This window comes from Coregonus clupeaformis, chromosome 7 (genome assembly GCF_020615455.1).
Source record: "Coregonus clupeaformis isolate EN_2021a chromosome 7, ASM2061545v1, whole genome shotgun sequence".
In the NCBI taxonomy this organism is placed as follows: Eukaryota; Metazoa; Chordata; class Actinopteri; order Salmoniformes; family Salmonidae; genus Coregonus; species Coregonus clupeaformis.
Genome location: NC_059198.1, coordinates 33,390,700 through 33,462,788, shown reverse-complemented (window position 1 = coordinate 33,462,788; position 72,089 = coordinate 33,390,700). Strand labels below are relative to the sequence as shown.

Genomic DNA, 72,089 nt, shown 5'->3' with positions numbered 1-72,089 from the left:
TTGAAATTGCAATAATGATATAATTTATATATATATATATATATACATCTCCCATTTGGGATGTCTCTTGTGATGCAGTTCACAGCAGCACTGACGGATGGGTTGACTTGACAACTGTGTCGCAGTTTTGAACGACCCTTCCCCCTCATCTTCTAAACCCTGGCAGTCATTCTGAATGCAGACTGTGGGAATCCACTCTGGTTGGATTCCAATAGGAATTAAACATCACTTTGTAAGCCAGCATAATGTGACGTGATTCTGGTTTTGCTTTAGCTTATGCTGGTCACCAGCAAAAACACAATGAAGGCTGGTCTGCCAGCATAACCAGCTAGACCATGCAGATCAGACCAGCTTGACCAGCTAGACCACACTGGTCAGCCAGCAGAACCAGAACATGCTGGTCAGACCAGCTTGATTTATGCTGGTCTATGCTGTTTTTTTTCAGCAGGGCTGCAGGTTTCATTCAGAATGTTGATGCTGTATTTTAAGGGTAGATGTGTTTTTACAAAATCCAAATATCCAATGACAATGTCTGTGAGACCTTGTATACAGTGTAAACCACAGTGTGGTTACCCTTTATCTGTGATTGATTGAATTGGATCACAGGTTTATGTTTGATGACATGTGATGTGACTGCCTTTCCACCCTCATTCATTCCTACCCAAGGGCACATTCTCTATTATCAGTAATGATGAAACAAAGTCATTCATGACAACAAAAACAACACAAAGAAAGGACACATTAGGAGGAGATATGGCTGCTTTGAGTTTAGAGAACAGAGGATGATCAAACCTATCCTGTTATCCCACCTAACCTGAAGATTCTACTGCTTGGTCATGTGTGGTGTTTGTAACTTCACAACACGCATACACACACACAAAGTTAAGTGATATAAATATTTTAGCTCCCCCCTCTTTCGTCTGAATCGTATCTGGGAAGAGATAGACTCACTCTTAAAGGGGTGGTGTTCGATTTTGGCTTGCTCTTAAAAGGGTGGTGTTAGATATTGGTTGTGTTCCCCTGCTCAGAAGTTGCTGACAGCACAGTCAATGACGTGGCACGCAACCATTGGTTGATGCATGCAACGTCTGAGCAGGGGAATGCGACCTTTGGGTCACTCTTAAAGGGATGGTGTTAGAATTTGTCTCACTCTTAAAAGGTGGTGTTACATTTTGGCTCACTCTTAAAAGGTGGTGTTGAATTTTGGCTCACCCTTGAAGGGGTGGTGTGAGATTTTGGCAGATGCAACAACAGCTTGAGCTTGTGTCAAACCTCGATCTATTTTGCTCTACCTGATCATTCTCCAGGTTATTGACATCTGTTCTCTAAAAATGTCAAACAGACCGACACAAGTTGTAGGAAATGCTGAGGAAGCAGGGATGTACAGTACTGGCAAAAACTCAATTCTGAACAGCTGTCAAAATGACTAGTTGGGAGAAATTCAAATTCGAACACTAATCTGGCGTAATAATATGTGCATAGAGACTATTCCACAACATGAAAAGGTGCATAAACTGTGTTTTATGTTTACGTTCCACAACATCCCTGGGAAGGAGGAGGAGGAGGGGAAGAAGGCAGGCTTGGACCATGAGAGGAAGTATGGGCCTGCATTCACAAACCGTCTCAGTAGGAGTGCTGATCTAGGATCAGGTCACCTTTGTACATTAAAAGCTTATCTTATTATTTTTATTAATTATGATCTAAAAGGTCAAACTGATCCGAGATCATTACTACTGTGATGGGGGCTCTGAGAGGAAGGTGTAAAGGGTGAATACGGGGGAGGCAGCCAGGTTCTGTTGGGCCCGGTGAAGCTGTCAGTGTTTTCATAAGGTGTTTTCCACACACACACACACACAGTAAATGTTCTGCTTATGTTCCTGTTCCCTAACCCTGACGACTTCACCAGGTCCAAGTTGGTCACATTGTTGTTATTCTGGAGAGGTGCTGAATAGAGCTTTGACTGTATGTACAGTCGTGGTCAAAGGTTTTGAGAATTACACAAATATTAATTTTCACAAAGTCTGCTGCCTCAGTTTTTATGATGGCAATTTGCATATACTCCAGAATGTTATGAAGAGTGATCAGATGAATTGCAATGAATTGCAAAGTCCCTCTTTGCCATGAAAATGAACTTAATCCCAAAAAAACATTTCCACTGCATTTCAGCCCTGCCACAAAAGGACCAGTTGACATCATGTCAGTGATTCTCTCGTTAACACAGGTGAGAGTGTTGACGAGGACAAGGCTGGAGATCACTCTGTCATGCTGATTGAGTTAGAATAACAGACTGGAAGCTTTAAAAGGAGGGTGGTGCTTGAAATCATTGTTCTTCCTCTGTTAACCATGGTTACCTGCAAGGAAAATCTTGTCCGGAGAAGACTAGGTGAGCGCTACCATCAGTCCTGTGTCATGCCAACAGTAAAGCATCCTTAGACCATTCATGTGTGGGGTTGCTTCTCAGCCAAGGGAGTGGGCTCACTCACAATTTTGCCTAAGAACACAGCCATGAATAAAGAATGGTACCAACACATCCTCCGAGAGCAACTTCTCCCAACCATCCAAGAACAGTTTGGTGACGAACAATGCCTTTTCCAGCATGATGGAGCACCTTGCCATAAGGCAAAAGTGATAACTAAGTGGCTCAGGGAACAAAACATCGACATTTTGGGTCCATGGCCAGGAAACTCCCCAGACCTTAATCCCATTGAGAACTTGTGGTCAATCCTCAAGAGGCGGGTGGACAAACAAAAACCCACAAATTCTGACAAACTCCAAGCATTGATTATGCAAGAATGGCCTGCCATCAGTCAGGATGTGGCCCAGAAGTTAATTGACAGCATGGCAGGGCGGATTGCAGAGGTCTTGAAAAAGAAGGGTCAACACTGCAAATATTGACTCTTTGCATAAACGTAATGTAATTGTCAATAAAAGCCTTTGACACTTATGGAATGCTTGTAATTATATGTCAGTATACCATAGTAACATCTGACAAAAATATCTAAAAACACTGAAACAGCAAACTTTGTGAAGACAAATACTTGTGTCATTCTCAAAACTTTTGACCACGACTGTACTGTTGCCCTGTCCGTCTGTCTGTCCCTCTGTCTGTCTGAAGTCTGTCTGTTTGGAGGTTTAGAATTCAGTGTTGTAGGCTAAAACATCTGGATGCTGAGTCTGCCCTCTCTCTCTCGATATCGCTCTCCCTTTTTCTGAGAGACAAATGAGTGTTATTCCCTCTCTTTGTGTATGCCAGAGGGAGCTAAAAGTCACTGGAGCTTGACACCAGCTGTTTTATCCATCAGTACTCGCCCACCTTCTATATTCTACTGTACTGTACTGTACCTTACTGTGTTGTACTGTGTATGCTGGCGCTACTGACAGAGAGCACCATTTTGTATTGATGTGGCAAGATTTTGATGACATATTTTCATAACTCATTTTCCTGTTTTGTCCTGTCTCTCCCGTCTGTCTGTCTCTGTCTGTCTTTCTCTCTGTCCCTTGTCTGTCTGTTTGTTTGCTTTGGCCTTAAAACTTGATTTGGATTTTTGGTTTGGCTGTTGATTTGACTTGATTCGGTATGTTTTTTTTTAATTTTTTTTTATTCAACCTTTTTATTCAAACAATCGGTATTCCTTGCTATTTCTAACCCATTATATATTTTAACACGACATCTTTCTCTGTCATCCAAATTATATCCATGTCCTCCTTAAACAAATAACATTAACAATCGCTAATAATCATTCAAACATTTAAATTAACCACAAACATTTATGCCATTATACTTTATCTTTATTTTGTATGAAATGTCCTGCATTTAAACTGTTTTTAAACCCTAAAACTACTTTTCCCAAAACACCACTGTTGATAACCTTTGCCATCTCTACGATAACCCCTTGACCTTTAACCTAATGTAACCCTGTAACCATGACAACCTGGTCACCACAGCGACAGGCTATGAGAAGTCCCGCAGCCTCAATAACATTTCGGGCATGTCAGGAGCCCCTATGCGCCTCACCCCCATCACCAACCCTTTCGAGCCCCCGGGAACCAACCTCCGCCGCTGTCACTCCCCCATCCCCTCCATTTTGTAGTGTCATGATGTGGAGAAGCAAGCCAACAAGTCAACTGCAGGAGGAGCATCAGGAAAGAGAGACATACCAACACCACTGTAATCCCAGTACTCCCACTGATATTAGTCATATAGTGATAATGATAATGAACTGTAGGGGGTGCCATTTAGCCACATTTAATAATGCTCTATATTGAAAGCCCGGTATAGGGGGACATTCAGTGTATAAGGGACTTAGAATGAATAGCAAAAATATCCACTATGACTACATGCACTTTCCCACCACATCCAACGTGCAAAATGTTAAGCCGAAGCAAAATGTCAAGAGGTATTCGGCGTTAGTCTACAGCAAATTTTATTTTATTTGATGTTACGCCTGTTGGAGCAATGAGAACACACATCAACACAGACACACACACACACACACACACGTATACTCTCACACACCTGCCTTATTAACAGGGATTGAGTGTAGGTTAGTGATTTAGACTGATAAATAATGTAGTGAGCTACAGTAGCAGGCCTCCCTGTATTATAATAAATGTGTGCTGTTCTTGCACTCAGTATTACCACTAATCCTAAAGAGCTCCTTAGTCAAAGGAGACTTCTTCTGATACTCTACACCACCACACGTCATCAAGCCTCAACAGCAAACCCACTCACTCACACACACACCGCTTGTATTTGGGAGACGAACACACTTACAGTAACTAACACCAACAAAATATCTAATATACTGTATATATATATATATATAAAAATGCATGCAATCGTTTTTTTAAAGAAAACATCTCATGAAAAACAGTAGGAATACATTCACACAAAGAAATTCTTATATTTAACAGAAAATCTTTGAAAAGAAAGAAAGAGGTAGTAAAGTAAGAAAGGTATTTTTTAGTAGCACCCACAAAACAAGCCGTGTACTGGTTAGTGCTAGATCTCCCAGGGGTGTTGACTCATTGGACCGTTAAATGTGTTTCTGTGTGATGAAAATCGATTGTATCATACACACACAGGCACACACATACACAGAGACCACACACACAGAGACTTAACTGACCGCTCAAACAGCAATGTATCATTTTCAAAGCTGGGGGTGGGTGCTAGAGAGGTGTGTGTGTGTGTGTGTGTGTGTATTGTACTATACTAGCGTTCATTCACGACTACTATTATTATCATTATCATTATTGATATTATCAGTGCCATGTAGAGAGCTGGGGCTTTTGTGCAATACACAGACTCTGATGAAAGCCTGGACAACGGCCATCAATGTTTTAAAGAAGAGATTCCGAGTAGCATCCTAACCCACAAAGAGGGAGGACGTAATAACAAACTATTTTTATAATGGTTGTGAGGATTGGACAGGGCAGAAGGGATGGAGGGATTCTCCCGTTTCTCTAGGGGGCGGGGTTAGGGGTGGTAGAGAAGAAGGGGTGGGGGGTGGGACTCTCATTCCCATTGGTTGGGAGCAGTAAAAGGGGAGGTTCCATCGAAGCAGGGATCAGTATTTCTCATCATTGAACTTGTGCCCATATACCGGCCCTCCCTGCCCTCTTGTATGCAGGTGCATGAAATGAAATGTAGCTTCTTTCTCTTTTTCTAAATATGGCTCCTCAGAAATCTGTACACATATCAAACTATACCCTTCAGTCTGCACATGTCAGTGTCAGGAGGGTGTGGCTTTATTCAGAAGTGGCTTCGGGTCACCCGTTAGACGAGAGATCAATTTCTGTATTTTTCATCTTCATCATCGATCTTCCTCCACTTCCTCAATCCTTTGTTGTCTTCCTGTATCGAGCATTTCACCACATCGGCACTCTCACAATGACTCTTATGATTTGAGTGTAGTGATTTTTTCAGTTTTCTTTTTTTCTTTTTCTCTTTTGTCCTTTTTGACCCTCCTCCCACCCCCCTCCCCCCACCTTCCGGTCCTGGCTGCTGAACCATCGCTCCTCACATAAAAAGAGGGCACCGTGAATGGAGGATGGACTGACAGCGCTTGGTAGAAGAACAGAACGATCAATGACAAAATGAACAAAAAAGGCAACATACATATATAGAAATATGCAATGTATAGAAATATATTTGTATCTATGTATAGTCAATCCTATGGAGATATGCTGTATATCTGTGGCGCACATGGGAGTTGTGTGGTTTTGTGTGCACAGACATGCATCTACCTCTGGCCCAAGATGCAAGAGTGCCAATTCATCAGAATTACAGATCATTCCTTTCTTTCTCACTGTTTTCTGGGAAAAAAGGAGGGAAAAGGAAGTGTTGAAGGAGGACAAACGTTTTCCCTCCATACCAGACATCAGAAAAAAAGAGACCAAAACTTCTTAAAATCCTAATTTATTTTGAAATAGTTTGTTGAAATGTAGAAGAGTACGAGGTTATAGTGACAATGTTAAGACCACTCTATCTTGATACACACAATGTCAACCTTTTAATTATTGGCACTCTTATGGATTGTATATTTTCATTTAAGCGGTTGATTTACAGAAATGTTTATTTTTGTATTTTCTGATGTTACTGTCGATTTTATTATTGATATTTATTGGCATAGAATGTTGCCATCTATTAAGTCGCTAACTGGTCGTATCCAGTACTGTTGCTTGAAATTTGTCCTTATGATTTGATGTGTGTTTTTTTTGTTTGACCCTCCCATCTCTCCCCCTCCTCATGTCTCACTCTGCCACTTTCTCCTCTCTCACTAGAGACAGACAGAGGGTTGTGTAAGGACCGAAGGTGAAATCTTTTCACATTTTGTAGAAAGGGCATTCTCTATGACTAACATTAGCAGTAGCCTTATACAGGTGTGGACTGTATACACTCTAGATAGCGTTAAGCTAAAAAGGCTATTAGGGCAACCTGGCTCAACGATCGAAGTTTAAAAAAAGACAATAAGACAAAACCATTAGATAATTCAAAGCTCAGGACTCGTTAGGTTGAGAAGTGTATCCTCTACAGGCTCAAATGATGCTGAGGAGGTTTGACGTTTATTAGATTAGAATATGAACTGTTGTCGTGAGTCACGTGACACAACTCCATATCTGCACTCCATATCTGCACTATCCAATAGTAGCCTGAGTGCCAGTCTGTTCGTGCTCTATTACCAAGTCCTTGTCACTCATTGTCACATCAAACATGTCATGTTTAGCTTGCCAATGACATAGGAGTTGGCTAGACAGCACAAACAGATCTGGGACCATGCTAATCCAATAGTAGTGGGTGAGAATCCGAAAAGCCTTCATCTGTGTAGAGTTTAAGTTTGAGGTGGGAGTGTCAGGGAGGGTGAAAGCTTGACCTATAACTATGGTTGGGGTGGATTCCATTTTGATTGCAGTCAATTCAGGAGATGCATTGAATCTCAATTCATTAATTGAAAATCGCCTGTTATATTAAATGCAGATTCTTTTCAATTCATGGTTTGCATTTTTATTCACCTCCAGAGTTGATATAATATAAATGGAATTCACCCCAACCTGCACTAGTACTCTGCACCCAGAGTAATATATATGATAATATAGTTATATATGGTAGTATACATAGATATATTCCCTATATATGATTCTGTTGACACCCAGACACCAGTCTACAAACTACCAAATCTATTTTTTCTCTCTTCATCCGTACATCCCTCCCTTCCTCCCCTGTCTTCTCCCTTGATCTAGTGCTTTGGGTGTTTGTTCTTTAATGATAGGAATTCTTCTTATACCTGTTATTGGTCCAAATGTTCTGTACAGTTGTAAAGTTTTGACTTATTTCAATCTGCATGGGGTTTCCATTGCAAGCAATAAGGAATTGATATGTCTATATCCATAATCAAGGAAATATGATTTGAGAAGACATCAGATTTTATCATAAGCTTAATGAATGTGTATATATTTACTGTATATATTAAGTGAATATGAATGTGTATATTTCTATACACATAACATATAGACTAACAGCATGCTATTAGGGGAAATAAGCACTCGCCTCTCACAGTTTTGTCTGAGAAGAGTGGAGCTTATATATGCATGCTAAGATGCTATAGGGTGGAAGAGATCATTTGTACCCTGACGGGGAGGGGGGTTTGGGAAAGTTTTATTTTTTAACGATGAGGAAGGGTAACTAGTGGTCTTGTGTAGCTGCTGTGTTATTTCTTACAGACCTTACTAGACTAACTGGTAATAATAATTACTTTATGATTTATAATTTTTGTTATCTTTTTACAGAGAACTATTCTGAGAGCCCAGTGCTTATCAGGGATATGCAAAAATAAGCAGTAACTGTGAATTAATACTAGAGAAAAAAATAATAATCTACTTCTTCCTTTTTCCACGTTAATCAGAACACGTCCTCAAAACTCAAATTCCCTCTGTGAAACCACATCGGCCAAAGCCCACCCCAACCTTACCGTCTTTTCTACACACTTCATCACTTCCTCTCCTCTCTGTTCTCCCTCTCTCTTGTTCCATCAATCCATCCTGTCCTGTCCTGTCTTGTACCCATCTTACTTGAAATATCCTGAGATACAGTACATACAGAACATTTAAGGAGTTCAATGTTTGAAAGTAACAGAAGTTACTCTACATTTGAGTAGGTTACAAATTCCCCTAACCTCCACTATGTGGAAGGAAAACTCACACAACGTTTGCATTATTAGTGATAAAAGAATTGTGATAATAAGTAACCACAAGGTGTAGCATAACGAAGTAGCATTTAAATGCACATCATATCCCAGGTTTCAGGTTATTAGTTTATGACACTTATTGAGTCATAGCAGATAGCAAAATGAACCTCGACTGTCACTAACAATCTACAAATAGACTATACTTTCCCCTCTGGTGGTAGAATTGACACGTACCCAACTGTAGGCTACAGACATGCATGACTCATTGTTGAGCAAATGGCAACCTACTCCCTATATAGTGCTTTCTGCATTTGAAATGGCACCATATTCCCTATATAGTGCACTACTTTTGACCAGAGCCCTATTATAGGGAATAGGAATAGTCAATACAAACTGGGCACACACTGGTTGAATCAACATTGTTTCCACGTCATGTCAATGAAATGACGCTGAACCAACATGGAATAGACATTGAATTGACGTCTGTTCCCAATGGGTAGTGAATATTCCCCCATTGTAACTGGGACAGGAGGGTGCTACTCTTTGACCAGCAGTAGGAGGTGAGCATGTGCCATTCTAGAATGGATCAGTATAGGTTGTTGTGACAGGTGGTTATATTGCTCATTATTGATGGGCAAGTTGATGGTTTAGTTAGTGGTTTCAGTTAGTGGAGTGATGTTCAGGTCTGTGCATCATAGCATGTTTTCGTTCAATCATTGCAGATAAAAAACTCTGGGAAGAAATTATTAAGACACTTTTTATCAATCCTAAGAAGAGAGAATGACTTTAAGATGCTAAAATGGAGGATGTTTGTAGTCTAGCCAACAACTGACGTAGAAATTAATTTAATAATATCATCAATGCAATGTTTTTGACTACACCTCTGTCTTCCCCCTTTTCCACATTTCCCCTTTCCCTCTCTTCGTCAGTCTCCCTCCATTCACAACTCAGGTATATCTGTCTATATGTTGGTTAAAATCAGTGCTTCCAGACGTAATGTCTATCAGAGCCGAACAGAGAGAAGGTTTGAAATGTTTTGCTTCCTCTCTACTGTATGTATGGACCTGTAAATAGTGTCCTGTGTCCTCATCCCAGCTCACCTATGTACCCCGTTATGTAATTCTGAGATTGTTTTGTCCCTCTCTCCTCTCCCTCCACACATGTTTCACCCCATCTCAACCTCTCCATCTTCTCCTATTCCTTTTTAATTTGTATTTTGAGATGTGCTATCTCTACTGCTTCCATTACAAAACCCCAAAATTAAACAACAGACTTTGGGAAAATGAAAAGACCACCACCATAAATGTTGAAGTTCCATCTTCCCTAAAAGCGGATTACAAATGTCTCCGAGGATAGGAGTGGACAGAAAAAAGGACAGAAAGACTGTCAGACGTTACGTATGATGTTTTGGGGTGGGGGGAGTAGGAACTGTATATTTAAAAAAGGATTGTCATCAAAGGAAGAACCATGAAATGGAGGACAGTTTGGGGAAGAAAGAAAAAAACTAAAAGAGAGGAGGAAGGAAGCTGATCGCTTCTCAGTGTAAGGATGCGTGTTTTGTGTTCTGTGTGCTGTTTCGCTCTGTGCTTCGTGTGCTGTGTTTCCGCAGTGTGTGTGTAACTGTGTTATGTGTTGCGTGTGTGTCTTGTGTTTCCGTGCTTCGCTCTGTTTCATGTTACCTATCTCTGTGTGTGTGTGTAGGCTGTAGGATACATACAGTGCCTTCAGAAAGTATTCGTACCCCTTGATTTATTCCACATTTTGTTGTGTTACAGCCTGAATTCAAAATGGATTAAATATATATTTTTCTCACCCATTTACACACAATACCCCATAATGACAAAGTGAAAACATGTTTTATACATTTTTGCAAATGTATTGAAAATTAAATACAGAAATATCTCATTTACATAAGTATTCACACCCCTGAGTCAATACATGTTAGAGTCACTTTTGGCAGCGATTACAGCTGTGGGTCTTTCTGGTTAAGTCGCCAAGAGCTTTGCACACCTGAATTGTACAATATCTGCAGATTATTCTTTTTTAAATTGTTCAAGTTCTGTCAAGTTGGTTGTTGATCATTGCTAGACAGCCATTTCCAAGATTTTCAACCCAATTTAATTCCAAACTGTAGGCCACTCAGGACCATTGAATATTGTTTTGGCAAGTAATTCCAGTGTATATTTGGCCTTGTGTTTTAGGTTATTGTCCTGCCGAAAGGGGAATTTGTCTCCCAGTGTCTGTTAGAAAGCAGACTGAACTAGGTTTTCCTCTAGGATTTTGCATATGCTTAGCTCTATTCCATTTAGTTTTTATCCCCCCCCCCCAAAAAAAAACTCCCTAGTCCTTGACAAGCGTACCCATAACATGATGCAGCCTCCACCATGCTTAAAAATATGAAGAGTGGCACTCAGTGATATGTTGTGTTGGATTTGCCCCAAACAAAATGCTTTGTATTCAGGACATAAAGTACATTTATTAGCCAATTTTTTTGGCAGTTTTACTTTAGTGCCTTATTGCAAACATGATGCATGTTTTGGAACATTTTTATTCTGTACAGGCTTCCTTCTTTTCACTCTGTCATTTAGGTTAGTATTGTGGAGTAATAACTACAATGTTGTTGATCCATCCTCAGTTTTCTCCTATCAGATCTATTAAACTCTGTAACTGTTGTAAAGTCACCATTGGCCTCGTGGTGAAATCCCTGAGCGGAAATTCAATGTCTGCTTTTATTTAATTTATTTTTTAAATCTACCAATAGCTGCCCTTCTTTGCGAGGCATTGGAAAACCTCCCTGGTCTTTGTGGTCGAATCTGTATTTGAAATTCACTGCTCGACTGAGGGACCTTACAGATAATTACTGAGATGAGGTAGTCATTCAAAAATCATGTTAAACACTATTATTGCACACAGAGTGAGCCAATGCAACTTATTATGTGATTTGTTAAGCAAATTTTTACTCCTGAACTTATTTAGGCTTGCCATAACAAAGTGGTTGAATACTTATTGACTCAAGACATTTCAGCATTTCATTTGTTATTAATTTGTAATATTTTCTAAAAACATAATTCCACTTTTACATTATGGGGTATTGTGTGTAGGCCAATGACACAAAGTCCCAATTTGATCCATTTTTAATTCAGGGTGTAACACAACAAAATGTGTAAAAAGTAAAGGGGTATGAATACTTTCTGAAGTGCTCTCAGCTCTTGGTCTGTGTTTAGCTAAGCTAACAGTCCTGGTGGGCTGTAGTCCTGTGTGGGAATGACCTCCAAAATCACTGACTCAGTCCTTTTTGCTGGAAAAGCACCCTATTGGACTATGACTAACCAATGAATTAAGAGGTAGACAAACACCAGCGGACTAAACAGCCCACAAGGACTGAAACCACCCACGCCAATTGTGGTGCGTGTGTTTGTGCAAAACTTATAGGCTTTTCTGCCTTTTCGTATTTTGTGTACATGCATGCCAGATGTGCTTTGCAAAAAACAGGTCTTTCGTTTGCTTTATCGTCTATCGATCAGTTGAATAATTTGCTTTGAAGAGTTGTACTCATCATAAGTAAACCCATCCAGTCATACAATTAAACACTTGACTATAACATTTGAGAATATGAAATGAATTCAAACTCCCATTCAAGCTCATGTTAGGTTAATAATATCAACTAAACTACCCTGGATCATGTAGGTTTTTAAACATCCAGTCGTAGCTGGTTGATATTCTTGGTTTGCTGGAACTTTCCACTGATTCTTCTCCTTGTTTCTCTCCTCCTTTTCCCCCAGTGTTGAGTTTCTAAAATTCCCCTTTCTGTCCAAGAAGAGGAACAACCTTAGGACACAATTCACCCTGAGCTCCCTACTGGATTCACTGTAGGCTGAAGGGATACGTAACCAGAGAGAGAGAGAGAGAGAAAAGGAGAGAGAGCGAGAGGAAGAAAGAGAGAACTGAAGGTGATGATGAGCGGATGATGAGCGGACAAAGAGATTTGGTCATCCCTCCACACCAGAAACATCCTTCATTCCTGTGGACTCCTCAATCAGCACCATCCCTTAGAAAACAAACTCCAGACCAACTTGACAGACTTACAGTGACTCTGACTACCTGGAAAACACTGAAACACATACCTTATGTTACCCTGCTTTACCGAGTCTTATTATACTAGGTCGTTGACAATGAAATCCCAGACAGATAATAAAATAAACAAACAATAGAGCAAAATGGCCCTAGGAAAGAGCCAAATGGTCATGGGACAGTAGGACAATGTTCCACAACTTGGTTTGTCATCCTACTGTATCATAGACAATGTATGCTCTTAACCACTGTCAAACGTTCCCTTAGACAAATTACATCTTACCGGCTCTCAGATACAGTATATTCATTTTTTTTTTTTTTTATTATCTTCCTATTTAGTACTTCAAAGATCGGACATATAGTAGGGTAGGCTATATAAACAAACTAATGCATTGTTCTGAGATTACTCAACATAGTCAGCGTGGATGTGACTACAGAAAAGGAGAGCCAGGTGCTAGCCAATGGCAAAATACATTTACATAACAGTAATTTGACTGTTTTACAGCCAAACACTATGCAAAGCGATGAGGCTGAACGACCACTGGGTCCAGTGACTCTTGAGTCGGCCCACTATGTTGACACTACCTTCTTATGTTCAGTCAGTCACACCGGTTGGACTGTTTTCATTGATTGACAGCCCTCCTCTTACCTCTCACAAGAGACACAGTTCAGAAGATACTGAATTATGGGCCCCAATAGTAGATTAACCAGTCATATAGGATACCAGGCCATTGGCCATTTCATATAAACCTGAGATCTGACATACAATACACTCCCTGACTGACTGATGCTGACTCGTGTTGCATGAGAGAGGGTGTCGGCTGACCCGAACAGACCTACTCATCGACCACCTTGAAGGATTTGGACCCAAAGAAAACCAGAGTGTGTGTGTGCGCGTGTGAGAGTGTGTGGAGGACGCCAAAGGAGAGAGACACTGGAAGCATGACCGCAACGCGCATGCCAAGAACGGAAGGACATACATTGCCCTCTCTTTCTCTCTCTCAATCTCTCCCTCTCTTTATCTCCACCCCTCTGCATCTCAGCATTGCTCCTCCTCCTCCGTAGCAAACTGCATGGCATGATCGAAAAAACCTGAGGGACGAAACGTAGAGAACAAAAGGATGGAGAGAGAGACCAGAGACTTTATTTTTAAATTAAACAATCATAGTCACATCAACCTTTTTCAAAAATATCCAATTGGTAACTATCTGCAAGTGTCAAGATGACAAACGGTCGACTGCTCGTTGAGAGAGTGGCTACTGTAAGGGTCTCTCTCTTTTCTGTAGAAAGGAGGAAGCTCAAAGAGCACTGCACCTCTGGGGGCGTCAGAGAGGTTCACAAGGAAGTGCGGGAAAAGAGCGGTGAAAATGCGGGTGAACTTTGATAAACCATTCCGGGAAAAAAGTGAAAATGCATTGTTATTACTTTGTTTACCAGCATGACTATTCTGCATGACTCTACTTCTGCAAGCCCCTAATTCCCCCAAAAAAAAAGAGGGCTAGGAATTCAAAAAATGAACAAAATCGAGACTAAACAAAAAATATTTATGTTATATGCAACTAATTTAAAAAAGAGCAGGATTATATTAAAAAAATATCTATATTTTGTTTTGGGATAATAAAAAAGGAATAACTAAAAAAATATATAGGATTGCAAGATACACATTGAACAATGTTTTCTTAGATAAATAAGATACAAACACCACAAAATCTACCAGAGATTAACTGTGCGAGGAATTTACCCTGATACTACAACTACTACTACGACTTTGATGACTACTCTTCTCACTCTGCTACTTCTTCTTCTACTGCTCTCACTCTCTGGTCCTACCGCCCTGATTGCGCCCCCTGCTGCCAGTTCTCTGTCTTCCAATCCACTGTCCATCCAGGCCCCCTCTCCACTGTCTGTCTGCATAACTCTGTTTAGTTGGACTGTATTCACATCCGATGGGTCATATTCACTAGGATCCAAACGGAAGCAAACGGGCCGGAACGGGGAGAGACTATATTTGAACTTGTCTGACAAGTTTTCCGCTGCAAATCGGTTTGCTACGGTGTGCACTAATGAATACAACCATGATGGACTCTGTTGTTGTTCTTTCAGTCTCGTGCTCAAGGTGGGAGATGGCAGCTTCACCACCGGGACGCTGTTGTAGACCCTATAAGGTCTCGGCTAACTAAGGCAGTCTAGCCATGACCTCACCACGTCCCCAGGCTCATTGCCCACAGCGCATTGGGAGAAAGTATCTGATCTGGTGAACGAGATTAGCTATGACCTAACACACAATAAATGACATTGATTGGATCATGTAGCCCAATAATACTGTAACTCTGTCACTGTACTGTAGCTAGCTAGCACCTGTAGCGCTGCACTGACTGGCCATAGATGGCATCATTTAGCTCAGCCCTGATATTGTAGCTATACGATGCATAGCTTTGTATTGCTATGTGATAATATACTGTAGGCCTATCCCCATGATTACGGGGATGTGCATAACGCATCGTTGTGGTATTTAACACAATTCCCCCCCTAACTCACTAACTCTACAGCACATGTGACAGTCAACAGTGTTTGTTTCACACATGCTGGTGCCCCCGGCGTCGGTGAAGCAGCCATCTTTGCTCCATTTCCTCAGGTGGGGATAGCATATTGTCGGGACAACTGCTGTTCAAAGACGTGTGAAGGGAACGCCAAACTGTCTGTCTATGCTATCATAATACACAAAAATGTATGCACGCACGACTGTAAGTCGCTTTGGATAAAAGCGTCTGCTAAATGGCATATTATTATTATTATTATTATTATTATTATTATTATATTATTATTATTATTATTATTATTATTATTATAATGAGCTTATCTAGATACATTGTTGTTGTTTCTGTTGATGAACAAAAGCTCTTGTTGACCTTCCACCACCACTGCCTGTTTTGCAGTATGGCTGGATGCATCACACCAGGCACCTCACCACACTCTCAACAACAACAGATTTATTTCCATGTTTTTCCATGTTTCTTTGGCAAGTGAAAACTAATGTTGCTGTGTTCTAAGACTGTATGTATAGAGTCGTATAGGTCATATCTCACCAGTCACCGCACACCCTTAGCTAGGTCTACATCAGAGTTTAGATAATATGCTGCTGATGTAGCCTATTCTTTGTCGCCCTCTACTGGGCTCCAGTGCATTGCGGGGGATGTAGTTTATCCCCAGTGAAGAGTGCCATCATCTGAGCCGTGATTAGTCTCTGGTGACTTTCTGGTCTAGCAGAGTGTTCCAGCAGAGCAGGGTTCATATCAAGGGTGTTATTTAATGTTACAGTGGGAGAGGAGGTGTGGAGTGTTAATTATGTTTTTAAATGACGTCACTTCGGACCGTGTCAAATACAATTTGGGTCACACAATTTGCATATTGCTCAATTATATTTTTGTCTCGAAAATGCGTGTTAACTTCTGTTCACTTGCCAAAACTGTTCCTTTGTTTTTGTTTGTTTATTTGTTATTACGCAATGATGAAGATTTTGATGATGTTCCAGAGATGTTGGGGCGGCAGGTAGCTTAGTGGTTAAGAGCGTAGTGCCAGTAACCGAAAGGTCGCTGGTTCTAATCCCTGTGCCGACTAGGTGAAAAACCTGTCGATGTGCCCTTGAGCAAGGCACATAACCCTAATTGCTCCTGTAAGTCGTTCTGGATAAGAGCGTCTGCTAAATGACTAAAATGTAAAATGTTGGGGTCTAACTGTACTGAGAACTGAGCAACTACCTATGCAAGAGTTTGACTGTAGCATACGATTATACTTCAGTGTTTCATTGTGCCAAAGGAGTTCAGTGTGTTGGGTCTGTCTGTCTGTTGTGTGGGAGGGCAAGAATGGGGCAGGGGAAGGGTGAAAAAAGGGGGCAGCTACTATATCTAGCATGGCGCATTGTTTACTGAAGTGTGTGGGGGTTAAAGTAATTAGAATAGGGCTCCCCTAAAGACCCTGGAGTTTGCCACTCAGGATATGTCCCTGTACTCACAGTTTTCATTTGATACACTGGATCTCCGTCATTCATCACCTTATGTCGGATTCCTCGCCCTTTTCCTTTTCCTCCTCGACCCCCATCCCTTTCACATTCATTCCCTCTTTCCCTCTCTTTCAACTCCAGCCTACTCTTTCTCTCACTCTCTCCCTTTCCAAAAAAGTTTATTATGGCACGATGTTTGTTACCAAAATAATGATTTGAAATGATAGAGACATAAGTAAGCATAGACTATGGAAGGATGCATCACTACTAGACATTTCATTCTGAAGATGGAAATGATTGTTTGTGGGGTAGAGAAGGAGAGGGATCGGGTGCAAGGTGGATGGGAAGAAGAAGGGAGGGGATGGGCACAACTGGCTTAGATACAGCTAAAGACAGAGGTGAATGGATCATACACCCCCCCCATCATCCTTCAGATAGCACAACACACACAGACATGCTAAATGGAAATATAGACTGTTCCATTTACAATGTCAGGGGGGGGTCTACTGTCAGAGCAATAATTTGTTCCAAACCCTCTATTTTGTGGGCCAGTCCAATGCCATTTACCTAAACTTACTGTCAAAGTAACCTTACCACCTGTGAAAAAAAATAATAACCCACAAAAAAACCCTGTTAAAAACTTTATTCTGTAATGTTTTCGTCTAGATTTTAAAGCATGCAAACACATCTAGTCTCTCTGAGTTGTGGGATGGGTTTTCACAAAACAGGTGATGAATATACTGTGAATAACCTCCATTTTATGTGAATGACTGTACTACCACAGTTGTGAGTCTGACTGTATGTCAGTGGGAATGTGTGTGTGGGCTACCAGAAGACATGTTGTGCAAGTGGGGGTGTGTGTGATCCTGCTCCTGAACTTGGCCACGCCCACTTGAGAGGATTGACAGCTCAACACTTGCATAACTTTACTTGAAACCCAAATACAAAACATATCAAGAGGAGCAGAGTAAAGCCAGAAACCCCGCTGTCATATATTCTCTCTTTCCCCGACGTCTTCCTCCCTCTCATCCCCGTCTCTTATCCCCCTCTCCTTCTCTCCCTCCTCCACACATTTTTTGAGGAAGAAGCTATTTTTTGCATCCTTGTTCTTGTGTTTTTCTAACATATTGTTTAAAGTTGAATTCTAATGCATGCGTGGGAGAAAAAAAAGACGACTTGACTTATTTGTGAATGGCCAGAATGAAGTAACTCTCTTTTCGCCTGCAATCTGTCTTCCTCGTTCTCTGTCAGCCAGTGGTGAGATGATGGGGGGGAATATGCAAACTGAAACAGACTCTTAAAAAAAAACATATTTTTCTATATCGCTGTTTTATGTTAATTTTTTTGTTGTCATATTTTTGGTTTACTGCAGTGTGGCTTGACTGAATTGGTAGAAATACACTGGCTATCTTTCTATGTGTATTGCACTTGGAAGGAAAGGGAGGTGAAATAGGCTCAGTTTCATGAGTCCAATATCTTCCCTGATACACATACAACAGTCTGGGAGATCTCCGCAGTGCTTTTGGCATTGCGTCAATCTGTCCATTCTGTTACATTTTTACATGTCTTTTGCATCTGTACATCTCTATATATCATTCTGCCTGTCTATAACAGTAGGTTATATATCTATTAATCTACCCGTCTAGGTACAGATACGTCAATATCATTGTTTTACTTCATTTGTATCTGTTGTTTTATCTGTTAATTTTCCTTATTTGGTGCTTTTATTTATTTATTTTTTCATTTGGTGCCTTGTTTACTCTTTTGTCTGATTCGTGTTTTTATCGCTGATTTGTGTTATGAATTTTACATTTGAAAGAACATTGCACTACTAACGCCAATGCAGCTAATGTTTCTATTGGTCCTGCCAACTGTTGCGCTGTGACTACATCGCCGCTAAGCGAATAAGGCACTGGGTGCAGCCATGCCACTTTCCTATCAGGGGAGAAAGAGAGGGAAGACAGAGACGGAAGAAGAGAAGGTTACTACAATAACACTGAATGGGGTTTATGCTATAAAGACTGATGCTGGATACAATTTTAATGTCATAACACAGGAAAATAAAAAAAAGAATCAAGAACTGTATAAAATATATTTCAATGGAATGTTTATTATTTACCTTTTATATTTTTGAAACGTGTAAAGAAAAAAGATTAATAAACAGTAATAATTTAACAAACAAGTTTGTGAAAAAAAGAGACTTAAACACAGTTCTATTATTAAAAGTATGAAAGTTTGAAAGTGAATGCTAATTAAACAGAAAAACTATTCTCCATTACAGTTAGCAAAATAAAACAAGAATAATAAAATGAAAAAACACACAAAATTAACTGGAAAAACAAACAAATCCAATTTAAAGAGAAAACATCAAAAACTCTATAAAAATATTAAAAGCTTATGCCAAAATTTTCAATTTGTGTCCTGTGCATTTTTTGTACATTTAGCTAACTATCATGACTGATATTATGGAGCTGACTGACTGACTCTCATGTTGAGTACTTTTAGGGGTCATAGTTAAAACATGATTATTGCAGCACAAACATCATTGTCCACTCATATTTATTTTGTTTATCCTAATTAAATGGCACGTTTAATATATTAAATTAAAGTCAAACGTCCCAGACGTTTTTTATTCAAGATACATACAGTGGGGAAAAAAAGTATTTAGTCAGCCACCAATTGTGCAAGTTCTCCCACTTAAAAAGATGAGAGAGGCCTGCAATTTTCATCATAGGTACACGTCAACTATGACAGACAAAATGAGAAAAAAAAATCCAGAAAATCACATTGTAGCATTTTTTGTGAATTTATTTGCAAATGATGGTGGAAAATAAGTATTTGGTCAATAACAAAAGTTTCTAAATACTTTGTTATATACCCTTTGTTGGCAATGACACAGGTCAAACGTTTTCTGTAAGTCTTCACAAGGTTTTCACACACTGTTGCTGGTATTTTGGCCCATTCCTCCATGCAGATCTCCTCTAGAGCAGTGATGTTTTGGGGCTGTCGCTGGGCAACACGGACTTTCAACTCCCTCCAAAGATTTTCTATGGGGTTGAGATCTGGAGACTGGCTAGGCCACTCCAGGACCTTGAAATGCTTCTTACGAAGCCACTCCTTCGTTGCCCGGGCGGTGTGTTTGGGATCATTGTCATGCTGAAAGACCCAGCCACGTTTCATCTTCAATGCCCTTGCTGATGGAAGGAGGTTTTCACTCAAAATCTCACGATACATGGCCCCATTCATTCTTTCCTTTACACGGATCAGTCGTCCTGGTCCCTTTGCAGAAAAACAGCCCCAAAGCATGATGTTTCCACCCCCCATGCTTCACAGTAGGTATGGTGTTCTTTGGATGCAACTCAGCATTCTTTGTCCTCCAAACACGACGAGTTGAGTTTTTACCAAAAAGTTCTATTTTGGTTTCATCTGACCATATGACATTCTCCCAATCCTCTTCTGGATCATCCAAATGCACTCTAGTAAACTGCAGATGGGCCTGGACATGTACTGGCTTAAGCAGGGGGACACGTCTTGCACTGCAGGATTTGAGTCCCTGGCGGCGTAGTGTGTTACTGATGGTAGGCTTTGTTACTTTGGTCCCAGCTCTCTGCAGATCATTCTCTAGGTCCCCCGTGTGGTTCTGGGATTTTTGCTCACCGTTCTTGTGATCATTTTGACCCCACGGGGTGAGATCTTGCGTGGAGCCCCAGATCGAGGTAGATTATCAGTGGTCTTGTATGTCTTCCATTTCCTAATAATTGCTCCCACAGTTGATTTCTTCAAACCAAGCTGCTTACCTATTGCAGATTCAGTCTTCCCAGCCTGGTGCAGGTCTACAATTTTGTTTCTGGTGTCCTTTGACAGCTCTTTGGTCTTGGCCATAGTGGAGTTTGGAGTGTGACTGTTTGAGGTTGTGGACAGGTGTCTTTTATACTGATAACAAGTTCAAACAGGTGCCATTAATACAGGCAACGAGTGGAGGACAGAGGAGCCTCTTAAAGAAGAAGTTACAGGTCTGTGAGAGCCAGAAATCTTGCTTGTTTGTAGGTGACCAAATACTTATTTTCCACCATAATTTGCAAATAAATTCATAAAAAATCCTACAATGTGATTTTCTGGAGAAAAAAAATCTCCATTTGTCTGTCATAGTTGACGTGTACATATGGTGAAAATTACAGGCCTCTCTCATCTTTTTAAGTGGGAGAACTTGCACAATTGGTGGCTGACTAAATACTTTTTTCCCCCACTGTATTTCATACATTTTCATAAACTTAAAAAATATCTAATCTGTATTAATGTGTTATTTCTGTAAAATATTGTATTGAAAAATAATATGACCTTTGTAAAAATCAATCACATAACATGATGTATGGCTGTCTGTTAGGATTACACTGGTTTCTCATTTCAGGCACAGATACCCTAGTCTAGCAGGATACCAACGAACATGATGACATACCCTTACGGGAAAAACCACATGATTTCACATGTGAAATTTCTACATGTTTTGCACATGTAATATTTTATTTCACGTGAAATTTCACGTGAAATCATTTGAAACCAGGTGGTTTTGGAACACTTCATGTGATGATATACATTTATTTCATTTTATTGCAGTTTCACATGTGAAATCGTATTTACACGTGAAATAACTGTTCACATGTTGAGCTGAAATGTCACATTTGAAAACAAACGAGACGCATGCGAGGTCAGTTGTTCACATGTGAAACCATTTGTTCACATGTATTCAATATAGAGTTCACATGTTAACACCACCCTTTCACATGTGAGAATAACATGTTTTCACCTCACATTTGAATTGCAGTTTCACATCAAATTTGGACTTTCACGTGCAATTTCATATTATCACGTGTTGCTTTTACATGTTGTCACGTTATCACTTAACTTCCCATAAGATCACATGTTAAACACATGATCACGTGAAATTCATGTGGTTTTTCCGTAAGGGTAGTGAGACAAAATGTACTGAGCACTGCCCCAACACTTTGGTTTCATTACTGTAAGTCAATATATACAGTGCCTTCAGAATGTATTCACACCCCTTTGTGTTACAGCCTGAATTTAAAATGGATTACATTGAGATTTGGTGTCACTGATCTACACACAATACCCCATAATGTCAAAGTGGAATTATGTTTTTAGAATTGAAATGTCTTGAGTCAATAAGTATTCAACCCTTTTGTTATGGCAAGCCTAAATAAGTTCAGGAGTAAAAAGGTGCTTAACAAGTCACATAATAAGTTGCATGGACTCACTCTGTGTGCAATAATAGTGTTTAACATGATTTTTTGTGATTCAGGAGTAACATTAAAACAGAATAATATGCCACACCAACATTAGACAACTATACAAAAAACCCTCAAATTGCTGAGATAAGTAAATTAAATCAATGATGAGAGAATAATCAGATGAACTGATAACTAAAATAGCAGTGCAGATGGCAGTATTTTTCTAAGTGCAGAGATGTATACAGAGTATTTTGTGTAGATCGTTGACATTTTGTAAAAAATGTAATCCATTTTAATCCCACTTTGTAACACAACAGAATGTGGAACTGAAGGCACTGATAAAAATGAGTTTTATTTTATTTTACCCTTATTTTCCAGGTAAGTTGACTAAGAACACATTCTCATTTACAGCAACGATCTGGGGAATAGTTACAGGGGGGATTAATGAGCCATTTGGAAGCTGGGGATGATTAGGTGGCCATGATGGTATGAGGGCCAGATTAATTTTGCCAGGACACCGGGGTTAACACCCCTACTCTTACAATAAGTCCCATGGGATCTTTAGTGACCACAGAGAGTCAGGACACCCGTTTTAACGTCCCATCCGAAAGACGGCACCCTACACAGGGCAATGTCCCCAATCTTTGCACTGGGGCATTGGGGTATTATTATTTTTTGACCAGAGGAAAGAGTGCCTCCCACTGGCTCTCGAACACCACTTCCAGCATCTTATTTATCCTGAGCAAACCAGAAGGTACAGTGGGGAAAAAAAAGTATTTAGTCAGCCACCAATTGTGCAAGTTCTCCCACTTAAAAAGATGAGAGAGGCCTGTAATTTTCATCATAGGTACACGTCAACTATGACAGACAAATTGAGGGAAAAACATCCAGAAAATCACATTGTAGGATTTTTTATGAATTTATTTGCAAATTATGGTGGAAAATAAGTATTTGGTCACCTACAAACAAGCAAGATTTCTGCCTCTCACAGACCTGTAACTTCTTCTTTAAGAGGCTCCTCTGTCCTCCACTCGTTACCTGTATTAATGGCACCTGTTTGAACTTGTTATCAGTATAAAAGACACCTGTCCACAACCTCAAACAGTCACACTCCAAACTCCACTATGGCCAAGACCAAAGAGCTGTCAAAGGACACCAGAAACAAAATTGTAGACCTGCACCAGGCTGGGAAGACTGAATCTGCAATAGGTAAGCAGCTTGGTTTGAAGAAATCAACTGTGGGAGCAATTATTAGGAAATGGAAGACATACAAGACCACTGATAATCTCCCTCGATCTGGGGCTCCACGCAAGATCTCACCCGTGGGGTCAAAATGATCACAAGAACGGTGAGCAAAAATCCCAGAACCACACGGGGGGACCTAGTGAATGACCTGCAGAGAGCTGGGACCAAAGTAACAAAACCTACCATCAGTAACACACTACGCCGCCAGGGACTCAAATCCTGCAGTGCCAGACGTGTCCCCCTGCTTAAGCCAGTACATGTCCAGGCCCGTCTGAAGTTTGCTAGAGTGCATTTGGATGATCCAGAAGAGGATTGGGAGAATGTCATATGGTCAGATGAAACCAAAATAGAACTTTTTGGTAAAAACTCAACTCGTCGTGTTTGGAGGACAAAGAATGCTGAGTTGCATCCAAAGAACACCATACCTACTGTGAAGCATGGGGGTGGAAACATCATGCTTTGGGGCTGTTTTTTCTGCAAAGGGACCAGGACGACTGATCCGTGTAAAGGAAAGAATGAATGGGGCCATGTATTGTGAGATTTTTGTGAAAACCTCCTTCCATCAGCAAGGGCATTGAAGATGAAACGTGGCTGGGTCTTTCAGCATGACAATGATCCCAAACACACCGCCTGGGCAACGAAGGAGTGGCTTCGTAAGAAGCATTTCAAGGTCCTGGAGTGGCCTAGCCAGTCTCCAGATCTCAACCCCATAGAAAATCTTTGGAGGGAGTTGAAAGTCCGTGTTGCCCAGCGACAGCCCCAAAACATCACTGCTCTAGAGGAGATCTGCATGGAGGAATGGGCCAAAATACCAGCAACAGTGTGTGAAAACCTTGTGAAGACTTACAGAAAATGTTTGACCTGTGTCATTGCCAACAAAGGGTATATAACAAAGTATTGAGAAACTTTTGTTATTGACCAAATACTTATTTTCCACCATAATTTGCAAATAAATTCATAAAAAATCCTACAATGTGATTTTCTGGATTTTTTCTCTCTCATTTTGTCTGTCATAGTTGACGTGTACCTATGATGAAAATTACAGGCCTCTCATCTTTTTAAGTGGGAGAACTTGCACAATTGGTGGCTGACTAAATACTTTTTTCCCCACTGTAGGTAACTAATAATACATAGACTAGGTAAACAAATGTATTTGTGTGTGTGTGTGTATGCGCACGCCCACACGTTTGCATGTATTGCTCTTGAACTGGAGTGGGACTGTGTGTGTGTGTCAGGTCCTCCTGGACAGTTTCCAGGTGATAACACTACCCAGTATGACACCTCCGAGGAAGACCAGGATGAGCCCTGAGGACCGGGCTCTCATAGAGGACATCCTCTCCACCTGCACACGTGCCAGCGCAGCGAAACTGTTCACCTGGGAAGAGAGAAAGAAAGATAGGGGGGAGAAGAGAAAGAGGGGGAACAAAGAAAGATGAGGAGAGAGAAAGGGGGTGAAGAAAAAGAGGAGAGAAAGAAAGAGGGCAGAAAGAGAGAAATCAATGACAATCCAAGTTCAGTTTTCTCTAACAATAGTTAATACCACATCATACACTTCAACCATGACCAAGTTTATATCAATATAGAATATTGCCCATTTGGTTTATTTTAATACAAAGGGGAAACACTTGGGGGACTGCCTCTAATGGTATCCATATCTTACCCATCCTCCATGTTTCTGGATCCAGTCCAGTAATTTGCTTCTGAAGTACTCCAGAGTCCACTTCAGAATGGCCTTCACTAACTGGGGGAGGTTGGCAATCACCACCTAACAGAAACGAAAAGAGTGATTTAATACACACACACACACACACGCTTACAAACAGTGATTGTACTGTACGTCCAATAATAATAATAACAAAGTACCAAGAACAGTGTATAACATACCTTGACAGCTATCCTCCCTGCTACGTAGAACAGCACAGCAATTCTCTCCCAGGTGATTTGACCATCCTCAAATACCTTTTCCACCAACTTCCAGTAGTTGGTCTTGCTGGTCATTTGCCCCACCATTCCATCTATCGCACTGTTGCTCGGACAGACGGGTTGAAGGAGGTAGGGTAGGAATTAGACTACTGACTTTAGACCATTGTAAACTAACACACAGAGGGACACACATACTCTATATTCATATGTGTTTATCTACCCAGCAAACCAAAATTGGTTCTGTGAAAGTTCCCAGAACATTCGTTAGGTTGCGGAAAATGTTCTCATAACACAAAAACTGTCCACTTGTGCTGATGATTATACAGTGTTTGTATATAACATTTGCCTGATGTTGCAAGAACGTTCCCAGAACACATTTCATTTTTGTTATTACATTACCTGGAAACCTAATGAGAACATTTGGGGAATGTTCTGTTGTGATTATTACAAATGTTATGCACAACATTTTAGTGAATGTTAGGAGAACATTACAAGGATGTTCATTTAAAACATTTTCTGAAGAACAAAATGGTTAATGTTAGATAAAACCCTAACTAGAACTTAATGTGACTCTTAGATAATGTTATGGGAATGTTCCTGGTTTGCTGGGTAGTCTATTGCATCAAATTCATCAACGTGAATTCACATGAATAACAGTTTGAGAAATTGAACAGGTACTGTAAAACACAAAGCAATGGCTCTAATGTCAACTGACTCGTCCAGCTTCCCGTCCTTCTTGAAGGCGTCTCCGATGGTCCGTATCATCACAGCCAGCTGCAACACCATCTTCTGCTCCTGATCACTCTCCACCTCCTGGGTTTCTGTGGGGTGCGCTACCAGGACTTCTGAATACAACACCTCCTCCAGCTGCTCCTGCATCACTCTGGGGACAAGATAGCATTCTGGTCCAGAACTACCCCTTATTAGAGCACATAGCCTGCTGTAGTGTGTCAAACTAAACTACTGTTGTCACGACACACAGTTCCTGCCGGTTTACATTTCTTCCTTGCACTTAACTGATAATGTAGAGAATACTTTGTTTTTTTGCTGTCTGTTTTTGTCAATTCCCAACCCCACAGGTTTACAGCTAGGTGTGTCTATAGGATGCGTCTTTGTGGTTCGTTTTATGAGTATCTGTGAAAGTGAAACTGAAACTCACCTATTCAGCAGCACCTCTCCTACTCTGTCATCTGTAGAACGAATAAAAAATGAAACCAAAACCAGTTTATAATTCTAAATGTCAAATAGAACAGAATCATGATAACTAGCATTGACAATGTACTGAAAACGTGGTTATATTGTTGCAGTGATGAGATATTGCACTGGCAGACCTAGCTACCTGATGTCCCTACACACGCCATTGACAGTCCACACCCAGGCCAAATGATAGCTTGCTAGCTGTAACTTCAGACAACTTTAGTACAGTAATTGTAGTTCTCTTATTTTGACAGACGATGGTTGCTGCTGTTTTATCTCTATTAAGAAAATATGACATTCCTTAGAGATATATCTTATTTTGACAGACGATGGTTGCTGCTGTTTTATCTCTATTAAGAAAATATGACATTCCTTAGAGATAATATGCAGAATCTACAAGCGCAAGAAATAAGAACGACCCCAGACGATAACAAGACTGGACAGTGGAATGAAAGAATCGAGAGTCGAGAGAGAGCAGACGAGCAGCCGACCGGAGACAATCAGCGCGTGCGCATTGTCAATATGGGTCCACACGCTAATGTATCTTCTGCTTCTGCTTCTGCTTCTTCTTCTTCTTCCTCTTCTTCTTCTTCTTCTTCTTCTTCAGTGGGGATTATCGGCGGTTGACATCCAACGTTATGGTGCATTACCGCCACCTACTGTACTGGAGTGTGGGCCAGAGACAGGGAGAAACTAAATCCTACCTGCCAGCCCCGTTGCTCTTAAAAAAGATAAAAACATATTTTAGACTATATCTAATGACGTTCTACTCAATATACTCTTTAAACGAATGTCCTGTATCCCCTTCTCCCTCATACTAGATCACATTCTATCTCTTTCCCTCTGATACTGCCCACACTGTAGCAATACATGCTCCACGGTCTCTGTTTCCTGACAATAATCACACTTTCCTGTTGGATGCTTTCCTATCACATTTAATGTCTTATTCAACTGGCTGTGTCCCACCCTTAATCTTGTAAAAATAGCCTCCTCTCTTCTGTCCCTTCCTGCCGTCCTCTCCTCCCCGACTTTCCTCTGTACTTGAAATAAATGCCTTCCCTTATTATCTCTATTCAACTGCTCCTACCATCTCTGCACCATCACTGTATATATCAGTATTTTTGCCTTGCTCATTGAAACTTCAACATCAACATCCCCACTACTAAGTGCTTGTTTAGCCTGTTCATCTACTGCCTCGTTCCCCTCCACCCCCACATGGGCTGGGACCCAAGTAAATCTTATCTGAATACCCATCTGTTTAATCCTGCCATGGGTTTGTAGCACCTCATAAAGCAGGTCTTGTCTGCTACGTGAGCTAAAGGACTGGAGACTCATTAACACTGCACATGAATCAGAGCAAATAACTACTCTGTCTTGTTTGACTTACTCCACCCACTGCAAGGTCAACAGTATGGCCACCAGCTCCGCCGTCTATACAGCCAGATGATCGCTCATGTTCCCAGCATGCCTGTAAAATCCCTTTCGCAGGATGAGACACCCATGTCCTTGTAGGTTGAGCCAATAATTCATTGCCAGCTGCTGTCTCCTAATCTGCAATGGCATATCCCCCATCTCCACCTATAATGCAGCTACTGGGGACGTCCGAAACGCCCCACTACATATTCTGAGTCCTTGCCCCTGTATGACATCTAGCCTTTCCAGTGAGGTCCGGGCTGCCGAACCATATGCTATACTGGCATAGTCTATTACAGATCGGATCAATGCAACATACATGGTCTTCAAAGAGGAACGCCCAGCCCCCACGCTAATGTGAATTGATTGCCCCCCATCTATCCTCAGAGTTCGTACTGCTTGGTGACCTAAATTGGGATATGCTTAACACCCCGGCCATCCTACAATCTAAACTAGATGCCCTCAATCTCACACAAATTATCAACGAACCTACCAGGTACAACCCTAAATCCGTAAACATGGGTACCCTCATAGATATTATCCTGACTAACTTACCCTCTAAATACACCTCCGCTGTCTTCAACCAGGATCTCAGCGATCACTGCCTTATTGCCTGCGTCCGAAACGGGTCCGCGGTCAAACGACCACCCCTCATCACTGTCAAACGCTCCCTAAAACACTTCAGCGAGCAGGCCTTCCTAATTGACCTGGCCCAGGTATCCTGGATGGATATAGATCTCATTCTGTCAGTAGAGGATGCCTGGTTGTTCTTTAAAAGTAATTTCCTCTCAATCTTAAATAAACATGCCCCATTCAAAAAATACAGAACTAAGAACAGATATAGCCCCTGGTTCTCCTCAGACTTGACTGCCCTTGACCAGCACAAAAACATCCTGTGGCGTACTGCATTAGCATCAAATAGCCCCCGCGATATGCAACTTTTCAGGGAAGTTAGGAACCAATATACACAAGCAGTTAGGAAAGCAAAGGCTAACTTTTTCAAAAAGAAATTTGTATCCTGTAGCACTAACTCCAAAAAGTTTTGGGACACTGTAAAGTCCATGGAGAATAAGAGCACTTCCTCCCAGCTGCCCACTGCACTGAGGCTAGGAAACACTATCACCACCGATAAATCTACAATAATCAAGAATTTCAACAAGCATTTTGCTACGGCTGGCCATGCTTTCCACCTGGCTACCACTACCCCGGCCACCAGCTCTGCACCCTCCGCTGTAACTTGCCCATGCCCCCCCCCGCTTCTCCTTCACACAAATCCAGAAAGCTGATGTTCTGAAAGAGCTGCAAAATCTGGACCCCTACAAATCATCTGGGCTAGACAATCTGGACCCTTTCTTTCTAAAACTAGCCGCCGAAATTGTCGCAACCCCTATTACTAGCCTGTTCAACCTCTCTTTCGTAACGTCTGAGATCCCCAGAGATTGGAAAGCTGCCGCGGTCATCCCCCTCTTCAAAGGGGGTGACACTCTAGATCCAAACTGTTACAGACCTATATCCATCCTGCCCTGCCTTTCGAAAGTTTTTGAAACCCAAGTTAACAAACAGATCACCGACCATTTCGAATCCCACCGTACCTTCTCCGCTATGCAATCTGGTTTCCGAGCTGGTCATGGGTGCACTTCAGCCACGCTCAAGGTCCTAAACGATATTATAACCGTGATCGATAATAGACAGTACTGTGCAGCCGTCTTCATCGACCTGGCCAAGGCTTTCGACTCTGTCAACCACCGCATTCTTATTGGCAGACTGAATAGCCTTGGTTTCTCAAATGACTGCCTCGCCTGGTTCACCAACTACTTCTCAGATAGAGTTCAATGTGTCAAATCGGAGGGCCTGTTGTCTGGACCTATGGCAGTCTCTATGGGGGTGCCACAGGGTTCAATTCTTGGGCCGACTCTTTTCTCTGTGTATATCAATGATGTCGCTCTTGCTGCTGGTGACTCTCAGATCCACCTCTACGCAGACGACACCATTCTGTATACATCTGGCCCTTCATTGGACACTGTGTTAACAAACCTCCAAACGAGCTTCAATGCCATACAACACTCCTTCAGTAGCCTCCAACTGCTCTTAAACACTAGTAAAACTAAATGCATGCTCTTCAATCGAACGCCGCTGGCACCCGCCCACCCGACTAAAATCACTACTCTCGACGGGTCTGACCTAGAGTATGTGGACAACTACAAATACCTAGGTGTCTGGTTAGACTGTAAACTCTCCTTCCAGACTCACATTAAGAATCTCCAATCCAAAGTTAAATCTAGAATCGGTTTCCTATTTCGCAACAAAGCCTCCTTCACTCATGCTGCCTAACATGCCCTCGTAAAACTGACTATCCTACCGATCCTTGACTTCGGCGATGTCATTTACAAAATAGCCTCCAACACTCTACTCAGCAAATTGGATGTAGTCTATCACAGTGCCATCCGTTTTGTCTCCAAAGCCCCATATACTACCCACCACTGTGACCTGTACGCTCTTGTTGGCTGGTCCTCACTACATATTCGTCGCCAAACCCACTCGCTCCAGGCCATCTATAAATCACTGCTAGGCAAATCCCCGCCTTATCTTAGCTCATTGGTCACCATAGCAACACCCACCCATAGTATGGGCTCCAGCAGGTATATCTCACTGGTCATCCCCAAAGCCAACACCTCCTTTGGCCGCCATTCCTTCCAGTTCTCTGCTGCCAATGACTGGAACAAATTGCAAAAATCTCTGAAGCTGGAGACACTTATCTCCCTCACTAACTTTAAGCATCAGTTGTCAGAGCACCTTACCGATCACTGCACCTGTACACAGCCCATCTGAAATTAGCCCGCCCAACTACCTCATCCCTGTATTGATATTTATTTTGCTCATTTGCACCCAGTATCTCTATTTGCACATCATCTCTTGCACATCTATCATTCCAGTGTTAATACTAATTGTAATTATTTTGCACTATAGCCTATTTATTGCCTTACCATTTGCACACACTGTATATATATTTTCTGTTGTATTTTTGACTTTATGTTTTGTTTTACCTGTTAAGTTGCGTCAATTCAAATCTGGTATTTGGGACAAAAGAGGTCATTACACAGTATCCAAGTTAGTCTAGTATTTATTAATGCAAATACTTCAATGGTAAATATGATGTTCGTATATACGGGCTCACTGAAATACCACGCAGGGCAGACAGAGAACTAATCCATTGTTACAGATTCTTCTTCAAATACTCAGACAGTTTTTAGTTCCCGCTCTCTGCTGGGCCTATCAGAGTAGAGACTGAGCGTGGTTTAGACTTACTCAGCCAATCCGTTGGCGCACCGGCTGGTCCCAGCCCCTTGGCGCTCCACCGTTGCACACTGTTGCCAGGCATAAGTTCTTATCATAACAACCTGTCATGGTGAGAAGAGCCAGCTCCCCTAGACACCATTCCTACGTCCAAGGACGGTTCACAGATCACAAAGAAGCAGTGTAGTCTAGTATTTGGAGACACTAATTCTTATCTCATCTTACCCCCTAAAACAGCTCCTCACATTAATCACAGCTTGCCAGGTGAAACAACCCACATCAGCATAGTCCAGACCTTTTATGCTTTAATCATTAGTGCATTCTTTCTAAGTTAGTCATCCCATCAATTATGAGAATAATAAATCCCCACATATCCCATATGTAACTCTGTGTTGTTGTTTTTATCGCACTGCTTTGCTTTATCTTGGCCAGGTCGCAGTTGTAAATGAGAACTTGTGCTCAACTGGCTTACCTGGTTAAATAAAGGTTAAATAAATAAAAATAATGTGTCCGTGTGGAAACTGGCTAACATACACAACATGCTAGCTGATTATTTGGCTGCTGTGCAAGCTAGCTAGGAAGCTACTGTAGCTAGTTGATTTTTGTCCGGCTAGCTAAAGCAGAGAGGGTAGCAACTAAGCTAGTAAAGTGGGAGGGAGTTAGCGCGACAGGGCAGAACAATCTTTCTTCAGGACGTTGTAGTCGTCGTGGGGAACTTTTCTTTTGATATCTGAACTGTCAGACCACACCACAGATTTAGCGAAGCTAGCTAGCATTATTTCTGGTTAGCACGCTGACGGACTACAGAACAAGCAAGCCAGTGTCATTCCATCACTGATACATAGTGTCATGTTGATGATCAACACAAGTTAAAAGTTACTTCTTGCAACATTGTATCATGGCTGGCAGCACCACCAAGACAGTCCACGATATCTTTCAATCTATGGAGTATGGACCGAGTAGTTCCAGCACTGCTACTGCTCAGGTAAAAACAAAACAAAAAATATGTATTTGCTGCACAAGTGTCGAGATATTTGTTGCATAGGTCTAAGTAGTGGTAAGACATAAAACCACCTTTGAGGTGAATTTACTCGAAATAACATTTTGTTAGAATGTCACCCATGTAATGACATTTTAACTTCACTCTTGTACATCACGTTTTACAGTATGTCTTAGAAAATATGATTTCTGTTAGCTGGCTATTACCATGTGAAGTTTATTACTGTAACTTACTCACAAGGCGTGATTGTCTGACAATGTGTGATGGGGTCTGTGTGGCCCTGGGGGTCAAGTTGGGTGGGATCTTCTGTATAGAACAGCAGTCTGTCTGAACAGCCCGACTCTTTCAACAGCTAACCACCTAACATGTCCAGATTGCATTTCAGAAATGTAGCTTTTGCTAGATTATGTGCAGTAGGATGTGCTTGGAACTGGTGAAAAGTGTACCATGACCTGACTACTCTGTCAATATCTGATACCCTAATCTTTTTCTTTTTTGCCCTATTCTTTTATTGGTTACTCTGGGTTGGAGGTGTCAGTCTCTGCAGCCAATCAAATGTGAGCATAGCACAACTCAGAATTGGTCCCATTCATGTCTACCTGTCAACATTTTAATAGGCCTACATTATAAGACAATTATGTCAAATATATTGAAATTCAGTCCATGCCACACATTTCTTCCACAACACTGGGGGGAGAAAATGACTACATTATGCTGAATTATGATGCTGCTGAATTCTTATTTTATTGTTACTACAATTGTCACTATATCTTATAGATATACAGTGGGGAAAAAAAGTATTTAGTCAGCCACCAATTGTGCAACTTCTCCCACTTAAAAAGATGAGAGAGGCCTGTAATTTTCATCATAGGTACACGTAAACTATGACAGACAAAATGAGATTTTTTTTCTCCAGAAAATCATATTGTAGGATTTTTAATGAATTTATTTGCAAATTATGGTGGAAAATAAGTATTTGGTCAATAACAAAAGTTTATCAATACTTTGTTATATACCCTTTGTTGGCAATGACACTGGTCATAGGTTTTCACACACTGTTGCTGGTCTTTTGGCCCATTCCTCCATGCAGATCTCCTCTAGAGTAGTGATGTTTTGGGGCTGTCGCTGGGCAACACGGACTTTCAACTCCCTCCAAAGATTTTCTATGGGGTTGAGATCTGGAGACTGGCTAGGCCACTCCAGGACCTTGAAATGCTTCTTACGAAGCCACTCCTTCGTTGCCCGGGCGGTGTGTTTGGGATCATTGTCATGCTGAATGACCCAGCCACGTTTCATCTTCAATGCCCTTGCTGATGGAAGGAGGTTTTCACTCAAAATCTCACGATACATGGCCCCATTCATTCTTTCCTTTACACGGATCAGTCGTCCTGGTCCCTTTGCAGAAAAACAGCCCCAAAGCATGATGTTTCCACCCCCATGCTTCACAGTAGGTATGGTGTTCTTTGGATGCAACTCAGCATTCTTTGTCCTCCAAACACAACGAATTGAGTTTTTACCAAAAAGTTCTATTTTGGTTTCATCTGACCATATGACATTCTCCCAATCCTCTTCTGGATCATCCAAATGCACTCTAGCACACTTCAGACGGGCCTGAACATGTACTGGCTTAAGCAGGGGGACACGTCTGGCACTGCAGGATTTGAGTCCCTGGCGGCGTAGTGTGTTACTGATGGTAGGCTTTGTTACTTTGGTCCCAGCTCTCTGCAGGTCATTCACTAGGTCCCCCCGTGTGGTTCTGGGATTTTTGCTCACCGTTCTTGTGATCATTTTGACCCCACGGGGTGAGATCTTGCGTGGAGCCCCAGATCGAGGGAGATTATCAGTGGTCTTCCATTTCCTAATAATTGCTCCCACAGTTGATTTCTTCAAACCAAGCTGCTTACCTATTGCAGATTCAGTCTTCCCAGCCTGGTGCAGGTCTACAATTTTGTTTCTGGTGTCCTTTGACAGCTCTTTGGTCTTGGCCATAGTGGAGTTTGGAGTGTGACTGTTTGAGGTTGTAGACAGGTGTCTTTTATACTGATAACAAGTTCAAACAGGTGCCATTAATACAGGTAACGTGTGGAGGACAGAGGAGCCTCTTAAAGAAGAGGTTACAGGTCTGTGAGAGCCAGAAATCTTGCTTGTTTGTAGGTGACCAAATACTTATTTTCCACCATAATTTGCAAATAAATTCATTAAAAATCCTACAATGTGATTTTCTGAAAAAAAAATGCTCAATTTGTCTGTCATAGTTGACGTGTACCTATGATGAAAATTACAGGCCTCTCTCATCTTTTTAAGTGGGAGAACTTGCACAATTGGTGGCTGACTAAATACTTTTTTCCCCCACTGTAGATATAGAAATAGATGCTGGGGTTGAATTTGAAGGCAGAAGATGCTCTTATCTCTATCAGTCTCAGTGTATGGGGACCTTCCTGTCTGACTTATTTCTCTTGCGGAGCTGTATGTCTGCCTCTGGGCTGCTGGGGGGGCTGATGGTTGACATCATCATCATCACTCCACTCCCTCTCCTCTTGCACAAGGGACTCTGGCTGGGGGAACTCAACCCAGCATATTCAGTTCCAGGGCCCAGACCCTTACTACAATCCCCAACAAGTGTAGGGCTTTCTCTACCAGGGGTTGGCTGAAAATGGGGCCGGTCTAAAGGTACACCCTCACCTGAATTGAGAATAGTAATGGAGACATTATCAGTCTTTTCAACCTTTGAACTCCTGCTGCAGTTGAGCTCATCCTCATCTTCTGTGTCATCACGGCAGCGTTTTGACAGCAGCATTTCAGAAGTATATTTTGGGATTGGGTCCCTTGGAAGTATGTAGGAAGTAAAAGATACTGTGCTAGTGTGGCGGGCCACAGGCCTCCTTTTGAGAGGCATTTCCAGCTCATCATCTCTTGGCAGGTGGATCCAGAGAGTTGGTTGTAGGCTCAGGGAACTTGGTATTGTAAGAGCTGGGCAGGTTTTAAGTACCTTACACTGGGTAGGATACTATCATCACCATCCTCATCTTTAATGAGCCCTGGGCTAGTGTATGTTAGACGGTCTTCGGACCCTTTGCATGTCACTAGGGCTTGCTTGGAGAATTGTCAGCCCATTTAGTCACTGGATCAAGCTCCTGACCGCATGTTGGCTACAGCTCAATCTCCTGCAGCTGCTCAGGAGAAGGCTCTGAAGACACCTCAAACACTTGACACAACATCGGAGGTGTCGTGGTCTGAGGCCAAGGTTGAGGAGACTGCTTTGTGTCTCACCCTCAGCCCCTTTTGGTAACTCAAGGGATATCCCACTCTACTGCAGGGGTTCAGTGGGAATGTCAGGCAGTTCTCTGATTACACTGGACAGCTCAATCTCATTGCTTGTACTAGGCTTGGGCGGTATACCGTATATGCTGTATACCGGGGTATTTGGAAATAGCCACAGGATGGTTTTTTCAATACAGGTAATACCGTTGAAACTTTCTTTAAATGTGATTTTTTTTGGTGCTACTTTTTTAGTAAATACCTGCAGTGAACTTGTGCAATACATTAAGAGATGAAGAAGAGACGCGTTCTTCATTTCACCTGTCACATAATTTTTTAGGGCTGACCCCAGTTAGTCGACTGGTCGATTGTTTGGTCGATAGGCTGTTGGTCGACCAATATTTTTTTTTTTGAGCAGTAGCAAATATATATACAGTACCAGTCAAACGTTTGGACACACCTAAACATTCAAGGGTTTTTCTTTATTTTTACTATTTTCTACATTGTAGAATAATAGTGAAGACATCAAAACTATGAAATAACACATATGGAATCATGTAGTAACCAAAAAAGTGTTAAAGAAATCAAAATGTATTTTATATTTGAGATTCTTCAAATAGCCACCCTTTGCCTTTATGACAGCGTTCCACACACTTGGCATTCTCTCAATCAGCTTCACCTGGAATGCTTTTCCAACAGTCTTGAAGGAGTTCCCACATATGCTGAGCACTTGTTGGCTGCTTTTCCTTCACTCTGTGGTCCAACTCATCCCAAACCATCTCAATTGGGTTGAGGTCGGTTGATTGTGGAGGCCAGGTCATCTGATGCAGCACTCCATCACTCTCCTTCTTGGTCAAATAGCCCTTACACAGTCTGGAGGTGTTTTGGGTCGTTGTCCTGTTGACAAACTAATGATAGTCCCACTAAGCGCAAACCAGATGGGATGGCGTATCGCTGCTGAATGCTGTGGTAGCCATGCTGGTTAAGTGTGCCTTGAATTCTAAATAAATCACCCCCACACCATCACTCCTCCTCCTCCATACTTCATGGTGGGAACCACACATGCGGAGATCATCCGTTCAATTACTCTGCGTCTCACAAAGACACAGCGGTTGGAACCAAAAATCTCAAATTTGGCCAAAGGACAGATTTCCACCGGTCCAATGTCCATTGCTCGTGTTTCTTGGCCCAAGCAAGTCTCTTCTTCTTAATGGTGTCCTTTAGTAGTGGTTTCTTTGCAGCAATTCGACCATGAAGGCCTGATTTCACGCAGTCTCCTCTGATCAGTTGATCTTGAGATGTGTCTGTGACTTGAACTCTGTGAAGCATTTATTTGTGCTGCAATCTAAGGTGCAGTTAACTCTAATGAACTTATCCTCTGCAGCAGTGTTAACTCTGGGTCTTCCTTTCCTATGGCGGTCCTCATGAGAGCCAGTTTCATCATAGCGCTTGACGGTTTTTGCGACTGCACTTTCAAAGTTCTTGAAATGTTCTGTATTGATTAACCTTCATGTCTTAATGTAATGATGGACTTTGGGATGGGGAGGGGCTTTAGCAGGGGGAATAGTGGAGAACAATTGGAGGGTTACTTAGTAGCAATACAAATATCATGGTACAGCTATATGGACACAATCACTATGGTATTTTTTATTGGTAAATTTACAAACATATATTATGATAAATAGATTTATGGTATATGGTGAAATAAGTATAGCCAGTTATAATTGTAATGGCTTAGCAGATAATAACAAAAGAAGAACAATATTTACATGGCTCAAAGAGAAGGAATATAATATCTATTGTTTACAGAAACTCATTCAACAATTATAGATGAAGTTGCATGGAAATAGGGGGGGCAAATATACTTCTCCCATGGGCAAAGAAACTCAAAAGGGGTGATGATATTAATTAACAGTAATTTCGATCCGAATGTGCAAATTGTCCAAACAGATACGCAAGGTAGATGGATTGTCAGTGAACCCTTCACCTCTGTCTAGGGTTCACTGATACACACTACAACCCTTCACATTTACATTTACATTTACATTTTAGTCATTTAGCAGACGCTCTTATCCAGAGCGACTTACAGGAGCAATTAGGGTAAAGTGCCTTGCTCAAGGGCACATTTACGTCATTTAGCAGACGCTCTTATCCAGAGCGACTCACCAATTGGTGCGTTCACCCTATAGCCAGTGGGATAACCACTTTACAATTTGGGGGGGGGGGGGTAGAAGGATTACTTTATCCTATCCCAGGTATTCCTTAAAGAGGTGGGGTTTCAAATGTCTCCGGAAGGTGGTGAGTGACTCCGCTGTCCTGGCGTCGTGAGGGAGCTTGTTCCACCATTGGGGTGCCAGAGCAGCGAACAGTTTTGACTGGGCTGAGCGGGAACTATGCTTCCGCAGAGGAAGGGGAGCCAGCAGGCCAGAGGTGGATGAACGCAATGCCCTCGTTTGGGTGTAGGGACTGATCAGAGCCCGAAGGTACAGAGGTGCCGTTCCCCCTCACTGCTCCATAGGCAAGCACCATGGTCTTGTAGCGGATACGAGCTTCAACTGGAAGCCAGTGGAGTGTGCGGAGGAGGGGTGACGTGAGAGAACTTGGGAAGGTTGAACACCAGACGGGCTGCGGCATTCTGGATGAGTTGTAGGGGTTTAATGGCACAGGCAGGGAGGCCAGCCAACAGCGAGTTGCAGTAGTCCAGACGGGAGATGACAAGTGCCTGGATTAGGACCTGTGCCGCTTCCTGTGTAAGGCAGGGTCGTACTCTCCGAATGTTGTAGAGCATGAACCTGCAGGAGCGGGTCACCGCCTTGATGTTGGCGGAGAACGACAGGGTGTTGTCCAGGGTCACGCCTAGGCTCTTTCGCACTCTGGGAGGAGGACACAGCGGAGTTGTCAACCGTGATGGCGAGATCATGGAACGGGCAGTCCTTCCCCAGGAGGAAGAGCAGCTCCGTCTTGCCAGGGTTCAGCTTGAGGTGGTGATCCGTCATCCATACTGATATGTCTGCCAGACATGCAGAGATGCGATTCGCCACCTGGTTATCAGAAGGGGGAAAGGAGAAGATTAGTTGTGTATCGTCAGCGTAGCAATGATAGGAGAGGCCATGTGAGGATATGACAGAGCCAAGTGACTTGGTGTATAGGGAGAAAAGGAGAGGGCCTAGAACTGAGCCCTGGGGGACACCAGTGGTGAGAGCACGTGGTGCGGAGACAGCTTCTCGCCACGCCACTTGGTAGGAGCGACCGGTCAGGTAGGACGCAATCCAGGAGTGAGCCGTGCCGGAGATGCCCAGCTCGGAGAGGGTGGAGAGGAGGATCTGATGGTTCACAGTATCAAAGGCAGCAGACAGGTCTAGAAGGACAAGAGCAGAGGAGAGAGAGTTAGCTTTAGCAGTGCGGAGAGCCTCCGTGACACAGAGAAGAGCAGTCTCAGTTGAATGACCAGTCCTGAAACCTGACTGGTTTGGATCAAGAAGGTCATTCTGAGAGAGATAGCAAGAGAGTTGGCTAAAGACGGCACGCTCAATAGTTTTGGAAAGAAAAGAAAGAAGGGATACTGGTCTGTAGTTGTTGACATCAGTGGGATCGAGTGTTGGTTTCTTGAGAAGGGGAGCAACTCTCGCTCTCTTGAAGACGGAAGGGACATGGCCAGCGGTCAAGGATGAGTTGATCAGCGAGGTGAGGTAGGGGAGAAGGTCACCGGAGATGGTCTGGAGAAGAGAGGAGGGGATGGGGTCAAGCGGGCAGGTTGTTGGGCGGCCTGCAGTCACAAGTCGCAGGATTTTATCTGGAGAGAGAGGGGAGAAAGAAGTCAAAGCATAGGGTAGGGCAGTGTGAGTAGGACCAGCAGTGTCATTAGACTTAACAAACGAGGATCGGATGTCGTCAACCTTCTTTTCAAAGTGGTTGACGAAGTCATCCACAGAGAGAGAGGAGGGGGGGGGGGGGGATTCAGGAGGGAGGAAAATGTGGCAAAGAGCTTCCTAGGGTTAGAGGCAGATGCTTGGAATTTAGAGTGGTAGAAAGTGGCCTTAGCAGCAGAAACAGATTAAGAAAATGTAGAGAGGAGGGAGTGAAAAGATGCCAGGTCGGTAGGGAGTTTAGTTTTCTTCCATTTCCGCTCCGCTGCCCGGAGCTCTGTTCTGTGAGCTCGCAATGAGTCATCAAGCCACGGAGCTGGAGGGGAGGACCGAGCCGGCCGGGAGGATAGGGACACAGAGAGTCAAAGGATGCAGAAAGGGAGGAGAGGAGGGTTGAGGAGGCAGAATCAGGAGATTGGAGGGAGAAGGATTGAGCAGAGGGAAGAGATGATAGGATGGAAGAGGAGAGAGTAGTGGGAGAGAGAGAGCGAAGGTTGCGGCGGCGCATTACCATCTGTGTAGGGGCAGAGTGAGTAGTGTGGGAGGAGAGCGAGAGAGAAAAGGAAACAAAGTAGTGGTCGGAGACATGGAGGGGAGTTGCAGTGAGATTAGTAGAAGAGCAGCATCTAGTAAAGATGAGGTCAAGCGTATTGCCTGCCTTGTGAGTAGGGGGACGGTGAGAGGGTGAGGTCAAAAGAGGAGAGAAGTGGAAAGAAGGAGGCAGAGAGAAATGAGTCAAATGTGGACATAGGGAGGTTGAAATCCCCCAAAACTGTGAGGGGTGAGCCATCCTCAGGAAAGGAACTTATCAAGGCGTCAAGCTCATTGATGAACTCTCCAAGGGAACCTGGAGGGCGATAGATGACAAGGATATTAAGCTTAAATGGGCTAGTGACTGTGACAGCATGGAATTCAAATGAGGAGATAGACAGATGGGTTAGGGGAAAAATTGAGAATGTCCACTTGGGAGAGATGAGGATTCCTGTGCCACCACCCCTCTGACCAGATGCTCTCGGGGTATGCGAGAACACATGGTCAGACGAGGAGAGAGCAGTAGGAGTAGCAGTGTTTTCAGTGGTAATCCATGTTTCCGTCAGCGCCAGGAAGTCGAGGGACTGGAGATTAGCATAGGCTGGGATGAAGTCAGCTTTGTTGGCAGCAGAACGGCAGTTCCAGAGGCTGCCTGAGACCTGGAACTCCAGGTGTGGGGTGCGTGCAGGGACCACCAGGTTAGAGAGGCAGCAGCCACGCGGTGTGGGGCGTTTGTGTAGCCTGTGCAGAGAGGAGAGAACAGGGATAGGCAGAGGCATAGTTGACAGGCTGTAGCAAATGGCTACAATAATGCAGAGGAGATCGGAATGAAATGAACTAAACATCTGGGACAGTAGAGAGCAGGGCCTCCCTCACCAAAAACTTCTACTTCTAACAACTATAATTGTTTCACTGAACCACCCGAACAAAAACTCTACCAACTTCCACCTTTAGAAATCAGAATTGTTGTGAACCACAGCGGTTCAATGTTTAAAGGAATAGACTCAACCCACTTTATTCAGCTAGCTAACTAAGACAGTTAGCTAGCTGAAAAATTAGTGCTAGTACTAATCAGTGAACCCTGTCTAGGGTTCACTGATACACACTACAACCCTTCCTCTGTCTAGGGTTCACTGATACACACTACAACCCTTCACCTCTGTCTAGGGTTCACTGATACACACTACACACCTTTACCTCTGTCTAGGGTTCACTGATACACACTACAACCCTTCAACTCTGTCTAGGATTCACTGATACAACACCACTTCACCTCTGTCTAGGGTTCACTGAGGCCCACCAATACAAAAACGAGATTCCTGTGTTCTATACTTGAAAATATATATAGAAAATATAAAAAAGTTGATAAAAACAATGCACATTAAAAACACTTTAAACAAATAATTACGTATAATTTTGCAGGAGTAAACTACCAAAGCTGCCACTAGGCTCCATGGCAACCATAAACACAAACACTACACTACAGACCACAATTTAATATTTAATATTTATGCCGGGCAAATTCAAGTTAGCATTTGAGAAATGTTCTGTATTATCTGTATAACGTCTGTTGTCTCTTCGTGTATGTGTGCTCGCGTGTGTGCATCCATCGGTCCGCATTTGTGTGTGTGTCAGGTTGGTGAGTGGCCTCCAGAGATGCGGTCAGTGTCTGTCAGAGCTGTGCGACCTGGCCCAGTCTCCCAGTTCCCCTTCAGCACTGGTCAGACTGCTGCAGTACTACTCTACTGGGCTCAGCTCAGAGACTCCCTCATTCCTGACTGGACACCACGTGGTAAGGCCATTCGTACGCGCGTGTGTGTGCACGTGTTTGTACGTGAATCTTTATCTGTGTGTGCATGTGCGTGGTGGAGATCTATCCTTAGTATTGTACAACTGTGATTGTGAAGTGTGTGTATTGAATGTACTCTGTGTTTGTGTCTTTCAGGTGTGGTGGCAGTGGTTGTCTCTGATGACTGTTCTCTCTACTTTCTCATGCTGAAAGTCTTACCTGCACTGGCCATGGGTATGACACAAACACATACACACACACAGGTAAAGATCCAGGCTATCTAATCAACATGACCAAAGGTTAATTTCCGAGAAAGTCATGAAAACAAACAGTTTCAAAATGGACCCTGTCACATTCTACCCTGACAAAGATACCCTACCGTTTGTGACCTTAACGTTTCTGTTTCCCAGGCAACGCAGTGGTGGCGATCCCTGGCGTGGGGACAGCTCCTCCTGCTCTCTTATTGGCTCAGCTGTTTGTGGAGGCGGGACTTCCTGCGGGGGTGCTAAATGTGGTGACGGGCAACGTTTTGTCACTGGGTTCTAAAGTGGCTCAAAACCCCCAAATTTAAAAAAAAACATTTTTAGTCATTTAGCAGACGCTCTTATCCAGAGCGACTTACAGTTAGTGAGTGCATACATTATTATTTTTTCATACTGGCCCCCCATGGGAATCGAACCCACAACCCTGGCGTTGCAAACGCCATGCTCTACCAATTGAGCTACATCCCTGCCGGCCATTCCCTCCCCTACTAGACGCTGGGCCAATTGTGCGCCGCCCCATGGGTCTCCCGTTCGCGGCCGGCTACGACAGAGCCTGGATTCAAACCAGGATCTCTAGTGGCACAGCTAGCACTGCGATGCAGTGCCTTAGACCACTGCGCCACTCGGGAGACCACATCAGCTATGTCACTTACAGTGGCAACAAAAAGGTGCGCACACACACACACACACACACACACACACACTCTCAAACCAATGTTTTAGTCAATAGGGCGTATACTTCCTTTTGATGTATTTTTCCTGTATGCATCTTCTTGCACCACTAACACTTGTCTCTTCTTACTAGCACTAATTTTGCTGATAGCTTCTTCATTGAGGAATGTATTTACTTGCTATGACTGTGATATGCGGTTGTTTTATCTACCTTTAGTTGAATGCACTGACTGGATAAGAGCATCTGCTGAATGACCAGAATTCTATGTAAATGTTATGGGACTAATTAGCTGTGTGAAGTGAACATTTTCTATTGGTGCAGCAGTGAATTGACAGTTGTCCCACGACAATCGTGTGTGGTGTGCTTTGGATTGTGAACTTCCTCTTTTCTTCTTTTTCAGGATGGAGAGATGCTGTGCAGGGCCACAGCAGGCATGGGTGTTCCCGTCTCGCTCTCCCTCTCCCTCGGAGCCACCTGTCCCTTCATCATCTTTGAGTCTGCCGATATCGACAGCGCTGTGGATGGAGTGATAGAGACCGCCTTTAAGAAGAACAGAGAGGTGAAACAGATGGCTTTCTTCTTTCTTTTCTCACTCGTTATTTGAAGCCAAATCAGAGAATGAATCAAGAGATTCCAGTGAAATAATAATATGCAATCCGAAGCATGGCCACAGTGTTGTACAGTATGACAGATCTGGACCTCTCCCTCGCTCTAGAAACTAGCACAGAAATATACACATTTAAAGCCCTCTCTCACTGACTCAATAGGCCTATATGACTGATCTGAACAGTAGACTAATCTAATGAAATAACCTGCCCTCTCTCTCTTTCTCCCCCCTCCCCGATCTCTACATCTTTATCTCGCACCCTCTTTCTCTCCCTTCTCCCTCAGTGCCAGTGGATGCTGTGTGTCCAGGAGTCAGTGTGGGACAGTGTTGTAGCCCGTCTGAAGGTTAGGATGGCAGGGATGAAGAGTGTTCCTCTCCTGGCCGAGGGGGACCGAAGGCTGGTGGACGCTGCAGTACAGGAGGCCCAACAGCAGGGAGTTACGGTCAGTCACTACATTTACATTACCCTTTCGGTTACTGGCCCAACACTCTTAACCACTAGGCTACCACATACACTGAGTGTACAAAATATTAGGAACACCTTCCTAATATTGAGTTGCACCCCCTTTTGCCCTTAGAACAGACTCAATTCGTTGGGGCATGGACTCTACAAGGTATCGAAAGCGTTCCACCGGAATTCTGGCCCATGTTGACTCCAATGCTTCCCACAGTTGTGTCAAGTTGGCTGGATATCCTTTGGGTGGTGGACCATTATTGATACACACGGGAAATTGTTGAGCATGAAAAACCCAGCAGTGTTGCAGTTCTTGACACACTCAAACCGGTGCGCCTGGCACCTAATACCATACCCAGTTCAAAGGCACTTAATATTTTGTTTTTCCCATTCACCCTCTGAATGGCACACATACACAATCCATGTATCAAGGCTTAAAAATCCTTCTTTAACCTGTCGCCTTCCCTTCATCTACACTGATTGAAGTGGATTTAACAGATGACATCAATAAGGGGTCATAGCTTTCACCTGGATTCTCCTGGTCAGTCTGTGTCATGGAAAGCGCAAGTGTTCCTAATGATTTGCACACTCGGTGTACACACTAACCTGTGAAAGTAACTGCTCCTTCCCCTTTACTTCCAGGTCATGTCCCCTAATTTTTTTATGGGCTTGACGATTATATCATGAAATGTGTGAAAACGCAGTCATTTAAGATATACAATTATATTAGTGTTTGTGGAAGAACTTACTTCTCCAGATGCCTTTTGTGAAATATTTCACTTGAAGACCATTCAAAAAGCCTACAAAAGTTCAAAGACTACAAGGCTACTTCCTGGTAAATTACGTGTCACTTTCATAGCGTATAGCCCTTAGTACAGGTGGGGGGCATCAGTCATTCAATACCATATAGGCCATAGGAGGGCAACATTTTGTACAAGCCCTGCAGTGAGCAAAATAATCATAACATTTCAAAAAGTCCTGAAGGCAGTAAATTCAATGCAAGTTCCAAATACTGCAACTCGAAATTCCATCTTGGACTATATGGACTATTTCCTCTTGCTTTTTGTCATTTGCATTTTCTTTGTTTATACCATCATTTTGTTAGATATGGTGTTGAGCAGAATGAAAAAAAAGTCCCTTTTTAATAAATGTTAACATAATTATGTGTTTTGCTTGTATCAGCTGATCCAGCCGTGTTCCCCGCCCTCCTCCGGTGCTACCAATCCCCCCACGGTGCTGTGTGGAGTTGCCCCCTCCTGCCCCTGTGTGGTGACCCCATCCCCCGGCCCTCTGCTACCCCTCCTCTCCTTCAGGAGCCACGAGGAGGGCGTCACTCTGGGTAAGGAGGACCATACCATTTCTATGACCACACCACACTCAAACATCAACCACTAATGAAACAGTTATCTATCCAACTCTATCCATCTGTCTATCTGTATTGTCTTGACAGGGAACCACATCCCTCATGGCCAGGCTGCCTCTCTCTGGACTGAAGACCTAACTCTGGCCCTGGAGGCTGCCAAGAGGTACAGGACTTACACACACATACACTTACACACACACAAACACACCCACACTTACTTACACACACACACACTATCTTGGTCTCCCAATATAAATCTCAAGTCATCACGGCTGAAAACATTTTGTGTGGTGTATCCTCTCTGCATTAGATTTATAATTCATGTCACCCAGAACCCACCTGATGGACTATGAATAATGGAATATGAGATATACAGTGAGGGGAAAAAAAGTATTTGATCCCCTGCTGATTTTGTACGTTTGCCCACTGACAAAGAAATGATCAGTCTATAATTTTAATGGTAGGTTTATTTGAACAGTGAGAGACAGAATAACAACAAAGAAATCCAGGAAAATGCATGTCAAAAATGTTATAAATTGATTAGCATTTTAATGATGGTAATAAGTATTTGACCCCCTCTCAATCAGAAAGATTTCTGGCTCCCAGGTGTCTTTTATACAGGTAACGAGCTGAGATTAGGAGCACACTCTTAAAGGGAGTGCTCCTAATCTCAGTTTGTTACCTGTATAAAAGACACCTGTCCACAGAAGCAATCAATCAATCAGATTCCAAACTCTCCACCATGGCCAAGACCAAAGAGCTCTCCAAGGATGTCAGGGACAAGATTGTAGACCTACACAAGGCTGGAATGGGCTACAAGACCATCGCCAAGCAGCTTGGTGAGAAGGTGACAACAGTTGGTGAGATTATTCGCAAATGGAAGAAACACAAAAGAACTGTCAATCTCCTTCGGCCTGGGGCTCCATGCAAGATCTCACCTTGTGGAGTTACAATGATCATGAGAACAGTGAGGAATCAGCCCAGAACTACACGGGAGGATCTTGTCAATGATCTCAAGGCAGCTGGGACCATAGTCACCAAGAAAACAATTGGTAACACACTACGCCGTGAAGGACTGAAATCCTGCAGTGCCCGCTAGGTCCCCCTGCTCAAGAAAGCACATATACAGGGCCGTCTGAAGTTTGCCAATGAACATCTGAATGATTCAGAGGAGAACTGGGTGAAAGTGTTGTGGTCAGATGAGACCAAAATCGAGCTCTTTGGCATCAACTCAACTCACCGTGTTTGGAGGAGGAGGAATGCTGCCTATGACCCCAAGAACACCATCCCCACTGTCAAACATGGAGGTGGAAACATTATGCTTTGGGGGTGTTTTTCTGCTAAGGGGACAGGACAACTTCACCGCATCAAAGGGACGCATCTAGTGGTCCTCTGTAGCTCAGCTGGTAGAGCACGGTGCTTGTAACGCCAAGGTAGTGGGTTCGATCCCCGGGACCACCCATACACAAAAATGTATGCACGCATGACTGTAAATCGCTTTGGATAAAAGCGTCTGCTAAATGGCATATTATTTATTATTATTATTACGATGGACGGGGCCATGTACCGTCAAATCTTGGTTGAGAACCTCCTTCCCTCAGCCAGGGCATTCAAAATGGGTCGTAGATGGTTATTCCAGCATGACAATGACCCAAAACACACGGCCAAGGCAACAAAGGAGTGTCTCAAGAAGAAGCACATTAAGGTCCTGGAGTGGCCTAGCCAGTCTCCAGACCTTAATCCCATAGAAAATCTGTGGAGGGAGCTGAAGGTTCGAGTTGCCAAACGTCAGCCTCGAAACCTTAATGACTTGGAGAAGATCTGCAAAGAGGAGTGGGACAAAATCCCTCCTGAGATGTGTGCAAACCTGGTGGCCAACTACAAGAAACGTCTGACCTCTGTGATTGCCAACAAGGGTTTTGCCGCCAAGTACTAAGTCATGTTTTGCAGAGGGGTCAAATACTTATTTCCCTCATTAAAATGCAAATCAATTTATAACATTTGTGTTTTTCTGGATTTTTTTGTTGTTATTCTTTCTCTCACTGTTCAAATAAACCTACCATTAAAATTATAGACCGATCATGTCTTTGTCAGTGGGCAAACGTACAAAATCAGCAGGGGATCAAATATTTTTTCCCTCACTGTAACACATACACACCTTATTAACACTTCCTCGACCTCTCTCCCCAGCCTGTCTGTAGGTTCAGTGTGGGTAAACTCCCATTCTGTGATGGACCCTTCCCTGCCTCTCTCTGGCCACAAGGAGAGTGGCAACTGCATCGACGGAGGGAAGGAGGTATAGACAACAGCCATTTTCTGTCCCTGTCCAGGGGGAATTTTGTTGATAATGCTTGTAATTATCCAATCTTTTCCGATCTTCACACATACCTTCTAGGGTGTCGGGCTATAGGTTGTTTGTAGACAGAGTGCCTTATGTCTGAGTGTCTCCTAAATGACTCTTTCCTCCTCTTTTCCAGGGTCTGTTCCAGTTCCTCCGCCCTTCCTCCTCTCCTCCTCTACCCCGCTCCTCTCCAGCCTCTGTTGATTACTCCAAGTTTGGAACGGCGGCATCAGCGGCCATCATTCCAGAGGGATCGAAGTCATCCAGGTGTGTGTGTGTCTTCCTTGAATTCTTTTAAAGATGCTTTTGTACTTATTCAGTCACCTGTAATGTTCTTCATTATCTCCTCTCTTTCTATCTCTCCCTCAGTACCCCTCGTTCCTACCTGCAGTATGTGGGGGGGAAGCAGTGTAAATCCGAGTCTGGCAGCAGTGTGTGTGTCCTGGCACCAGGGGGAGCTGTGCTGGCCTACTGTCCTGATGGGGGGAGGAAAGATGTTCGCAGCGCCGTGGAGGCGGCCATTAAAGTCCAACCTGGGTGAGCTCTGCTCTGCTTTAGGCTGGATTTTTATCCACCAAACGTCACCGACACTGTCATCAAGGCCATATGGTACTGGGGCAGTACGGAGGTGTGTTTGACCCCTGTATACTCACATATTGGGGACACACACCAACAAATGGCACTTAATTGGATTCCAGTAGAGTATTAAGTTAGCTGTGTTTTAATGTTAATCTAGCTTGGTCTCTGCCCCCTGCACCTCACTGATTCAGAGGGGTTGGGTTAAATGCAGAAGACACATTACAGTTGAATGCATTCAGTTGTGCAACTAGATATCTCCCTTTCCTTTTACCTCTGGCAAGCACCAACATCTCTGTGCAGACCCCTCTGTACAGTGTGTGGTAAAGGCGGTTACGGAGTACGTTTAGTGGAGCATTAATCTTACTCTTGGTTCTATACAATATGGACCATCACGTATAAATGCCTTCCTTCTCTCCTTCGAAATGACTGGCAAGAAAGGAGTTCGAAAAGAAAATGCATATGGGTCTGGGTCTCTGTGTGTGATTTACACAGAGTATACCAAACATTAGGAACAGCTTCCTACTATTGAGTTGTATCCCCTTTTGCCCTCAGAACAGCCTCAATTTGTCGGGGCATGGACTCTACAAGGTGTCGAAAGCGTTCCACAGGGATGCTGGCCCATGTAACTCCAATGCTTCCCACAGTTGTGTCAAGTTGGCTGAATGTCCTTTGGGTGGTGGACCATTCTTGATACACATGAGAAACTGTTGAGTGTGAAAAACCCAGCAGTGTTGAGGTTCTTGACACAAACCGGTGTACCTGGCACCTACTACCATACCCCGCTCAAAGGCACTTAAATATTTGTCTTGCCCATTCACCCTCTGAATGGCACACATACTGTACACAATAAATGTCTCAATTGTCTCAAGGCTTAAAAATCCTTCTTTAACCTCTCTCCTCCCCTTCATCTACACTGATTGAAGTGGATTTAACAAGTGACATCAATAAGGGATCATAGCTTTCACCTTGATTCACCTGGTCAGTCTGTCATGGAAAGAGCAGGTGTTCTTAATGTTTTGTATACTCAGTGCATATTTTCTCTCTCTCTCCTGACAGTTGGATGAAGAAGAGCCCTGTGGCCCGAGCTCAGTCCCTCTTCTCTCTGGCTGAGACCTTGGCGCTGAAGAGGCGGGACATGGCCGTGTCACTCCACTCCCAGACAGGCCTCTCATTGGAGGAGGCTGACATGGAGGTGGAGCTCAGCATCGCCCAGCTCTGTGATTTGGGCTGCCCGCTGTGATAAGGAAAGGGGCGGAGTTCCGGTGAGAATTTGTATATGATGTATTATGTCCTATAGTAGTAACTTTTGTATAATACTATTGGCTGTTTATGTTCAACACTTACTCACTCACCCGCAATGCTCTGGCTAGCACACAGGGCACCAACAAAGCCTCTCCACTTCAGGCGGTCACACTGTAGATAATGTGTCTCTTCTCTAATCTTCTGTTCTCTAACCTGTTCCACAGTCCGGTTCGGCTCTGTCCATCCCTGAGGCTCTAGGAGTGGTGGGTGTGGTTCTCCCTGACTCCTCCCCCCTCCTCTCTATGGTCTCCCTGCTGGCAGCTTCTGTTGCCATGGGCAATGCTGTTGTCATGGTGCCCAGTTCAAAGTACCCCCTGCCTGCTCTAGAGTTTATCCAAGTGAGTTCTGTCCTGCCCCCTGACATTTTGATTCAACTGTGTGTTTGTGTGCACACGCTTGTTTGTGTATGCTGTTGCGTGTGTGTGTGTTTGCATGTATTTTCCCCTAAACACATCTCTTCCCTGTCTCTCTAGGTTCTCCAATCCTCAGATCTTCCAGGAGGCGTGGTCAGCATTATAACTGTTGGCAGAGATCAGCTGACCCAGGCTTTAGCCAATCACAGTGTCATCAAGGCCATATGGTACTGGGGGAGTATGGAGGTGTGTTTGACCCCTGTATACTCACACACAACAACAAATAGCACTTTTAATTGTATTCCAGTAGAGTATGTAAATGACCTGTGTTTAAGGTTAATCTATCTTTGTCTCTGTCGGTCTCTCTCACACACACACACAGGGTTGCCAGTTCCTCCAGCACACATGTGCCAGCCCTCTGAAGAGCCTGTGGCTCCACTGCCAGGAGGAGGAGGATGGAGGGAGAGACTGGACCCAGCCTCATCCCTCACTCCTGGAGGAGATGTGGAGACAGGACGTCCAGTGGAAGACTGTCTGGATCCCCACTGCTTAGAGAGAGAGGGGGGGAAGAGGGAGGGAAAGAGACAGATAGGTGAGAGAGATAGAGAGGCGGGGGGAGACAGATAGCGGGGGGACAGTAGAGTGAGAGATGAAGTATATTAAAACAAGAAAATGTATTTGAAGTGTGTGGGGGGTATGGGGGTTGTAAGGGTCATTCTTAGTCGCATTCTGGGAATGATTTTATGTAACGCACTTGACAGACGGGCGATTTGGGAATTTTCTACAAACCATATAAAACGTCCCCTTTCATGCAGAAGATCATGATGACTATGAAACCTTCAAGGATGTTCCAGTGGTTTCCTCCCATCAGAGGACTGTAGGCCGATGACTCAGTGGTAAATAACACCAGATACATGGAGAGACGTTATAACATGTTATGGAGAGATGTTATAAACGGTTATATCCTGTATGGATTACTGACCTCTACCTCTATTGCTCCTATGCCTGGTCTGATGCCATAATAGCACTGGCGGTGATGCATTCCCTACAGGATCAGTCATTTTGCCTTACTGTTATATCAATAAGGGGCTTACGTTGAGATTTTTGTATTTTATTTGTCCCCCATGAGACGTTAATACAGCTGTACCAATTTTAGATGATTAATACTGTTATGTTAAACTGTAGTAGTGTTCCAAACACAAAGGCAGACATTCCTTTTGTGGGATCTTCAATCGTGCCAGATAGGCTACTGTTTCAGCACAAGTAGTCTTCACGTTTCTGTCATATTTTTTATGTCCAATTAGACATTGAAATATATATGATAAAAACATTATAAATGATAATGTAGTTCTGACGTTCAAAAGCCATAATAAAAAGATAATCACCTCAGGAAATAAATCTCTATTTTTTTAAGGAGTAGGCTATCTTAGTTCATGAGGGCTGGTCATGAGATTGCTTTTTGAGGAAGTGATTGTATGACTGGCAGGCACATAACTTGCAGGAGGTCATGAAGACGTGTGTGCGTTTTACCCCCTCAATTATATACCATGATGAATTTGAGTGTTTATAAATTCGTTCCCCACTGTAAAGCGCCAGGCAGCTACTGGCTTTCTGTGGCTTTACACCACACAGTGCTACTCAATTCCTTTCTTTAGGCGTGTAAAAACTGTTGGTCGCTAAATCTGGCAAGACCTTGGACCATGTAAAAACAGCTAGCTGGAGTTTGTCTGAGCCCTCATCCGCTATGTATTTAATGCTGAGGCTACATACAGGCACCCTAGTCTGATGGCATTGTCTCACATTTCGTTATTGTGCTGATAGTTCATCCTTTACTGTTATTATTGTATAATACAAGGGCAGTGCCTTTCTCACATTGTGGTCATTTCCAGGCCTAGTGCTTTATCATAGCCTTATAGCATGCAGTGCATTCGGAAGGTATTCAAACCCCTTGACTTTTTCCACATTGTTACGTTATAGCCTTATTCTAAAATGGTTTAAATTAATGTTTTTCCTAATCAATCTACACACAATATCCCATAATGACAAAGCGAAAACAGGTTTTTAGATTTTCTTCGCAAATGTATAAATAACTGAAATACCTTAAGTAGTGGCGCAGTGGTCTAAGGCACTGCATCGCAGTGCTATCTGTGCCACTAGAGATCCTGGTTCGAATCCAGGCTCTGTCGTAGCCGGCCGCGACCGGGAGACCCATGGGCGGCGCACAATAATATATAACGCAACACCCTGCTACAACTCAACTCTCCGTGGTGTGAAAGAAGTATGGGACTGTAGGTGTGAGTAAGGATGACAAAAGGCAGAGAATACCGTTTACAGGGAATTTATTCCTTCACACGGTAAGTTTGGGGAAAAGCGGCTGGACGGAACCAAAGCAAAGAAAGTAAATACCAATGCCCCCTCTCCTACCTTACCTGCCTACCCACTACTTACTTAACTAGCACCACCTGGTTCATTAACCAAAATACAAGGGATGGTCCGCCCAGGTCTTTCCTAGTGTGCATAGAAAGTCAACTTCTACGGGTAATGTATGCCCGCGGGCCTCTTGCCTAAGCACTCCCTAGGTGCCTTCCCCTTCCCCCCTTGGGAACAAATGAAACAAAAATAGCAAACTGGTTCACAACAAAACCTGAGAAAAAAACTAACTCAGGACATTAAAGAAACTCTGAGCCACAAACTAACACAAAACATTACAATTGGTTCTCAGAGCAACACAGTACATACCAAACTCTTAGCATACAACCAACATGCTGTAACTCTCAGCAATTCTGGTTCCCCTTTTCTGAGCAACTGGGGCTTATATAGCTTCAGGAGGAGTTGGTAAATTGGAGACAGCTGCGTCCTGACGAGGGCGCGGTGTCAGCTCTCCAATCATCAATGTTTTTGAACTCAATCAGCTGCTTGTTGGGGAATTTCAGGAACCCATTTCCTGAAATACAGTGGGGGAAAAAAGTATTTAGTCAGCCACCAATTGTGCAAATCCTCCCACTTAAAAAGATGAGAGAGTAATTTTCATCATAGGTACACGTCAACTATGACAGACAAAATGAGAAGAAAAAAAATCCAGACAATCACATTGTAGGATTTTTAATGAATTTATTTGCAAATTATGGTGGAAAATAAGTATTTGGTCAATAACTAAAGTTTCTCAATACTTTGTTATATACCCTTTGTTGGCAATGACACAGGTCAAACGTTTTCTGTAAGTCTTCACAAGGTTTTCAAACACTGTTGCTGGTATTTTGGCCCATTCCTCCATGCAGATCTCCTCTAGAGCAGTGATGTTTTGGGGCTGTCGCTGGGCAACACGGACTTTCAACTCCCTCCAAAGATTTTCTATGGGGTTGAGATCTGGAGACTGGCTAGGCCACTCCAGGACCTTGAAATGCTTCTTACGAAGCCACTCCTTCGTTGCCCGGGCGGTGTGTTTGGGATCATTGTCATGCTGAATGACCCAGCCACGTTTCATCTTCAATGCCCTTGCTGATGGAAGGAGGTTTTCACAAAAAATCTCACGATACATGGCCCCATTCATTCTTTCCTTTACACGGATCAGTCGTCCTGGTCCCTTTGCAGAAAAACAGCCCCAAAGCATGATGTTTCCACCCCCATGCTTCACAGTAGGTATGGTGTTCTTTGGATGCAACTCAGCATTCTTTGTCCTCCAAACACGACGATTTGAGTTTTTACCAAAAAGTTATATTTTGGTTTCATCTGACCATATGACATTCTCCCAATCCTCTTCTGGATCATCCAAATGCACTCTAGCAAACTTCAGATGGGCCTGGACATGTACTGGCTTAAGCAGGGGGACACGTCTGGCACTGCAGGATTTGAGTCCCTGGCGGCGTAGTGTGTTGCTGATGGTAGGCTTTGTTACTTTGGTCCCAGCTCTCTGCTGGTCATTCACTAGGTCCCCCCGTGTGGTTCTGAGATTTTTGCTCACCGTTCTTGTGATCATTTTGACCCCACGGGGTGAGATCTTGCGTGGAGCCCTAGATCGAGGGAGATTATCAGTGGTCTTGTATGTCTTCCATTTCCTAATAATTGCTCCCACAGTTGATTTCTTAAAACCAAGCTGCTTACCTATTGCAGATTCAGTCTTCCCAGCCTGGTGCAGGTCTACAATTTTGTTTATTTGACAGCTCTTTGGTCTTGGCCATAGTGGAGTTTGGAGTGTGACTGTTTGAGGTTGTGGACAGGTGTCTTTTATACTGATAACAAGTTCAAACAGGTGCCATTAATACAGGTAATGAGTGGAGGACAGAGGAGCCTCTTAAAGAAGAAGTTACAGGTCTGTGAGAGCCAGAAATCTTGCTTGTTTGTAGGTGACCAAATACTTATTTTCCACCATAATTAGCAAATAAATTCATTAAAAATCCTACAATATGATTTTCTGGAGAAAAAAATTCTCATTTTGTCTGTCATAGTTGATGTTTACCTATTATGAAAATTACAGGCCTCTCTCATATTTTTAAGTGGGAGAACTTGCACAATTGGTGGCTGACTAAATACTTTTTTCCCCCACTGTAAGTTGCATAGTATAGTATATGTTCCTGCTGTTCTCTCCTTCTTCCCTTTTTCCTTTTCTTCAAATCTGGTCTCAGCCGGTCTTCACCCTCTCACCACCCACTCACCACCGCTCAAGTTGGTTTCCGCAGTCATGAGACCCAGCCTCCTTCCACCATTGTCACGGTGATAACGGAAAATAATGGCCTTGAGACCAAAGATGGTGGATAATTGAAGATAGTTCACTCAGGCCAGGTCTGCTTAAGGAGGGAGGGAGGGGGTGGGGGGGGGTGGGGGGGGGGTTCTCCATAGACACCAATGTGATAGCGGTCTGCTTAGTCATTGACTTCCATTGAAACAGAACCAATGAGGGAGTGGAAATCTCACTTCCTCTTCCGTCTCTGCTTGAGACTCCAGAATGCTGAGTCACAATGACAAGCCAGAAATACAGCCAGGGCATAGCCTGAGTCAGTCCACACTGTAGTAGAACAAACAGGAGGATATGACAGGAAATGAGTGGGATGGAGGGAGAAAAATAGGAATAGAGGGGGAAAGAGTACTGACTAAAAACGCTGTGTCACCCTTCAGAACTTCAATAGAAAGAGTTCTGTAACGGTTAATCATTTACAGTATTACTATCACTTCTGTTTATAACTTTAACTTAAGAACATTCTTAGTTTGTACGATACAATTGTAATGCTAAGAGACAGATAAAAATGTACAGGATGGGTACCTGGAGGAAAATGGGGGAGGGTCATGCTTTTTCAATTTCAGTCAAGGGGAAGGTTTAGTATTTTTTAAATCTAGTCCAGGGGAGGGTCATGTAATTTGTAATTGACGAAATTTCAATTTTTCTCAGTGTTTTAGAATTAGTTGCTTATTAGGCTATATGTCGATGTGTGGCCGATTCCACACGATTCTCTGCTGGGCGCGCAATATGAAACGTGCCTATAGGCTATTTAGTGTGGTCTCAATCAAATGAACCATAGCCTATAGGCTATAGGCTATGAAGTGCATGCTCAGAGAAGCACAGAGCAAAGTAATATTTCTAAGAGAGCTGTTGGGATAGCGTAAATAAAACTAGGCTGCATTACACACGGCAATGGATATTCCAACCCTGAGCCCCGGACTGCTCTGCTCTTGCTGATCAAAACCTTTTTTTGTGCTGCCTAACCAATGCTGTGTTGTGGAGGCCTACAGTGGCAGTTCAGGAGGAGAGTCAAAGAATTCCTCCAAAAATTATTTTTGATTGGGCCTAGTTCAAAAAATGCTATATCTTGCGCGCAGACTAGCCTATAGCCTATGTTCTGTTCAGTTTGAGAAGGAGAGCGCGAAGATGAGGACCGGAGGTCAACTTTGATAGCTTGCTACTACTATAATTGATTTTAAGAAAAACAATACGTTTCTTGCCCATGATGTATTTATCCGAGTTATTGACATCACAATAAGCCAGATTTTAGTTACTTACATTGTGGTGCTGAAACTTGAAGCAGCAATCGCAGCACAATCAATTGGAAATGGACAGCTGATGGTGCTGAAAAGTAGCAAATTGGAGTAGGAATAATTCATTTAAACCGTCTTCATTTTAATTAAACTTTATTAACAACAAGAGGACTTTGTGTTGGAGCCTATTTCTTCCTATGTAAGGAATAAGAGGTAGGCCTACCTGTTTGACAGACGAAATTAGGCTATAGGCTGCTATATCCATAGATTTGTCGGCCAATTCCTCCACCCACCATGCACTCTTTAAATTGCCTACTGTAGTGTCGAGTTAACGTTGCTAATTATGCTGTGATGACCAAGGAGGACCCGCTGACGCTGTATTTTCATCATAAGGTTTATTCATAACAAAGGGTTACAGCGTCGATTTACAGCGTCAATTTACAGATACCTGCAGATACCCGGAGAATAATCGCCCCATCTCTAATATGATTATTCTGACCTCTTTTGTCCCAACTGTGGTATATATGCTGTGTAATCTGATATGGGTGTTCCCCTACAGACCAATCCCAGGAGTCCACACACCAGACTTCCTCTGTTCTATGGTGTGTCACCCTAAAACGGCTCCCTCTAAAACTGAATAAACCTCCTCTCAGGTTCCACTTGAAAACATTAGCAAAGTCATAATTCATCATACACTACATATTCCCCCCTTCGAGACTAACTAAAAGTCTCGAAACAAAAATAATAGGATTATGACAAGTAACAATCTCTCTTATTGATTATTTTTAACAATAAACCCAAAACACTTTTCTCTGGAGTGTGAATACATTTCTATGAAATATGAACAAATCTCTATGGAGTGTGAGAGCGAAAAACCTGTCTGGCAGCCTTCTTTCCAAATATCCATCCATCAATCAAGACAGTAAAATTCTCTCACGGCCCCTCTGCCCCAGGCAACCACTTTAAAAAAAGTCCTCCAGATCAATTCATACATCTTTATCAATGCATTTGAAACTATGATGCAACTAAATACACATGAAAGCCTCAGCAAAAAAAATACCACACTCAGGCTGGTCGACCCATCGGACCCTACTGTGGATTATCTCTATCCCTGCCTAGACTCCATGTCCCTAAGCATTCACGAAATAAACAAAAACATCTGAGATCCCCACATGTATCCAATAACAGCAAATATCATTCTACAAAAATTAATACCAAAAGAATATGACACAAATTATGTATTACACATGCAAATATGTCTATATATCATTGCAGACACTGCACTACACTTCATCTCCTCAGCAGTGTCGACTTCCAATGCATCTTCGATGATGGAATTTCCACACCTTCCTTGTTCCATCTCCTCCTTTCATATTCTCCTTTCAAATTGTCCCTTCATATTGTCCTTGTTTGAGTATTTCAATCTCTACATATTCCCCCAAATGCTTCTGGAAGAAAAGAAAAGACCAAACAGTATCTTTTGCAAAACAACACATTCAAATTAAAACATCAATATCAACTAAGAATATAAAAATGCTTCTGGAAGAAAAGAAAAGACCAAACAGTATATTTTGCAAAACAACACATTCAAATTAAAACATCAATATCAACTAAGAATATAAAAATGATATATAAAATGAATCTAAATGAATCACATTCTATTCCCCCCTTTGATTCACAACAAAATACTAAAATCACACTAATATTGAAACCTCTGAAATCTATCTATCAATACTCCTTTGAGTCTTGACAGAAGGTTAAACCCTCTTATCATTTCATTTGCAAAACCCCTCAAATTATAGTTAATATTATCTATGTTATCTTCCCAAATTTTACACCATACCATGGAAAAAGTCCCCACTTCTCTCTCAGACTTATCCTCCAATGGTAGGCTTCCCAGACTATGAAACTTCTCTCTTTCAGAATCAAATTTATCTCTGTCCCTTTGCTTCCCCTCTTTTAATTTTAAAAACCTCATATGGAAGCTTCAACTTCAACAAAAACAACATCCTATCCATCCATAGGTAAGAATATATACTCTCACCACAAACCCCTAAATAACTCCTATCCATCATATGTTTTATTAGAACAAAAACAGCTTTTAGCCCTCACTGGTTTCCTCTCCAATGCTTCATGAAGCGCTGTTAACTGATTTTCCTTCCTATCTAACAAATTCACCTAGGTTAATTCATTTAACCAATAACACTTAAACCTAGGCCTAAACAAATGTTTCCACAACTACAAGGAAAATGAGCTGTGTCACCCATCCTAACCCTAATAACAGTCTTTTCCTCTAAAATTGGTGCTAGAGCTATTTGCTCCCTTGTAATCAAATGTGATATATTTATAGCTTTAATAACTGTCAATGTTGAAATAGTTAAATTGCTTCTCACTGTTGTTATAATATACTAAAGTGTTGATGTCATTGTTGTTGTTTCATCTAGTTTCCCCTAAGCTTTGAACTCTTTACTTGTACTTCCATCTATCACCACTAGTGTCACTACATTCACTCTCAGTCCTAAGTCTAATCCCTCACTTTCAAACTTTGATTAAAAAAAATACACTTACAATTACCTTGATCTTCCTGCTGGGAATTGTAAATATAGATACTCAATCACCCTCAATCTTCTCTTATCATTCAGCAACGCATACTTTCTCAATGCATCTGCTCCTAACAGATCTAAACTCCTACCATATCTATTTTCTCACTCAACTCTAAATTTTTCCTTCACCACTGTTCTCTCTCTCTTACTACTAACTAACATTGAAGCTTAGCTTACTGTCCTAGAGTTCCTTCAACCCTAGTTTTCCTAACTTTTTAATCTGACTTTTCTCCTAACTTTTAAAAAAATAATTTCACTGATTTATTCACAAAATCCCTTACCTCTAATTTTAAAATATGTGATCGGGAAGTCCCCACCTGCTTATGATTTCTTTACACACAGACTTGGCAACCGATTGAGCATCTTTTAGCCTAGTTTGAAATCTCTTGGTGTAGGAATGTAACCAAGAATAACAGTCACCCTTTTAACATTATTTTTCAGACAGATTGTCTCCTTCCTATGATATTATCTTTTCAAGCAAATATGATTCCCAAAAACCCTACTCTTTTAAAATCTTCTACCAGACAGCCGTCTGGTGTACATCTTATTGTACAGTTCAACTTACACAATGCTTCTCTTCCCAACAATGCAATAGGTATATGTTCTGATACCAGTATGGGTATTTTAATTTTCTTGATTTTTATAGCAGAGCTCAATTGGTTCCTTAAGAGTAATCAGCTGTTTTACTCTCTCGAATCCCTATCCTAATTAGTTAATTTTACATAGTGAGATGTGTAACCTCTTCAGGCTGAACACAGATAAAAGCTTTTCCACTATCACTTCTCATAGTCCTTTGTTTTCACTTCAATTGTTGGATATTTTTCCCTAATTGGTGCTACCAGCTGACACCCCCCTTCGGATCTTCTAGGTACTCCTAGAATCCTTGCTCCTTTAAGGGTTCACCTGTCCTCCAGATGATCTTCACTTGCTCCTGTATCTTCCTCTGAAATTCCCTCTTTCCAGAAACTATCTATGGATATGAAACAACTTATACCACTTGTTGTGGCTGGTACAATTGTATTTGACCTTGTTCAGTTGAAGCTATGGCAGTGATTGTTGATTTGGTGCACACTGATTCTTCATAACCAAAGCTTTTCTTCTCCTTCTTCTCCCCCCCCCCCAGTTGTATTTCATCAAGTTTTCTGAGAGTTTCTTGGTCCTGTTCTTTCTTGTTGTTGACATATCGGTATTCTTCAAAAGCTTATATTCTAAGTTCTGTCCTCGAAATATCATCTTCCATCATCTTCTTACTTTTTCTCCTCCAATTCTTGGGATCCTTTTCTCAGCAGTTTTTTCTTCTCTTCTGTATCTTCAGCTTCTTGAGTTGTTGTTCCAGTTCTCGTTGTCTCTTCTAAATTATTACCCTTATCCAGGCATAATACACTTCAGTCTATATCTCTGTCTATTTCTTCTTTGCTAGTCATTGTTGGATAAAATCCTCTTGAATATGAAGCACCTTTAATCTCCAAGTCTTCATCTTTGTCTTCATCTTTCCGAACCTCATTCTTCTCTTAGTTTCCAGACATCTCGGTTTTTTCTTACTTCTGGAGTTTTGGATTCATCTTTATGGTCGTTTCTGCTTCTCCTCTCTCTATTATTCAATCGCTTTCATCATGTTGATGACGTCAGGGTTAAAATTCCCTCCACTGGCTATGGTTGTTCAATGTCAGGCCAACCTTTATTCCCTTTTCCAGATAACCTTTAGTTAATGGTATTGCAATGTTTACTATTTTCAACTATATCAACAGGTGTAATTACTTTCAGAGTTCTTATGTCCTTTTTCCCCCTTGTAACAACTATTTTATATTCCTTTATTGTAAATTATTTCTATTTTAGACTATATAGCCTATAGTTTCCTCCCTATTTTTTCTTTCTTTCTATTTTTTATTTTCTTCTTCCCAAAATTAATTAATTAATCAATTAATTTATTCATCCATTTAGTTATCTATTCATTTTATTTTATTTTACCAAATTATTGATTAATGGCAATCTTACCACATCCAATCAGGAAAGTAAATGAAAGTAGTCAACTTCAGAGCAATCAAAAAAAATAAAGACTTCTAATCCTACAACACTACAATACTCATAAACCCATTGCTTAATAAGCATCCAATTACCTTAATTTTACAGAATAATGTCAGTACTCGATTCCCCCACACAACTCTAATCAAACCCACTCATGCACAAAAACTCCAAAATGCAATTTTTATTTTCATCAATTGATCAGTCTTTTGCCAAGTCCTTGTCAAATTGTCATAACATCAAATATGCTAGGCACACAAATTATCATTTATTGGAAGGCAAGGTTTTTGTAAACAAAACAGTACTGGCCTTGATTTTTTTTTTGGACTTGATCCTGTCGCAGCAGACTGTCGCGTCACACCCTGTCACATGATGTACACGTCAGCACTTCCGCTCTCTTTCTCTCTCTCCTCGTTCCTCTTATCGTCTCTCATATCACAAAAGAACAAAGAAACAGACAAGAATTTAGCAGTTTATGCAGTCACTGAGTTATTTCAACCATTCAATACTCCTCTAGTCACATTCGCGCTAAGAATTAACTCAGGAATAATATAAATAGCTCAATAACATTTTTTATTTTATTTATTTTTTTAATTATTTTTTTATTTTTAATCCGTCAACATCTCTCTCTCATTTATCAATTCAATAGGTCTCAAGAAAACAGTTTCATCTTCAAACAACCGCCGATGTAACAACCAGAATACACCATTAGCCTCTAAATGTTCCCTTCTCTTTGTTCCTTCGTTCGTCTGCGTCTCCCCGCAGCACAGTGTAGCAGAGGAGTGGCATATTTACCCCTACGTCACTCTAGTGTCGTAAAATCACACGCATGCGCAGTACATTCATCACTACGATTTCACAGTGGAAGGAGCTCTCTCCCAGCTCTCTCCACGCTAGGCAACAGAAAGTTAACAGTCCCGCTGTATTTCCTCTCTTTTACCCCTTATAGACAAACAATAGCACTTAACAGAGCTCACAAAACATCAGGCACCAAACCCAAACTATCTAAACACGATATTGGTGGCTCGACCCATTCCAATGGACCACCAAGGAAAAAATATCGAACATAACCCGCATCAAATTTGGCATGTAGCATGAATAAATTAGCATTAGCATGTAGCATTAGCATGTAGCATGAAGCATTATTAGCAGGCTACATTTAGCATTTCTCCCTCCGCCGTGTCGTAAAATTTCTTTGTTAGCTAAATTTCTGCTACCACGAGGTCCCTCCGGAATTGTAATGAGCGGTTACATCAAACAAATGATTCATCAACCACCAGCTGAGCGGTAACATACAATCACAATATACCACGGCCTCAAGTCCCCAGGACTCACCTGAGTCACCTAATGTGCTTCTAGGATTTCGGCCCACCTTAGAGGTCGCCTTTACAAAAAGGGCTTCCGTAGATTCACAGCGGTTCTAAGTTACATACATATGCCTAGGCCTTATTTCTCTCAATCGATTGTTCTTGAACTCTTATTCAAGCAAAATATCTCTATAGACACTCCCCCCTTTTTGCGTTGTTTACCAGCGCAAACAAATTTAGAACGGACTCCTATCTCACAGCACATCAGCAACGCACACACGCAAGCTCTTTAACGGTGCATTTTTTCAACGCACACACACAGACACACGAATTGACCAGAGCCCAAAGTAGTGACAAACTCACCCTTATCTGCCTCTGGAGCCAGAGTCAGCTCGGCGCCCATGAATGAAACGCTGAGAAAAAACGCAATACCGTCCCAAATTCCTCGTCGCCATTTTGTAGTGTCGAGTTAACGTTGCTAATTATGCTGTGATGACCAAGGAGGACCCGCTGACGCTGTATTTTCATCATAAGGTTTATTCATAACAAAGGGTTACAGCGTCGATTTACAGCGTCGATTTACAGATACCTGCAGATACCCGGAGAATAATCGCCCTATCTCTAATATGATTATTCTGACCTCTTTTGTCCCAACTGTGGTATATATGCTATGTAATCTGATATGGGTGTTCCCCTACAGACCAATCCCAGGAGTCCACACACCAGACTTCCTCTGTTCTATGGTGTGTCACCCTAAAACGGCTCCCTCTAAAACTGAATAAACCTCCTCTCAGGTTCCACTTGAAAACATTAGCAAAGTCATAATTCATCATACACTACACTACCTCCATGTCAGTGAAGGTCTGTTAAGTTAAAACCAGTACTGGAATTGAGGGGGTATGAGAGGGTATGCCATAGGCCTACCTTTTATTAAAGAAAATGGCAAAAAGAACAGGCCTACCCATTGTTATCTTAAGATTTTGAATAAAATAAAACAGATCTGATTATATAAAGTGATCTATAACAGCACTTTGGTCCGTTATGCTTTATTCTAGAAACAAGCTGAAAATACCCTGGAAAGACATGACTTCGATGCATATGGGAATATCATTGTTTAGTTTCTTTGACATTCTGAGTCTGAGCTACAATCTTCCATAGTGGAGGAGGGGGAAAAAAAGTCAATTTGCTTTGGAAATAATCTAATTCTGTCACTTTCAATTGATTAAGCTATTCCTTTCTGTACAAATGATGTTTAAACCCAGACAGCTTTTAGGGAAACCCTTGTGACCTTCTGTTGTTAAAGAAGTTAAAGATTACATTTCTCTACGTCGGTAGGCCTACTGTCTGGGGTGGAAAGGTAGGCCTAACTTTTGAAAGTACCATGCTCAGATTCCTAACAGGGACAGTTTCGTTGCAAACAAGACACACTGATTTGGCATTGGAGAAATATGATAAGATCAGTGGCGATTTTAGCATGTCAATCTTGGTGGGGCAAACTCCCCCCCCAAAAATGTAGATGCATGCCAGCAAAGCAACTACACAATAGAACATGAATTGCACTATAACGGTGACAAACGGTGCCCAAACTGTTAGAGTCTACATAAAGTAGTCCCAACACCTTAAAACTGCTATACCTGTCTATCAGCGGAGCATTGTCTGGCAGCGATACGGTTCATTCAGCCTCATTTACTGCCTTTAAAAAAAAGCATAGCTGATATGGCTGACTTGCTTAAACGAATGTGGTTTCTACTGACAATTGAGATGTACAAATGATGGCATAAGGGGACGACGAGCGGATAAGAGGCAATCCGTAATTTCAAATAAGACATTCATTAATTAATTAATGTTGATCCAAACCAGTCAGGTTTCAAGACTGGTCATTCAACTGAGACTGCACTTCTCTGTGTCACGGAGGCTCTCCGCACTGCTAAAGCTAACTCTCTCTCCTCTGCTCTTATCCTTCTAGACCTATCCGCTGCCTTTGATACTGTGAACCATCAGATCCTCCTCTCCACCCTCTCCGAGTTGGGCATCTCCGGCGCTGCTCACTCTTGGATTGCGTCCTACCTGACAGGTCGCTCCTACCAGGTGGCGTGGCGAGAATCTGTCTCCGCACCACGTGCTCTCACCACTGGTGTCCCCCAGGGCTCAGTTCTAGGCCCTATCTTATTCTCTCTATACATCAAGTCACTTGGCTCTGTCATATCCTCACATGGTCTCTCCTATCATTGCTACGCAGACGACACACAATTCATTTTCTCCTTTCTTCTGATAACCAGGTGGCGAATCGCATCTCTGCATGTCTGGCAGACATATCAGTGTGGATGTCGGATCACCACCTCAAGCTGAACCTCGGCAAGACGGAGCGGCTCTTCCTCCCGGGGAAGGACTGCCCGCTCCATGATCTCGCCATCACGGTTGACAACTCCATTGTGTCCTCCTCCCAGAGTGCAAAGAACCTTGGCGTGACCCTGGACAACACCCTGTCGTTCTCCGCTAACATCAAAACGGTGACCCGATCCTGCAGGTTCATGCTCTACAACATTCGCAGAGTACGACCCTACCTTACACAGAAAGCGGCACAGGTCCTAATCCAGGCACTTGTCATCTCCCGTCTGGATTACTACAACTCGCTGTTGGCTGGGCTCCCTGCCTGTGTCATTAAACCCCTAAAACTTATCCAGAACGCTGCAGCCCATCTGGTGTTCAACCTTCCCAACCTTCCCATCTGGTGTTCAACCTTCCCATGGGCCGTTCTTACATTATTCTCCCTGTACACCAAGTCAGAACCGTAGGATAAATAAAGGGGGCATATAAGCAGACAATGAAAGCTCTTACAATATTCGATGATGCCATTGTCACGGATTCTGCCGAGACTGCTCCTCCTCCTGGTTCGGGCAGGCTTCGGCGTTCGCCGTCCCCGGAGTACTAGCTCTATGTTTCGTAGTGTGATTGCTTTTGTCTGTCTTTTACACCTGTGTCCATTTGTGTGTTGATTACTTGTCTTATAAGTTCCTTGTTTTGCATTAGTCTGATTGTGTGTTGTTATTTTCTGCCTGTCGTGCAGAGCTGCGTGTCTGCACTCTGTCCATGTTTGGGATTATTGTTTACGCGTGTTTGCGTAATTGCCTCGCCTCCGTCTGTTTTCGAGGTCGTGTTTTGTTTGTTGCTCTTTGGACTATTAAAGTATTTTGGATGTATCCTCTGTGTCCTGCGCCTGACTCCTCCACCACATCCACATCGGAACTACTGACAGAACAACACACCAAACTATGGAGTCAGCAGGAACAGCGGCGGCACCCGAATCCCTGGAAGACCGGATCAGCTACCAAGACACCATGATCCGGCAACTTGGGGCCGCCATGGACGAGGTGTCCAACACTCTGCGCCGGTTGGTGACTGGAGAGGTGCCCACGCATTCTTACACCATCCCATCACCAACGGCCAGTCCTCCTCTCTCAGCACCGGAACCCAGTGGCATTCGGCTCTCGCTCCCGAGGGCATCTGACGGTTCTGCAGCCGGGTGTCAGGGATTCCTCCTGCAGGTGGAACTCTACCTGGCCACCATACACCCGGCGCCCTCGGGATACGAGAGCGTCTCCGCCCTCATCTCCTGTCTATCCGGCAAGGCGTTGGAGTGGGCCAACGCCGAATGGAGGGGAATAGACGCCGCTACCATCACCTACGCGGGAGTTCTCCCGCCGCTTCAGGGCTGTCTTCGATCATCCACCTGAGGGGAAAGCGGCGGGAGAGCGTCTGTTCCACCTCCGACAGGGGGAAGAGGAGCGCACAGGAGTTCGCACTGGAGTTCCGGACGCTAGCGGCGGATGCGGGGTGGAATGAGAGGGCCCTCATCGACCACTACCGGTGTAGCCTACGAGAGGCGTTCGTCGTGAGCTGGCCTGCAGGGACACCAACCTGTCGTTCGACCAGTTGGTGGACATCTCCATCCGTCTAGACACCCTGCTGGCTACCCGCGGACGTCCCGAGTGGGGGTCGTCCATTCCACCCTCCAGCACCTCCGAGCCGATTCCCATGGAGCTCGGGGGTGCTGGCGCTAGAGAGAGGAGGAGAGAGAACCCGAGGGGGGCCATTCCCTGCACCAACTGTGGTCGTGGAGGACACACCACGGCCAGGTGCTGGGGAGGGTCTCCTGGGAGAGGGGACAACAGGTCACGCACTGGGGAGTCATTTCAGGTGAGTAGGCGCCCCACTTACCCAGAGCTTTCTGTTGGTCACATGAGTATTCCTGTGAGATTTCCACAGGTGGCACCTCATTCCCAGCATAAGGCACTAGTAGATTCAGGCGCAGCTGGGAACTTTATTGATCGGGCATTTTGTTGTAGGTTAGGAATTCCTCTTCGGCCGGTAGAAGCTCCATTTCCTGTCCACGCCTTAGACAGCCGGCCGTTGGGGTCGGGCCTGATCAGGGAGGTCACAGCACCACTGACGATGACGACGCAGGGGGGTCATGAGGAGATCATTCAGTTTTATCTGATTGACTCTCCTGCGTACCCCGTGGTGTTGGGGCTTCCCTGGTTAAGCACCCATGATCCTACCAGTGCGTGGCAACAGAGGGCTCTTATGGAGTGGTCTGCCCAGTGTGTAGGGAGATGTCTAGGTGTTTCCGTAGGGGCGACCTCGGTAGAGAGTCCGAACCAAGTGCCCGCACTGCGCATTCCCCCTGAGTATGAGGACTTAGCACTTGTGTTCAGCAAATCAAGGGCAACACGGCTACCTCCTCATAGACAGGGGGACTGTGCGATAAATTTCCAAACAGGAGTGGCTCTTCCACGGAGTCGTGTGTATCCCCTGTCTCAAGAGGAGACAGCGGCTATGGAGACTTACATAGCCGAGTCCTTGGCACAGGGATACATACGGTCCTCCACTTCCCCGGTTTCCTCGAGTTTCTTCTTTGTGAAGAAGAAGGACGGGGATTGCGCCCGTGTATTGATTACCGTAGTCTCAATCAGATCACAGTTAAGTACAGTTACCCACTTCCACTGATTGCGACTATGACGGAATCGTTACGCGGAGCGCAGTTCTTCACAAAGTTGGATCTCAGGAGCGCGTACAATCTGGTGCGCATTAGGGAGGGGGATGAATGGAAAACAGCATTTAGCACCACCTCGGGTCATTACGAGTATCTCGTCATGCCATACGGGTTAATGAATGCTCCTTCAGTCTTCCAATCCTTTGTGGACGAGATTTTGCATGGGCAGGGTGTAGTAGTGTACATCGACGACATCCTAGTGTACTCTTCTACACGAGCCGAGCATGTAGCCCTGGTGCGCCGAGTGTTGAGAAGACTGTTGGAGCATGACTTGTATGTCAAGGCAGAGAAATGCCTGTTCTTCCAGGAGTCCGTCTCCTTTTTGGGTTATCGGTTGTCCGCGTCTGGTGTGGAGATAGAGGTAGACCGTGTATCGGCCGTGCGTAATTGGCAAACTCCAACCACTGTAAAAGAGGTGCAGCAGTTCTTGGGTTTTGCTAATTACTACCGGAGGTTTATTCTGGGTTTTGGACAAGTTGCAGCTCCCATTACGTCCCTGCTAAAGGGGGGTCCGGTTCGTTTGCAGTGGTCGGCTGAGGCGGACAGGGCATTTGTCAAACTGAAGAACCTGTTCACCTCGGCCCCGGTGCTGGCGCATCCGGATCCTCTTTACCATTCCAAGTAGAGGTAGACGCGTCCGAGACCGGTATTGGGGCAGTCCTGTCACAACGGTCCGGCACGCCACCTAAACTCCGCCCCTGTGCGTTCTACTCCAAGAAGCTCAGCTCGGCGGAGCGCAACTATGACGTTGGGGACAGGGAGCTGTTAGCCGTAGTCCAGGCCCTAAAGGTGTGGAGGCATTGGCTTGAGGGGGCTCAACACCCTTTCCTCATTCTGACTGATCACCGTAACCTGGAGTACATCCGGGCAGCTAGGAGATTGAACCCTCGTCAGGCTAGGTGGAACATGTTCCCAACCCGGTTTATTTTTAAGATCACATACATCCCAGGGTCCCAGAATGGTAAGGCAGACGCCCTGTCCCGGCGGTATGACACAGAGGAGAGGTCCAATGAGCCTACTTCCATACTGCCGGAGTCTTGTTTGGTGGCTCCGGTGGTATGGGAGGTCGATGCGGAAATCGAGCGGGCACTGCGTACCGACCCTACTCCCCCCGAGTGTCCTGTGGGGCGGACGTACGTTCCGCTCGAGGTTCGTGATCGTCTTATTTATTGGGCTCATACATCACCCTCCTCTGGACATCCAGGTATTGGCCGGACCGTGCACTGTCTTAGCATGAAATACTGGTGGCCAACGTTAGCTAAGGATGTGAGGGTTTATGTCTCCTCCTGCTCGGTGTGTGCCCAGTGTAAGGCGCCTAGACATTTGCCCAGGGGTAAGTTACATCCCCTGCCCGTTCCACAACGACCATGGTCCCACCTATCGGTGGATTTTGTAACCGACCTACCCCCCTCCCAGGGGAATACCACCATTTTGGTCGTTGTGGATCGGTTTTCCAAGGCCTGTCGTCTCCTTCCAATGCCGGGTCTCCCTACTGCCCTACAAACCGCTGAGGCCCTATTTACCCATGTGTTCCGGCACTATGGGGTCCCCGAGGATATTGTGTCTGACCGAGGTCCCCAGTTCACCTCCAGAGTTTGGGGGCGTTCATGGAACGCTTGGGGGTCTCGGTAAGCCTTACCTCGGGGCACCACCCAGAGAGCAATGGGCAGGTGGAACGTGTCAACCAGGATGTGGGTAGGTTTTGAGGTCCTATTGCTGGGACCGGCCGGAGGAGTGGTCTAGGTTCATCCCCTGGGCAGAGATGGCCCAGAACTCTCTCCGCCACTCCTCCACCAATTTAACACCTTTCCAGTGTGTTTTAGGTTATCAGCCGGTCCTGGCACCATGGCACGAGAGCCAGATCGAGGCCCTTGCGGTGGACGAGTGGATTCGGCGCTCGGAGGAGACGTGGGGACGCTGCCCATGTCCATCTGCAGCGTGCCATCCGTCAACAAAAGGGCGAGCGCCGATCGCCACCGCAGTGAGGGACCGGTGTACGCACCGGGAGATCGAGTCTGGCTCTCGACTCGAAACCTGCCCCTCCGCCTGCCCTGCCGGAAGCTGGGTCGGCGGTTTGTGGGGCCCTTCAAAGTCCTGAGAAGATTGAACGAGGTGTGTTACAGGTTACAACTGCCTATAGAGTACAAAAATATTAACCCCTCGTTCCATGTGTCTCTTCTCAGGCCGGTGGTAGCTGGCCCACTCCAAGAAGATGAGATAGGAGAGACCCCTCCGCCCCCTTTGGACATCGAGGGGGCCCCGGCGTACAGGGTCCGGGCCATCTTGGACTCAAGGCGCCGGATGAGTGGTCTCCAGTATCTCGTGGAGTGGGAGGGGTACGGTCTGGAGGAACGGTGCTGGGTGCCCAGGAGGGACATCCTCGATCCATCCCTCCTGACTGAGTTCCACCGTGGGCATCCCACGCGCCCGGGTCCGAGGCCGGGGTCGGCGCACGGCTGGAGCCGCGCGTCAAGGGGGGGGTACTGTCACGGATTCTGCCGAGACTGCTCCTCCTCCTGGTTCGGGCAGGCTTCGGCGTTCGCCGTCCCCGGAGTACTAGCTGCCACCGCTCTATGTTTCGTAGTGTGATTGCTTTTGTCTGTCTTTTACACCTGTGTCCATTTGTGTGTTGATTACTTGTCTTATAAGTTCCTTGTTTTGCATTAGTCTGATTGTGTGTTGTTATTTTCTGCCTGTCGTGCAGAGCTGCGTGTCTGCACTCTGTCCATGTTTGGGATTATTGTTTACGCGTGTTTGCGTAATTGCCTCGCCTCCGTCTGTTTTCGAGGTCGTGTTTTGTTTGTTGCTCTTTGGACTATTAAAGTCTTTTGGACGTATCCTCTGTGTCCTGCGCCTGACTCCTCCAGCACATCCACATCGGAACTACTGACAGACATTTCTCTAAAACAGGCTATAGACTACATGTGCACCACCAAGTCAGAACAGTTTGCTAAGTTATGAGGGGAAAAAGGACCAAATTATTAGGGTGAGGCACATGGGCTACTTACAGCTTACTACACAACATACACTTAGTATTACTTTCTTAGCTACAGTATACATATCTCCCTGGCATATCACATCACTTATGCAGAAGCATACAAGACATTTCTGGACTCACCTTGTTGTGCTGTGCTCACATGAAAAGGAAGGTGGTGCGGCGGTCCTTCGTTGGCAAATTTTGTCATCAAACTTTGTCATCAAAGTCTGGCATTCTCTGGATTTATGGTGCTTTCTAGACAACTGGGAACTCTACAAAAAAAAACAAGGTCGAATCATGACGTCAGTGATCTTCAGGTTGGAGCTCTAGAAAGAAGCCAGAGTTCCCGACTTGGAATTCCAAGTTGGATGACCGTTCAAAACGTATTTTCCCAGTCGGAGCTCATATTTTTCAGAGTTCCCAGTTGTCTTGAACTCACTGAAGTCTGAGATTTCCCAGTTCCGAGTTTCCAGTTGTTTTGAACTCGGCCAATGGCATGGCCAATGTTGAATGTTTATCCTTTTAAGCTTGGAAAAGAGACCCTTAAAACCAGACTTGGACCACACACACACTCCACTGAATAGCAGGCTAGTGATTGCTTTGCAATGCTTGCAGTTAGCCACTGACTCCTTCCAAACCACTCATTGTTAAATTTGTGATTTCCAACTTGTTGGCTGATGAGCACCAATACTTTTTATCTATAATTTCTCTTCAGAATTTGTCTTCATATGACAAGGATTGAAAAGGATTTGCCAGTAGATTGTCGACTTGATTCATGATGATGACTGCTAGCTTGCTAGCTAAGATTTTGAAAGTATGATGTTGACATGATCAGTCCAATCAAAGCTACGGTAGATATAACATGATTTTATGTAATTTTTAATGACCTTGAGCCTTCTTAGATGGGCACTTCTAATGTAACTCTATGGCAGCACCCAAGAGGCTTGAATTGTCGAGCTCTCCCTGTAGATTTTGCGGTGACATAGTGTCCCCATGAGTGACAGAACACTGAGCCAATCACGGCGCAACTAGAGAACATTACCAACCCCTACGCTCCGTATTTTCCACTGGCTGCCCCACCACCACCACCACCACCACCACCACCACCACCACAGAAAGCACTGAGCTAGGCTGAAACGCCTGCATTTTGGAGCTGCCTTACTCAAGAAAGCAAAAAAGAGACCATGTTAGTATGTGGCTTTATTAACTCAATTATTCTTTTTTTTTTTACATTGTTTGACACGTATTAATGCCAAAATAACATGCAAAACAGGTCGGGCTCAAACAAAGTTAAACATGCCCCACCTGCCCTGAATGACGGGTCACCACTGGATAAGATGAACACATAGGCCTATCTCTCTCTCTCTCTCTCTCCATTCTTACCCTGTAATTTCAGTAATTTGTGTAGTATAAAAAAATATTCTGCTAATATGTAAAATTACGTAGAAATGCATGAAATGTTTATAAAGGCAACTTTCTCTTGGACCTGCAAATACGATGATAGATTCATGCAATGTTTTTACTATAAATTAGATCTTTCCACCCCTACTCTTGTCCATAGGGGTCTGTGAACCCACAACGTTCTGGCCCGCAGCCCTGTGCGCTATCAAAATTATTGCGTTGCCATGTAATGCTTACAGGACGAAGAACGGTTTCTAAAACGGCATATCTAAGGCTCTGGTCTCTCCAAGAGGTGAGGGTAAACTGTAAGGTCTCTGGTATCAACTTTGTTTTAATATTTTTTTGGGGTATAGGGGAGGGTCACTTGTTTTTTCTCAAGCGTTCAGGGAGGGTTTAGGTAAGATATCATTTGCTGAAGGTAGAGACATCCGTTTTCACTTCAGAGATGTCCGATTTTCTCTGTGTAACCCTTATTATAAATAACATTGACTCATGAAGTTGGCCCTTCTGCTAAAACAAGGTCACTGAATTAGTCACAGCCCTTTTACAACACCGGTTTAAGCATGCAATAAGTCAACTGTCACTCCCAACAGTCTGAAGGGGCTTTGTCTCATTGTCTCCAAAACTTTTGTTTGCACTCATAATCAAAACATTAGGCTATAAAGTGAGGTTCAGTCTAAGAGTTGGTCAAAGTAACAGAGAGCAGAGCACACACTTCAAGGGCTACCTATGTTCAAAGTACCTTTCCCCCATTTGAAGCATCATTATCATTTTTCAACAAACAATAAACCTAGATAGTAGCTATGACAAACTGATAGCTAATTTTCCCCAAACATCGGACACCACCTAACCTCGGACACTCTCTAGCGGTTGGAGGACTGAATCACCTCGAGCTCAACATTTAAATGGAATGAAAAATAACGGTACGTTTTGTGACTAACGACACCCTTTTAGCTAGCTGACCACCGATTTTCAGTGCAATTTATGTAAGTTAAGTTAGGTTTTGAGAGTTTTCAAAAAAGTTATATGTACACATTTTGTGGAACACACTGTATATTGTAAAATTCGACTGCGCGACAGACCACACCTAATTTAATATCCAACTTTTTACCTCTGAAATATAGCTAACGGATTTTCTAATGTTGCCATCTTAGTTGCTAAATGTTGATAGAACTGCTAAGTAAGCAAAAAGGAAAGAAATTGTAAGTGTTAGATAATACATATCACGAAAACAGCTGCATGTTGTCAAGCTTTACCGTATCAAAATTGGAGTCCTCTGACGGAGGCGTTTTGCACAATCTGCA

The 72,089-nt window shown here is 43.4% G+C and overlaps 3 protein-coding genes across 6 annotated transcripts in view; 2 read left to right on the top strand and 1 right to left on the bottom strand.

The window, feature by feature from the left end:
- The window catches only part of LOC121569776 (potassium voltage-gated channel subfamily C member 1-like), an 85,117-nt gene extending 72,519 nt beyond the window's left edge, over nt 1–12,598 (top strand). For 2 of the 4 annotated variants that reach the window (XM_045221320.1, XM_045221319.1), the window contains one exon: nt 12,470–12,598. In XM_045221320.1, coding sequence (XP_045077255.1) covers nt 12,470–12,483 — 14 coding nt within the window. In that variant the 3' untranslated portion in view covers nt 12,484–12,598. Of the gene's footprint in view, nt 1–3,945; nt 5,450–12,469 lie in introns of those variants that run through there. The other 2 variants (XM_045221317.1, XM_045221316.1) reach the window with 1 other exon arrangement.
- An 11,747-nt stretch (nt 12,599–24,345) lies between these two features.
- Nucleotides 24,346–26,954, bottom strand: LOC121570603 (apoptosis regulator BAX-like). Its single transcript, XM_041882074.1, has 6 exons — nt 26,512–26,954; nt 26,332–26,362; nt 25,888–26,055; nt 25,134–25,272; nt 24,910–25,014; nt 24,346–24,624 (listed from the first exon to the last, which is right to left on the bottom strand). The coding sequence occupies exons 1-6, from the start codon at nt 26,531–26,533 to the stop codon at nt 24,481–24,483; spliced, it is 609 nt and encodes a 202-aa protein (XP_041738008.1). The 5' UTR covers nt 26,534–26,954; the 3' UTR covers nt 24,346–24,480.
- A 14,371-nt stretch (nt 26,955–41,325) lies between these two features.
- On the top strand, nt 41,326–50,063 carry LOC121570258 (aldehyde dehydrogenase family 16 member A1-like; the record flags this gene model as incomplete). The annotated part of the gene is given in 17 exon segments (XM_041881731.1): nt 41,326–41,473; nt 41,476–41,523; nt 41,677–41,754; nt 41,931–42,085; nt 42,419–42,451; nt 42,857–43,015; nt 43,348–43,506; nt 44,700–44,856; nt 44,968–45,043; nt 47,071–47,176; nt 47,358–47,488; nt 47,591–47,758; nt 48,857–49,022; nt 49,024–49,067; nt 49,260–49,440; nt 49,576–49,701; nt 49,838–50,063. Coding segments are annotated over 17 exon segments (2,106 nt in total), but the record flags the coding sequence as incomplete, so codon positions are not given.
- Between the last annotated feature and the right edge of the window lie 22,026 nt (nt 50,064–72,089).

Bases quoted from the DNA above. Each gene is read 5' to 3' on its own strand.
- LOC121570603 (XM_041882074.1), bottom strand. From the start codon at position 26,533: ATGGCGTGTGTAGGGACATCAG. The intron at 26,363-26,511 runs GTAGCTAGGTCT...TTCGTTCTACAG, and splicing joins GGCGTGTGTAGGGACATCAG to ATGACAGAGTAGGAGAGGTG. The intron at 24,625-24,909 runs GTAAGATATGGA...CTCTCTTCCCAG, and splicing joins TCCAGAAACATGGAGGATGG to GTGAACAGTTTCGCTGCGCT.